This window comes from Myotis myotis, unplaced genomic scaffold, assembly GCF_014108235.1.
Source record: "Myotis myotis isolate mMyoMyo1 unplaced genomic scaffold, mMyoMyo1.p scaffold_m19_p_15, whole genome shotgun sequence".
NCBI classification, from domain to species: Eukaryota; Metazoa; Chordata; class Mammalia; order Chiroptera; family Vespertilionidae; genus Myotis; species Myotis myotis.
In genome coordinates, this window is record NW_023416319.1 from 50,583,004 (window position 1) to 50,655,092 (window position 72,089).

The following is a 72,089-nucleotide window of genomic DNA, read 5'->3' on the forward strand; positions in this document are numbered from 1 at the left end:
GTTTGCTTTGACTGTTATAGGTAATTCTGCATGAATCATACCTCCATCCTTATACTTCGTGCTTCTGTTGCATTATTTCCCTGGTATGAACCACATTGTCAAGATGTAGAAGGTATATCCTTCTCGTTGTGATCACCCTTATCTCCCTGAACATTTTGCAATCCCAGGCTGGTGTAGCCCTCAGATGTCAGTATCTGATCATTCCCTGGCCACACTCACATGGCCATGGTCATTTCCCTTGTTGTCACTTCTGCTCCGCATTAGCACTAGGCGGTCGCTGCTTCTCTACAAGACTTTCAGCTCCACTAGTACCTCCACTTGTGCGGATCAGAGCAGGTTGCCGCCCAGTGCCCCAGGCTGTAGCTGCCCTCTAAATGATGATGCTACCACTGCCTGCGATGCCACGGAAGTGTGAGTCTGGGTTAGACTTCAAGTTGCCTTGGACAACTGGTATCATCAGGAAATGATTGCTACAGGAACAAATGTGTAAATCAATTCATGATATGTGACTGTTAAGCATGGTCAAAACCAAAGGCCTACCTGTTACAAAGGGGACCTTTGTGGATGTACCTGAGTCTGAGCCTTGTTCCTTTGAATTGTCTCTTCCTACAATTAAGAGAACACTGCTTCTTCCAGAGAACAAACTGATGGTTGCCAGGTAGGTTGAGATTTGGGAGACTGGGTGAAAAAGGTGACGGGATTAAGAAGTACAAATTGATAGTTACAGGATAGTCATGGGGATGTAAAGTGCAGCACAGGGACTATAGTCAATATTGTAATAACTCTGTATGGTGCCAGGTGGATTAACTGCATTTATCAGGAGTATCCTTTCATAAACAATATACATGTCTAACCACTGTGCTGTGCACCTGGAACCAATATAAACATTCCAAGAAAAATTTCATTCCTTCTCCTTATTTCTGACTAGCTTCCCTACCTAATTCTAAACCAATCAATGTGGCCAGGGAAATATGATGTGGCCGGGGAAGTATGATGTACATTGTAGTACAATATAAAATTAGTACTCTGTCAGTTTTAGGTTTGTGATGTGCAACATCCAGGTGACAATTAGTACTTGTCAACTTTAATTTTAAAAAATTAAAAAATGTGTTTATAAAAATTGAGAGAATGCTGGTTCTTCAAAATTTCTTAGAGGAAATTTACAACTTCCTTTTGGAAATACATGTTGTACCAGGGTGCATCCTGCCCCCATATGAAGCCCATTGGAGGACAGCATAACACTCCAGTGTTGGAGGACGTCAGTCTATGAATCCCATGAGGAGGTTCAGCTGGCCCTATGGTGCAGGCAAAGGCACCGCAAGCTAGGTGCCATTCAAAGATGCACCCGAGATCAAAAAGGGTTGGTAGTTCAGCCGGCATGACTCAGGGGTTGAGTGTTGACCTATGAACTAGGAGGTCAGGGTTTAATTCCTGGTCAGGGCACATGCCCGGGTTGCAGGTTCAATCCCCAGTAGGGGGTGGTGCAGGAAGCAGCCTATCAATGATTCTCTACCATCATTGATGTTTCTATCTCTTTCTCTCTTCCTTCCTCTCTGAAATCAATAAAAATATTACTAGTATTAAAAAAAGGGTTGGGTAAATGACATAAAATCTCAAAACATAATCTAAGCCTGAAAGAATTTTAGAATAAGTTACTTGAAAAATGCCCTAGTAACAGAATTGGAGTCTAAGCAGATGGCTATTTAATATGAGTTCATCTGTGGGTACTTTAAGCTTTCATTTGGAACTATCTCTAATAGGCATTTAAAGGAAGATGTACATATTTTCCATAGAACCTCAAAGATTAGCTGAAAAGAAGAAATTTTCACATTTTAAATATGAGGTCTCACCTATTCACTGTTTGAAATGATGAAAGATTGCAATCCATTTTTTAAAAAGTCTACTCCTCTCCTCTGGCAAAGCCCATGCAAAGCCAGGAAAGCGAAACAGAAATTGATTTTTATTTTCTCTCTACTCTTTCAGTCCAACCTGGTTTTCAGTAGTGTTGAAGTCAGATGCACTTGATATTGATCTGGGTTTTGAACCAGTATAATCACTGATTAACACAATTGGAAAACCATCATCATGGTGATTCTAAAGACAGAGAGGAAACTGTGTGGGCTTAATCCATGTCTGTAGCTCGCTGTGGCTTCCTGGTTCTCTGAATTATGCATGGGGTCCTGGGCAGTGAGAAAATACAACTGTCTCCTGCCATCATCGAATGAATTGGGTGACTGTTTGGGAATGACTTACTCACCTTTGACCTGTCCGAGAGTCTGGTAAAGTCAGGTTGAAATGCCTGGTGTCACCATTGCTTTTCCATCCTCTTTCACGCACATGCTCAGTCAGTGTCTACAGGGGCCATGTGGAAGGTTGGAGAATCTGGAAAGATGTGTAAGGCAAAGCAGGGGTGAAAGGCAGGGCTATCTCTTTGGGTCTCCTGTCTGTAAGCAAGGATGAGCTTCATAAGATGGGTGTTCCTCAGCCTCACGTGGCACAGAGGCCATTGAAGCGAAAGGCGACTTAGGCAGCTTTAGGGATAAGGGCAGAAGGAACAGGTTTGTGGGTTTATGAGAAAATAATAAATCCATTTGACAATCTCATTAAGACATTATGGGTATAATACCTAAATAAGAATTTAAAAAGTAGGTCCTCCCCAATGGTCCTCCCCAGTCTTAGATCTAAGGGTCTACTTCCCTAATTCCCGGGTTACATGAGTTAACACACACTTCATTTCAACTTTTCTCCCTCCCTCCCTCTCTCCATCTCTTTCTTTGCCCAGAGTCTTTGTTTCAGCTTTATTTTTACACTTGTCCCTTTTTTTTTGGGGGGGGGGTGAGGTGGGGGTAGGGTAGCCAGATAGCCCTGCCTCTTGTGTGAAGCCTCCCAGACCACAGCGGCACCTGCTGATTTATGGTCCTCTCCAATCTCAGATCTAAGGGTGCACTTACTGCAGGGTCATGCACCTCCTCCTACATACATGCTCTGAAAATCCACCCTGTCTCCCACTTCCATGTTGTTCATAAATTCCCTTTCACACCATCACAGCCCCCCCTTAGAGTGCCATGTGAGCTTCTGCCCCCAGCGTGAGCACCGTACACTGTCAACTGTATCGTATTGATCATCCCACCATCCCACTGCCCTTGGCCCATAGCATTTACAGTGCACAGCTGGTGTTCAACACATCATTGCTGAATTTGAAAGAATAATTTAGCATTCACCAGGAAATCATGAAATGTGATATGAAATATGTAATGACTAAAATCAGGAAAGATTCTTTTTAAATCCTAAAATAACCTTTCAGAGATCATCTACAATCCTAGTCCTCAGGATTTCCCCCAAATTCATCCCGTAGTGCAAGCCTCAACCAATTAGTACATCATATTTCCCTGGCCGCATTGGTTGATTTAGAACTAGGTATGGAAGCTAGTCAGAAATAAGGAGAAGGAATGAAATTTTTTCTTGGAATGTTTGAGAAAAAGATTCTCAAATTTCCCAGCGGATCCCAAATCTCTGAGCCGGGCGGGTCTGGAGGGCCTGTCCCTGCCTTGCCCTTCCTTCCACATGGCCGTGATGACAACAGCGAGAGATGGAGAGAAACCAGCTCACATCAGTGCCTGGTACCTGCCTTCTTGACTTTAAAGCACTACTGCTCTCTACTTCCCTAATTCCCGAGTTACATGAGTTAACACACACTTCATTTCAACTTTTCTCCCTCCCTCCCTTCCTCTCTTCATCTCTTTCTTCCTCCTCCTCCCTCCTCCTCCTCCTCCTCCTCCTCCTCCTCCTCCTCCTCCTCCTCCTCCTCCTCCTTCTCCTTCTTCTCCTCTGCCTGAAGTGTGCTTGGACTGTGGTTTCTCTCGGTTGTCACTGAGAGTCCTAGTCAATAACCCTCTTGACATACCCCCTTCTCCCTGATTCAGTAACACAGTTGCACTTTATTCATGTGCTGGTATTTTGACAAATTATTCTGTCCGCAGCCCAACAGCAAACTACTGATATAAGTGCAGTATCTTCTGTTTTCTAAATGGTGTCCAGATTGGTAGAGATACATTTGCCTGTGTTGTGAGAATTGAAAATCCTTCATGCATAACTTGAGTGCTCTGTTTATGTACACAATTCGGCATTTCTTTCCAAGTGCAGAAGGGTTCCTGTTGATTTTGAATGTACAGGCCTTGCCGCTAAGCAGAGGGGATGGGAATCAGACAGGAAGAATAAGTTCCTTTGTGAGTGAGTGACTGAAGTTTAGAAACAGAGTCTCCCTCCGTTTGGGGTGCACTAGAGAGTGAGGAGTGAAGTGGGAAGCTGGGAGGGCTGAGCTCAGCGTTCCCCCAATATGCTTATTCATTTTCCGCCTATGCTGTCCTCACAGAGGTAATTGACTGATTATTTTAATTTTAGTCATAAACAGAATTAACTTTTTGGCTTGGAATGGGTCTAAATCACAGTGTCAGCATTTTGTTTAATATGCCCTGAAAATCATTATACCTTTGTCTAATCAGCCAGAATCAGAGTTAATTACCACCCTTTTCTAGTGGGTGTTGCATTTTCAAACTGAAGAGTCCGGCCGGTGTGGCTCAGATGGTTGAGCATCGACCTATGAACCAGCCGGTCACGGTTCAGTTCCCAGTCAGGGCACATGCCTGGTTGTGAGCTCGATCCCCAGTAGTACAGGAGGCAGCTGATTAATGATTCTCTCATCATTGATGTTTCTCTCTCTCTCTCTCTCCCTCCCTCTCCCTTCCTCTCTGAAGACAATAAAAAGTATTAAAATAGAAAAAAAATGGAAATAATATATATTTTTTTAAATATATTTTATTGAGTTTTTACAGAGAGGAAAGGAGAGAGATAGAGAGTTAGAAACATCGATGAGAGAGAAACATCGACCAGCTGCCTCCCGCATACTCCCCACTGGGGATGCGCCCGCAACCAAGGCACATGCCCTTGACCGGAATCGAACCCGGGACCCCTCAGTCCACAGGCCGACGCTCTACCCACTGAGCCAAACCGGTTTTGGCTGGAAATAATATTTTTAAAGAAATGATAACTTACAAAATTAAAATGTGAAAGGATGGGCCTCCCTGTTAAGGTTATGGGTATAACTTGCACTGAAAAGTGGCCCTCTTAGTTTTGTATTTGTGCTCCCTTTTCCCTGTTAAGCCCCTCAGTGCAATGGCAGCGTGTTTCACATGAGCCTTCCTGTTACTATAATTGCTAGTATAAGGTAACCTGCTCCCTACATTCTCCCTAGCAGAGGTTGCTCCTTTCCATGACACCAAGGTGGACCTGGAGGCAGCTGGACTGGGGGGAAGGAAAGTGAGAGCAGGGAGGAGAAGGCAGGCTGGAGGTGGGCTGGTGCCTGAGTCACTGTGCAGTGCGACAGCCAGGAGCAACCTTTTGTTCATTCTTGCTGCTAGTTGTCATAGCAACTCTCAATCTCTTGCCCTCTTTTAGTTCTTCTTGTTGGTTTGTTTTGTCTGTAGGATCTAATTCGCTTTGAGAGATCAAGCTGCAACTTGTTTGCATGCCTTATAGATCTGGCCTCTGGGAAGAGGTACAGGCAGAGCTGGAGATGTGTGGCCTGGACCAGCTCAGCCCTCCTTTTACAGGAATCCTCTCCACAGGAGAGAAGTGGGCAAGCACCTCTTCCCTTAGCAGAATAAGCACTGCACTTACGGTGAAATTGGTCAAGGCTTCTAGGTTCCTCCTCAACAAGTTCTTCCTCAGCTCTGTGACCACGGGCACCTCATTCCCTTCCATTGGCTGCAGTCCCTGACCCGCTGTAGAGTGGGCGTGAAATGGGCATGGTCATGCTCCCCTTTGACTTTAAAGATCTCTGACTAAATCAGGGGTGGGGAACCTTTTATCTGCCAAAGGCCATTTGGATATTTATAATCATTCACGGGCCAATCAAAATTACCAACTTAAATATCAGCCTGCTATATTTGGTCAAGCATTTAATTAACTCACCCCGAATGCCTTGGCAGGGCCAGACCAAATGATTCCATGGGCCTTATATGGCCCCAGGCCAGACATTGCCCACTCCTGCTTTACAGACATAAAACACAGGTGGGTTTCCTCTTTTTGGCATCCCATAGTACATTGCAGTACAGCCTGACCACAGGCATCTATAAAGTCATAGTAGTGCCTGGTGATTGAAATGTAGTCCTGTCCGTGTAATTTGTCATGGCTCCCACAGGTGTGGTATGTGTTCGTTGAGAACATCAATAGTCATACTGTGTCAGGTATAAAAAGAATACGCAGCTCCAATAGGAGTGGGTTGGTAACTGTCCTCACGTGCAAAAATAATAAACTGATGAACAGAAATAGACCCAGAGTCATAGAAACATCAAACAGACTGTCAGACCTCAGAGGGAAGGCAGGGGAGGGGGGCAGGGGAAGAGATCAACCAAGGAACTTATATGCCTATATGCATAACCTATAGACACAGACAGTCGGGTGGTGAAGGCCTGGGGGGTGAGGTGGGTGGAAGGGGGCAACGGGGTAGAAGGGGACGTATGTAATACTTTCAATAATAAAGAATTTAAAAATAACTAACTAAATAAATAAAATACAAACCTCTGTGGAACCTTTCCATTTGTTATATTTTATTTAATTCTGTGGGGTAGAATCATCTGTGGGTTAGGAATCAATTTTCAAATTTTACTAAATTTGAGAAAAGTAGAAAGAAATATGAAGAAAACATATTTAACTGAAAAGCAGGTAAACGCCATTGTTTTTCATGAAGCACCATTGTTTTGGCATTAGAATCCATTGCAGTAGCAAAATATTTCCCGCTTGAGTGGGTGATGTTTTGATGGGCAGTGGAGAGGCAGACTGCCGAAAGGCCTTTGAACCAGCTCAAGGGCACACACACAGGACTGAGTTGAATATGCAATAATGTTAAATCCGGGCCAAACAAGGCTTATTACCATTTGAACTCTCAGTGTCTAGTGACCTGGCAGAAATAACAGTTCGCTTGAGATTGAGAAGCATGCTACAGCGTTTCTAAGGATTGATGTCTGTGTATTTGTGAATATTGCTTCTTTAGTTATTTGCCTTGCGTGTTGTATTAGAAAAAACAAGAAATGCAATACTTCCTGTTTCGTTGAAGTTCCCTCCCTTTGCCACAGTGGTGCAGTACGAAGAGTTTTAGAGAATAAGAATTTAGAGTCAGACTCGGGTAAAATCTGAGGTTTGACATTTATCGCCATGAATCTAAGACTGGTTTCTCAATGATTTTTGCTGAACAATGGTTTTCAAGGATGAAAAATGGCAATAATTAGGATTGTCAGACAATTCGGTGAAGAAATGTGATGAAGACAGTGAGCATTTATTTGGCGCTCACTCTGCGCCTGGCGGACGAGTGCTGTGCATGCGGGGTCGCCTTTAACTCTCACACCGAGACTGCGGAGGCTTCATTACTGTCTCCACTGTTCACTAGAAACATGGGCTGTCAAGTATCTTGCCTGCTAATGAGTGGCAGAGGCTGATGCAAACCAAGTGTGTCTGATTTCAAAGCCTTTGGCTCTTAAGTGCTACCCCAAATTGCCTAATGCAGTGCCTGTTACCTAACAGGCTGTCAGTACATGTTAATAATCCATCCTCCCCATTTCCACCCAAACACACGCACACACATGCACACGCACACACACTCACACACTCGCACACACATGCACTTCGTCTCTCTCAGGCACCAGCTGAATCCTAGCATACAATGGCAGCGTTGACTGTGCACAGCCCTCCCCACTTTGGCCAGGATTCCAACCTCCCGTCACTCTTTATCCTGTTTCTTTCACAGTGTCCTCTGGATGGGATTCCCTACATTCATTTACACCAAAGAAATGTACCTTAATCAGGTATTTGGGAGCTCCCTCTACGTGGGTTCTTTCACCTTCGCATGTCTAGTGAGCAGAAGCACTGATGGCTCTTGTTCTGGACCATATTTTAAGCTTGTTGTAGAGCAAATAACCCTGGAAGGGAGGGACATTTCCCTTCAGCAGATTTGTTTACTGACCAATACATTAAAGGTAATGTCTCCCTCCAGGGCAAAGTTCAGGCAGTTGGCTTGCAGCCCAGTTTAAAGGATTGGGCCCCTCTGTATATGCTGCCCCTGGGGACTCAGAGAGGCAAGGGGAGCACTAGGAACTTGAGGCTCATGCTACTTGTTCGTTGTTTTTTTTTAGAGGAAGAGGTTTTTATTTTTGTTTTTCATTTTTTAATTGTTTAGATCCTAGGTTATTTTTTGATATAATTCTTTATTGTTGGAAGTATTACATATGTCTCCTTTTCTCCCCCATTCACCCCCTGCAGCCCACCCCTGTCCCCCACCCCAGGCCCTCACCTCCCCTTTGTCTGTGGCCATGGGCCATGCATATATGCATACAAGGTCCTTGGTTGATTACCTCCGCCCCTCCCCCCTCCTTCCTCCCCCCACCCTCCACCCCGCCACCTTCCACACTCTGTTCCATGTCTCTGGATCCAGTCTGTTCATCAGTTTGTTTTGTTACTTAGAGTCCACATGTGAGTGAGATCATGTGATACTTCTCTACTTGTTCTTTGAGTAACAAAGTCTCAGAAATCTTGTGTCTTCTGCCCATATCCAGGAAGCTATGGCAGGTAAGTTGTTAGCTTGCAAGTGAGAGAAAATGTCAGAGCCTTTACTGTTCACACTCAGGCCTAACATTTATTAAGTGCTTTTCATGCACACCAGATCCCGTGCTGTGCACGTATGATTTCATTGAGACACTCTGAGATACTTACTATTATTATCCTCGTTATTCAGGTGAAGCTTTTAGACAGGTAACTTGCTAGGCTGTCTGACACAGTGAGTCCAGTAGACCCCGCAGCACCGCAGTGTACTGCAGCTACTAACCTGAACAGGATGTATGTCCCTCAGCTAGTGCACAGGGAGCTATAGATTCATGTACTCAACGTTGTGTTCCATCCACCACTGTGCATCTTACACCTCAGGTGCCAGTCTCTCAAGTTTGGTAGAGAAATTGCAGTTAAAGTGGAAAGTAATTAACTTAATCATTTGGAGACTATTAAAAGTTAATTAACCTAAAATATGTATGTATAATTGGGATATAAAAAACTGCTGACAAGAAGGAAATAGAATGCAGGCAGCTTCCACTTGCACTGGTATCTCACCTGAATCCCACTCAGGAGTCAGACCAAGTCTGGTGTCTTGACCCACGGCTTTATCAGATAACACATGTATTAGACCCCATAAAGCATGACTTTCTCATGTAGATCTCCTCTCCCTAAGCTTTAGGCACCAACTTTCAATAGACATTTTAACACAGATCCATCTGGTGAAACAGGAGCCTTTGATGGCAGTGTCCAGGTGATAGAACCTAGCAGGGGAGGCACTGGGGGGAGGGGAGGGGAACCAACAGTTCTTGGCACCCACTACTGATGCCGCCTAACCTCTGTTAGACTGGCCTTGCCTTGAGACAGCCTCGTGTGAAATTACTTCAATGCCTTTGAAATTCCAGAAAAGCTACATTTTGCTTAGAATGTAGAGCCTTTTCTTGGTTAACGAAGAGACATTAACCTTCTACTTGGCAAACTCTATTCAGTTGCTACCCAGGTATACAATATAATTATCTGGATTTCTTGACAATGAAACATTATCTCCTGTTCATATTGAAATAAACTTGGAGAGCCATTAATGGATATTGTATAGACGTCCTTTGATTAAACATGTTTACAAAATAAAAGCATGAAATTCTAAGCAAGTTTCCTTTTTATGAGATTTGTATGATTGTGCTGTCCTTATGTTGAACTGCACTTTTTTCCCCAACTGATATTGAAATTTTTTAAGAGCGTGTTGTTTGTAAAGATGGTGTAGGAGAAGCCCGATGATAATATCCTCTTCACCTAATCCAGCCGTGGGCAAACTACGGCCCACGGGCCGGATTCGGCCCGTTTGAAATGAATAAAACTAAAAAAATAAAAGACCGTACCCTTTTATGTAATGATGTTTATTTTGAATTTATATTAGTTCACACCAACACTCCATCCATGCTTTTGTTCCGGCCCTCCGGTCCAGTTTAAGAACCCATTGTGGCCCTCGAGTCAAAAAGTTTGCCCACCCCTGATAATCACTAATAAAGTCACCATAAGAGATCTAAAAATCCATTTAGACATTACCAGCCTCAGATAAATTTTAAAAGTGTGTGTGGGGGGGTGTGGGGGGCATGAAACAATGTCATAAACTTTAAAAACTACTGATCAAGGGAACGGGCCAAAAGTTGTAACTGCGTGACCTCAGTCTTCTTGCTCTACTGCTTCTGGAGTTCACCAAAGCCTGAGAATCCGCATGGTTTTCCCAAATGTGAAGTAACGTGAACCAAATGCTATTCCAAGGTGACCTGAATAAGCTGCTGTGGAAACACGAATGAACTGGGGCACAAGGACCACAGGGGATTCCTGTGAATGAAGCCGTTGTTCCAGGGCTTCATTCACATACAAAAAGTGGGGGATGGCGCTAAACCTGAGCTCCCTCCTTTCGGCACTCCCTACGCTAAGCAGAACGAACACAGGACAGCATGTTAAGCAAATTCTCAAGAAGGGATCAGAGCCAAGGTATTCTCCCCAGGAATGAGTTAACCCTCCACTGAGCCCGCAACATGGGGAACCTTCAATAAATGTTTAGCTCTCAAAGGTAGAGCTGCCCTGGCTTGTTTGGCTCAGTGGATAGAGCATTGGCCCACAGGCTGAAGGGTCCCTGGTTCAGTTCCATTCAAGGGCATGGCATGTACCTTGATTGCAGACTGATCCCTGCCTCTGGTTCAGGCACATGCGGGAGGCAACCGATCCATGCGTCTCTCTCACATAGATGTTTCTCTCCCTGTGTCTCTCTCCCTCCTTTCCACTCTCTCTAAGAATCACTGGAAAAGTATCTTCAGGTAAGGATTAACCACAACAAAACTGCCTCATATTCAAATAAGTAGAAAGAGACATACAGAAACTCTCTGCATAATGTCATAAAATAGAAAGTCTGGACAGTGTTGGCAAGGTGAGGAGGAACAGAATGCAAACTGCAATCAGATGTCAGGCCAGCAGGTGGGTGGGCAGGAAAGCAATTGATGAAACAGCATGGACTCTGAGAGAAAAGGTAACCCATGGAAGAGAAGAAAATTCTTCCTGATGCTTTACACTAAAAAAAATAGATTAAATAAGAGCCCATACCTACCAAAAAGCTAACAAAACAAGAGAGAGAGGAAAAAAAAAGGGGGGGGATCTAGAAAATAAAATATTGTGGATCAAGACTATATCATTTTAAAACAAGCAAATTAAGTAAAAGTGACAAGCAAACAAAAGAAATATAACTGAAAATTGACTATTTACAGAAAAGATAGCAGATATAATCACAGTGCATAAAAAGACAAGAAGCACAGAGCAGAGAGAGAAGATGGCAGTTTTTAGACATAGAAAGATGATCCAATAGAAGGAATCTGTTGTCTGTGAAATAGAAAAACCTACACTTGAAATTTAAAAGTGGATTGAAATAGAACAAAACCTGATTTATACCAAGATTATGTTATTTCTTGGGCAGCTTTTTAAAATTTATTTTTAAGTGTACATACCATAAAATTCACTATATTTATGTGTGGATCTACGCGTTTTGACAAATGAATGAAGTCATGTAAGCATCACAATTAAAACACAGAACCATCCCCTCCATCCGGTTTCTTTCATGCTTCCCCTGGATAGTTCTCCCTCCTTCTCCACTTCTCACAGCCCTGCTGTGATCCCTGCTAAGCTTAGTTCTGACTTTCCCATAATATGTCATACACATAAAAACATATCCTATGTAATCTTTTGAATCCCAATTCATTATAATTTAATACATTTGAAAATTATCTATGCATTTATCAATATTCCTTTATTTTATTGCTAAGTAGTATTCAACTGTATCTTTGTACCATCATTTGTTTATTCATGTCCTACTTGAAGACATATATGTGTGTGTGTGTATGTGTGTGTGTGTGTGTATCATATTATAATACAGGATTTTGTGTGAACATACATTTTATTGGTTAAGTACTTAGGAGTGGGATTACTGGATCATATGTTACAAATATGTTTAACTTGCCCTAACCCGTTTTGCTCAGTGGATGGAGTGTCAGCCTGCGGACTGAAGGGTCCCGGGTTCAATTCCGGTCAAGGGCATGTACCTTGGTTGCGGGCATATCCCCAGTAGGGGGTGTGCAGGAGGCAGCTGATTGATGTTTCTCTCTCATCAATGTTTCTAACTCTCTATCCCTCTCCCTTCCTCTCTGTAAAAAATCAAATATATTTAAAAAAATGTTTAACTTTATAAGAAACTGTCACATTGTTTTCCAGAATGGTCATATTTTGCATTACTACCATCAGTGAGTGAGTTTCTATTACTTCACATTTTTAGAGCATTTGGTATTATCAGTTGTTTTAATTTGTTTAATGTCAGCCATTCTACTAGGTTTGTAGTTGTATCTTGCAGTGATTTTAAATTGCATTTCCCTAATGACTAATGATTTTGAACATCCTTGTTTTGTGTTCATTTGTCAGTAATATATCTTTTATTGAAATGTCCATATTTTGGACCATTTTTAAAAATTGAGTCATTTGTTTCCTTCTCATTTAGCTGCGTGCTTTATGGTTAAGTCTGAAGCTATGAGATCTTACCCTAGTATAAGCCCACAAGTTACACACATTCTGACAAGAGACAGGAGGCTTTCTGGATCAGAGAAGTAGACAGTTTATTACTCTCGGTAAAAAGGGCTTGAGCATCATTTTAGCCCAGTTTCCTTGAGCTCTCAGAGAGTGATGTGAGACAGCTGTGACCTCACAGGCAGTATGGGAAGCACATGCCGGCCCTAGCTCATCCTCTCCTCTGGAAAGAAAGAGAGATGGAGAGAACAGAGCAAGAACAGGAAGAGGGAGGGAGAAAGGGGAGAGAGAGAGAGAGAGAGAGAGAGAGAGAGAGAGAGAGAGAGAGAGAGAGAGAGAGAGAGAGAGATCTTTACTCTGCAATTTAAACAAATCAAATTCTCTCTGGAGAGGGAAGAAAAAATTCTCTAGCTTCTTTACTTCATTATCCTTTTACCCTGGAATGCCTGGGATGTCAGCAATGGTGGTGGCAAATGTGTCTAAATTGTCACAGAGCCACACACTATTTGTGGCTTCCAAGACCTTGGCTATTTAAACATGATCCTCGCTCAGGAAGCCTGAAATGGGTGGGAATGGGAAAATATTCAGGGAGCGAAAAGCCCAGCAATTATATATTTTAAGATACATCTTTTGTCAGATATGTGATTGGAAAATATTTCTCCTTGTTTGTGGCTTGTCTATTTGTTTATTTACTTACTGATAGTATCTTTGACAGAGCAAACATTTTTAATTTTGATGAAGTCTGCTTTGTTTTTCATGGGTCATGGTTTTGGTGTTATGTCTAACAACTATTTGTCTAATATGGGTTATAAAGATTTTCTCCTGTTTTCTTCTAAATTTTCCTAATTATACATTTTAAATTTAGATCTGTTATCAATTTTGAGTTAATTTTTGAGGAAGGCATGAGGTTTGGTCAAAATACACTTTTTTGGGCTTTCACTCAAGATGGCAATGTAGCTAAGTGCCATACTCAAGTCTGTCCACCAACACATCAAAATTACAACTAAACTACAGAACAGCCATCATTCAGAACAACCGTCATTGAGAACCACCTGGAAGCTAGCTCCACAGAAGTGCTATAACTAAAGACATAAAGACGGAGCCACAAGGAGACTGGTAGGAGGGGCAGAGACACAAATGAAAAGGCTGGACCTGCACACATGAGTAACCCCTGAGGAGCAAGGGGTCCCAACACCACACCAGGCCCCCCAGCTGAGGGTTCCAGTGACGGGAAGAGAAGTCCCTATACCTCTCTGACTGTGAAAACTAGCAGGAGTTTTGGCTGAATGAGTTGGAGGCTGCTGGAGTTCCAGCAGCTCCCCTTAAAAGGCCCACACATCAACTAACTCACTCCCTCTGAGCTCCAGTACCAGGGACAGCAAGCAGCTTGACAGCCAGGACACATAGGGAGGAACTGATTTTTCTGGCTTTAGGGTCAGAGCTGAAGCAAGAGAGGGACAACTTTCTCCTAGGCAGAGGCCATTGTTCCTTCGCTGAAACTTTCCCACAGAGCCAGCAGGTGGGCACCATATCTGAGACTCCATCAACCTGGCTATCACCCGAGGTGATTCCCTGAGACCCTCCCCCGCACCCAAGCCAACTTGGTGGCCAATCCAAACCATTTCTAGTGACTTTTCCATACAAACTACCTGTTTTGGCTCACTTTCCTAAAACCTCTCAAACAAGCAGCATCTGGCCTCTGAGTGCCCCATACCTCTTGTTAAGTGGCCCATGACCCAGCACTAGCTGGCTTGGATTTGTAGCTTGGCCTCTCCTGGGCACCTTCAAGGCCAGCACAAGTAACAGCCATCTGCATATCCCTTTGTAATTTATGTCAGGTGGCCTGGGGCAGGGCACAGGCCGTAGCTGACTTGGCCTGCACCTCCAAGGAGGCCAAAGAGGCAGCACACCCAGTGGACAGCTTCATACCATACTTTATTACAACCCAAACTCCTCCACAAGCAACATACTCAAGGGGCAGACTTAGTGGGCACCAGAGACTGCTGAAGTGATTCTTGCTTCTTGGGTTCAGCCCCTACACAGTAGATCCTCCGTGGTGGTTGCTGCCAATCCTCACAGCCTATTGGCAAGGAGTAAATCCATGCTACTGACAAGCCAACAGCAACCAAAACTCAACTACAATAGGAGGGTGCACACAGCACACATAGTGGGACACAACTGGAGTGTCCAGCTCAGGTGACCATGGAGGCTGCACAACTGGGCCCCAGAGGACACCTACTACATAGAGCCACTCTACCAAGACGGGGAGATGTAGCAGCTCTACCTTTTACATAGAAACAAACACAAGGAGGCTGCAAAAATGAGACAAGAAACATGTCCCTAATAAAAGAACACAACGAAACTCTAGAAAAGGAACTAAAGAAAATGGAGATAAACAATCTACCAGATGCAGAGGTTCAAACACTGGTTATAAGGATGCTCAATGATCTCAGCCAGAACTTCAACAAAGACAAAAACATAAAAGTAGAGATAGAAAATATAAAAAAGAACCAGTCAGAAATGAAGAAAACAATAACTGAAATGAAGACTATATTACAGGGAATCAACAGTAGAGTAGATAAAGCAGAGAATCAAATTAGTGATTTGGAAGATAAGGAAGCATAAAACCCTCCAGTGATACTCCCTTTGTATTATGGGTATTGGCATTTGTGACTTCTCTTTTATTTTCTTAGTCAGCCTACAAGACTTTCATTAGTTATCCTATTTTTCAGCTGAACTGCTTTTTATTTAGTTAATTTTCTCTTTTGTTTTTCAGTTTATTATTATTTAAATATCAGCATCTTTTTATTAATACCATTGATAGCTTTATTATTTTCTTTTATTTACTCTTTGGGTTTAATTTGCTCTTAATTTTCTGTTCTTTTATGGTGGTAACAAAGATGTTTGATTTGGGAACTTTCTTTTCTAGTATAAAACTCAGTGCTATAAATTTTCTCTAACCCCTAATTTAGCTGTATCTCACAAATTTTGACAAAATCTGTTTTCATTTTGATTTCAGGTCAAAATACTTTCTAATTTTTTTTTCATATTTATTACTTGACCCATGGGTTATTTAGATGTGTTTTGTTAGTTTCTATATATTTGTGGGTTTACCAAAGATCTTTGTGTAAGTGATTTCCAGGTTAATTCTGTTATGGTAAGAGAACATACTCTGTATGACTTTAATTCTTTTAAATTTGCTAAGGTTTGTTTTATGGCCCCAGAATGGCTTCTGTAAGTGGATATTCCATGGGTACATGAAAATTATGTGCAGAGTGATACTATTGGGTGTTTTATAAATGTCATTTAGATCACTTTGGTTGATATTGTTGTTCAAATCTGCTGAGTTTCCCCCTATTTATTCTACTGATTGCTGAGAGAAACGTTTTGTGGTCTATAAGAATAACTGGAAATTCATCTGTTTCTCCTTGTAGCGCTCTCAGATTTTGCTCTGTTTATTTTGAAGTTCTGTTCAAAAAGGTACAGATACATTTAGGTACATATATATTTAGGATTATAATATCTTTTTGGTTAATTGACCCTTTTACCATCAAGTGATAACACAGGATATACATGATAATTTTTCTGTTCTAAAATGAAATTTGTTTGATATTCATAAAGCAATTCCATTTTTCTCAGAATTTGTGTTTACATTTCATAATTTCCCCATCATTTTACTTTTACCCTATCTATGTTATATTTAAAGTATCTTGAAGGCATCATATATTTGGATCTTTTCCTTTTTTAAAAGAGACCTGAGAGTCCATTTCTTTTATTTGTTGTGTTTAGACCACTTACACGCTGTGATTATTTCTATGGTTGGACTTAAGTCTACCATTTTACTATTAGTTTGATTTCCCCCCTGCACTTTTGTCCCACTGTTCCATTGTTTTGCTATTTTTCACATTAGTTGAATATTTCACTGTGCTATTTTAATATAACTATTGGGGTATATATATATATATATATATATATATATATATATAATCTCATACAGGTATTCTGAGGACTACAATATGCATTCTCATCATTTCAGCCTTCTTAAGGGTTAATACTTTGTCACTGAAAATAAAGTCTAGAATCATTCCAAGCATATAGAGCTCTTAAGCCTCTACTTTGTCTTATAGTTTATTATGCATTATCAACCCACTATATGTTTTATTTTTTACTTTCAACACTAATACACATTGCAAAAACAGAGAAAACCAGTCTGGCATATTAATTCTGATATTTACCATTTCTGTTGCTCTCAGTAGTTCTACGCTTTCCTCTGATACCAGTTTCTTTTGTCTGAAGTATTTCTTTTAGCATTTCTTTCAGAACATATTTAGTCTTGTTTTAACTTTATTTTTATTGTTGACACTTATAGATGTCCCCTTTGGATAGGTTTAGTCTTGAAGACTTCTTTCAGATTCTTTTACCTGAGAATATCCTTTATTTTTTCCTCCTTCTTAAGGGATATCTTCATTGAATAATGAATTCTGGACTGATGTTTTCTTTCAGCACTTTAAAATCTCTTACCTGTTGTGGTAGCATGGAAGGACCTGGAGAGTATTATGCTAAGTGAAATAAGCCAGTGAGAGAAAGGTATCACATGATCTCACTCATACATGGAACCTGATGAATGATAGAAACTGATGAACAAAATAGTTCCAGAGACACAGAAACATGGAACAGACTGACCAATCTCAGAGGGAAGGTCGGGTGGGGGTGGGAAGAAATTAACTAAAGGACTTACATGCAAATATATATAACCCATGGACACAGACTGTAGTGCGGTGAAGGCCTGGTGAGGGGCAGGAGCTGGGTGGAAGGTGTCAATGGGAGGAAAAATGGGGACATCTGTAATACTTTCAACAATATATATATATATATATATATATATATATATATATATATATATATATATATATATATATATACTGCCTCCATGGTTTCTGATGACAAATCCCTATTATTTGTTCTCTGATGTGTGATGTCACTTTTCAGTGGTTGCCTTCAAGATTTTTCTTTATTTCTGGGTTTCAGCAGTCTGATTCTGATATTTGTATCTCAAGTAATTTTGGATTATGTCCTACAAGTTTTTTTTATTATTATAATGTGAGACTCTGGGTCCTGCTGAATACGTTTTTTTTTGTTTTGTTGTTGTTTTTAGCTGAGTTTTGTCTCATCGTTAGGCAATGGAGCCAATGTCAGTTCTGTTTCAATAGACTTTGTTATGCTATTTTTGTCTGCCCTGTAAATATACCACTCATGGGTTATTCTGGGACTTGGGTGGTATTTATTTATATCATACTTCTGTTTTTAAAGCCATAATGTAGTTGTTACAGGCATGTTCCACTTACCTGTCAGATGAGAGGTTTTGTCAGTTAAGCCTCAGAAATAGGGGCTCTCTAGCCCTAGCTCTCTCTGCTCCAGAATCCCCTGCACACTCCAGCTCTCAGGGCCCTTTCCAGTTCTTGAGCCCAGAGGGATGGTTTGTCTCTGGGGCTTTAGATGCCTGTGCTCTTACTACAATCCCTGTAGAAGGCATTTCTGCAGTGAGGTAGGACCAGGAGAGAAGAAAGATAAGTGAATAAACAAGCACTTAAACAAACAAATGAAGGAAGGAAGATAGAAAGAAAGGATTCCCTTAAGCAGTCTGGCTCATAAGGGCCTCCTACCCCTATGACATCACTGGAGTGGAGGTTTTCTTCTGGTTGGTAGGCTGTTTGCTTTTTGCTTTCTATACCTGCTGCATTTTGCAGCTAAGCCCATCCTGAGGGTCAAAGCAGAGGGATAGAGGAGGGGAAAGCTATAAATTCTCCACCCCCTACTGCTTGCTCTGTGGTGGTGTTGACTTGTCTCTAATCTACCTGCCCTTGTTTACATTTAAGAAGTAATTTTCTCTGTTTCTGCCCAGCAGTGTTAGCTATAATCAGGGAGAGAGATTGGAATGGTAGCTTAGAGAATATTGGCCAGCACCAGGAGTCCTGATAAGAATACTAAACATAAATTAAGGAAAGTTGTTATTATCCAGGCCTGAAATATTAGTCATTAAATAGGGTGAAAACTGGCTGTCACACGTCTCTATTTCAACATTTATTTCTAAAAAACAACATAGAAAATATCTACACAGAATCTGAGGAAAATGGAGTGGGATCCAAACTAGTATTGTGTAGCCACGCTCTCATTTAAGAAAGAGAGAGTTATTTGAATGTATTTTTAAATAATTCAAGAAAATATGTACCCATATTGTTTTTGAGTAAAAGTACTCTTAGACTAAATGAGATAATATTAAAAGTCTGAAATGCACTATGTAAAAAATGTAGTGAGCCCTGAGTACATAAATAAATAAATAAATACAGAATAAATAACTATGGTTATTATGGCTACAAAAGAGAATATAAATGGCAAGAATTTGACATTTCTTTTTAAATGTAGAGTGTGTTGTATGATTGCAATTTTTACAAATCTATCAGTTAATATAGCATCTGTATACAAAGGTACAGGTATTGTGTATACATATACACATTCACATATACATCACACACACACATAGAGATGTCAGGATGGATGCTTAGTGATGTTAATGATGAAAAGTAGAGGGCTAATAATTTCATACACCTGTTTTAAATTAATTTTAATTTATTGATCATGAAATTAAATAAACACTTAAATATCAATAATTGACTGTATTATTTTTGAATGGATGATATTAAATCTTATTTTCAAAGGCTCATTCATATTTAAATATTATGCTTTTTAGAGGGAAAAATATGTGACATGATTATAAGGTAATAGAGGAATACACAGGAATGTAAAATACATATTTGCCGTGATGGTATGGATAATTTTCACTAGAAAAATGGTGAATTTAATGGAAATATATTTTTATTATTAGAAAAAATATGGGAGATATTCTACATTTACACAATACAGGCTGCGATCAACTCATTGTGTCTCCCTGTAGAACTGGTAGGTTCAAGCACAACATAGTTTTGACATAGCCAAGGTTGCCCAGAGTTTCCTCAACTACTTCATTACCTGTTTTTATCTTGCACACCAATCAGAGTGCCTAGATATCGTAAGCTGCCAACTAACTACAATTTATTCGCTAACATCATATATTACCCATTTATCTCTAACTTGAGTTTGTATAGTGTCAGAGGACACATGAGTGAGCAAATGATGCTCTTTCTATATCTTCGCATTCTTGTAGTTGAGGGTCAGGCTGGCATTGCTGGACTAATAAATGTGCTGGAATAAGTCATTGAAACCACATAGATTCTTTGCTAATGTGTGGGTTAATTTGTACTGTATTTGACATTTGTTTGGTTTTTGTTTGTTTTGTTTGTGCCTATGTCATTTTATGAAGGATTTGAGGCAACTATAATGAATATGTACACGTATCTGTTTCCCATCTATTGATATCTATATATCATCTATCTGTCTATCATCAATAAGTTACATATCAACATGAAAGTAGACATATAATAACAACAATTAAGACCATTGAAATTAGGGAGCAGACATTAGCAACAGCATTGGCATTCAGGAAAGAATAGAGATGTCCAAAATTTCCATGAGTTCTACAGATAAGACACGGTAAAACCCAAGACACACTGCCTGGTATGCAAAGCTTTCTGCCATGTTTAATGGCTTTGCCATTGAATAATGGTGTCTAATTCCACGCAGCTATGACCTGAGGGCTATATACTACAAACAAAGGTTAGTTCTGTATATTTTTGTATATGATTTATTAAGCACAGTAATTCTATCACTTCCCACTGGCCTTTCACTGACAGTTTTAGACCTGATGAGTCTGATACATAGACTGATACCTCAGCATAATTATCAGTTTATTTAAGGCAACCACGTGTTAAACATTTTTATTTGGAAAGGTCACTCGAAAGCTGAGTACTCAGCATTCAGCCAATAGTTCAGCCATAGAAGCAGTCAGACTTGAACTCCTGGGCTGGGGATGGAAAACCAATTGTGAAACCAGGGGAATGTAAGCAGTGATGCCATGCCACAGGCATAGGTGCAAGAAGTAAGACCCAGGAGGGTTCACCTACCAGGCCCACAGCCCACCCTCAAATACAATTTAGATTTATAAGCCCAAGGCTCTTTTCAGAATCCTGATCACCTGCATATATAAATTGGGTTGTTTTTTAAGCTCTTTTACTCTGGAACTTTATCATGAAAACTCATACACAAGCATTTATACTAAGAGATATACAAAATATTTTTGAGAAGATGCACTCTGATATAAAATAAAATAATCTTTGTTTAAGATGTTATACATTTAGAATTTAATATAGTCTGATTGGGTGTGTCCATTCATTTCCTCATGTGTTCAAGGCATCCTGTGTGCTGAGGGGTGGACAGGTCACGGCCGGGGGTACTGAATAAAGTAGACATGGCATATCACTCAAAGCTATATGGAACAATAATGTCACATGAACAGAAAATGTGGCAGCATGTTAAAGAACTCAACGGAGAGATCATTAAAATCTAGTTGGGAAGACCATGAAATGAGATGTCGTTGATAATCACCATAAGACATTGAAAGAACAAAGTTTTCTATAATAACACATATCCTTTAGTAAGCATGTATATGCCAACTTCTAAGCCCTGTGCATAGATTATCTTATTTATTGTGTACATTTCTACAGGTGGAAAACCTGAGGAAAAAAATTAACGTTGTCAGTATGTGCTTTCGGAATGTATCAGAACTAAGATTGAGAAGCCCACCAGGAGCAGGTTCCACCCGTTACTTGTAGAAGACAAACTCTATGCTCTTTACACTGTCATTGCACAGAGATTCAATAAGTGCTTAATAAATCTCTCTCCATCTATACTTTTATCTTCTGTCCTTTGTTGGAATAAATTAGTGTGGGAATCATTGTGAGAAATGAGGGAGGGAGTCAAAATAGAAAAAATACAGCCCTAATTTGTTTGGCTCAGTGGATAGAGCATTGGCCCGTGAACTGAAGGGTCCCGGGTTTAGTAATTCTGATCAAGGGCACGCACCTCGGTTGTAGGCTCCATCCCCCAGCCTCGGTCCGGGTGTGTGCAGGAGGCAACTGATTGATGTGTTTTGCTCACATCAATGTTTCTCTCTGTGTGTCTTTCCCCTTCGGTACCACTCTGTCTGAAAGTCAATGGAAAAAAATATCCTTGGGTAAGGATTAATAACAACAGCGACGAAAATACATATAACCAAAAACACAAGGAATGAACAGTTGAAGTTGTATAGTTTGCTTCTCCCCTAAGTTATGAGCATTTCCAAATTGGGAGGTAAGGTAAGCTGAAAAATGCAAATATCATGGGTATTTAAGGATCAGGGGGCTGGTAGTTTATCTGTTGCCACGGTGGATCCCGCCATCTGCTAGCTCTACTTTGTCAGTAGCTCTACAGAGATCTTGTTTGTACATGTGCTTCTTCCTGTGGTTGGATCTTTCCTATAGGGCCTAGCCATTTCATCTGCCCAGCTAGCAACAGCTGAGTAATCAGATAGTTTACAACCTCAGTGCATAGCAAGGATGTATCTGGCTATTACAGATAATTTGTACCAATCCACAATGTTAATATCAGTCTGCTTCCACTGATATTTCAGGGATACAGATAGGGGTATTCAACAAGCTGTTACTGATACATTTGCTAAGATATCAACAATTTTCCTATCTCGGATCTTTTGGGTTGATAGTATGAAGAATTGATTAATAGCGTTGTTGCTCAGACCCTCTGTGCCCCAGATTGAATGAGCGAGTGCTGACTCTCATTGTCCTGAAAGTCTATGAGGAGCTGGAGGTAAATTGAAATGTCACCATGATGCATGGATGCCTGTCTATCTACTAGCTTTCATTCGCCTTTAGTAATATTCCTTTGCTAATAAATCGACAGTCCTTTATTTGGCAATTTGAGTATAAATATTGACAATGTGCTCAGTATTGTAAGGCCTAAAAAGAAGTTGGGGACACTTGCAGTAATATTATAAAGGAAAGGCTAGGTAACTGACAAAATAATGAAAATAATAGTTGCCGGGAGCCGGTCCATCCTTGCTGTTTCAAAGGACCTGGCATATATGGCATACTGTTCTTAATATGTTTGCTCACCTTCTTGGCACTATGTGTTTTAACCAAGGTCTCTGAGAAAGGTTGTTTCCCCAGGTAGGGATTTTCCCCTGAAGTTAGGGAGGGAATAAAACCTCTTAACTAGTGCCAGGTGGGTAATTAATCACTTTAACTACGAACAATCATGCTTAAGCTACATAATCTTTACTCCCTGGAATGGAGATAAGAAACGCCCTAACCTTTGTAATAGAGATTGATAGGATTGAATCAACTGGTATAAATACAGATGTAATAAGACAGCAAGACACAGAACTTAGAATACAGAACCAAAGGAGACAGAACCTACACACAGAACCTACACAGAACCTACAGACAGAAGAACTTCGCTGGAGAGAACATGGCAAAAGATCCTGGACTGAACCTGACTACAGAAACTGGCAAAAGAACCTGATTAGAACCTGGTGACTGAACCTGGCTGGAGAACCTGGACAGAACCTGGCTGGAGAACCTAGTGAGGGAACATGGCTACAGAACCTGGCTGGAGAACCTGGAGAACCTAGCAAGAGAACATGGACACAGAACCTGGCTGGAGATCTGAAGCAGAACTTCGCTGGAGATCCAGACCAGAACTTGGCTGGAGATCCTGGCTAGAGATCCTGGCTAGGCTGCTGATCAACTGAACACTGTCTCCGTGTCCTTCCTTCTTCACCGACTCCATCCACACCTTTGGGGACCCCTGGACCTGCTGGGGTTGGACCCCGGCAAATAGTATTTGTAGTAATATAAGTAATTATAGTATAGCCAGTTTAGTAATTATAACAGTAGCAGTAACAGTGGTAGTACTAGCTAGGCCTGACTAGGGAGGTGGAGATGAGTACTGTGGTGTTCATTATGGAAAAAATTGCCTCATGATTAATGGAAGCCACTGCCTGTATGTGATATAGATACAGCTACCCAGAGTGGCCTCGTCAATTCCTGTGCTGTTTGAAAGTGATTTCTGCCAAGGAAGGCCTAGAAAACGGTTCTGTGGTCACAGTGCTGCATAAAGAGCCAAAAAAAAAAAAGCTGGGGGAACAAAAATGAAAGTTGTAATTTGGTATCTGGTCCAGGAATGATCTCACTTTGCCAAGACTAGAGGTATGATTGAGTCAACCAAGCAAATCTCTGGGATAAGTACATATTGGGCCTAAGCAAAAGCAAATGAAGTCCTTGAGGTGGGATTGTGCCTGATGAAGAATATCAAGGAAATGGTTCTGTTGTGTGGAGGGAACATGGGGAGGTGCTGAGAGATGATGGCAGAGAGGTAATAGCAGACGAGTTGTACAAACTTTGCAAGTCACTCACGGCTTTGGCTTTTACATGGAGTGGATCAGAAGCCATTGGTGAGTTTGATTAGAAGAATTCGAATGTTTCATGATGGTAGTGGATGCAGTGTTAAAAATTGAGGTAAAAGAGGCAAGAATGGGAGCACAGAGACCAGAAAGGAAGTTATTCCATGGGATGATGTTTGGTAAATGTGTAAGTGTGTAAAGTGGTTAGAGCCTATATATGTTTTTAAGGGAAATAAACAAGATTTTCTTAGGAACTAAATATGGAATAAGAAAGAGGGAGAGTAGACAAAGAGCAAATAGAAAGATGAAGAGGAGTGTGGAGAGATGAGGAGTTTGGTTAGAGGTCTTCACTTTGAGATGTCTACTAGGCATCCCGGTTGAAATGTCAAAGGGGTAATTGTAGGAAGGTATTTACAATTCAGGGGAGAGGTTTGGGCTAGAGATATAAATATTGGAGTCATCAGAATATAGCTGATAGTGGCAACCATTAGACCAGGATCACCAAGAAAGGAAGTTTGGGTAAAGAAAAGAGGAAAAAATGCTTCTTTCAATTTTCCTTACTTACCTAGTCCCCAAATCCCTTGCCTCTTGATGGCCCTATTCTGAATGGGTTATACTTTGTTAGTATTGATCTTAATAGTTTGTTTTCCCCAAAGACATCAATGAAAACTAACGAAATCTTTAAAAAATACCACAGTCTTTAGTTACTAGAATTGTACCAATGTTAAATTTTTAATTTTTATAATTATTCTAGGTTGATGTAAGATATGAACTAAAGGGGAACTTGGGGAAGAGATTTATGGGAATTTTCCGTTCTGCTTTTTCAACTTTTCTGTAAGTCTAAAATTAACTGAAAATCAGACATTTAAAAAACATGTCCCAAATGTGGGTGCGCTCCTTTAAGTGAGCTCTCATCTTTCAGAAGGAAGTGAGAGTTTTACTTCTCTCTTACTGAACACCAGACTTCATTCAGAAAGCCTATACTTGAATTACCTTCTGTAGCATTTTCCCATCTAATTGTCTGAAACTAAGTAGATGGTCAATTAAACCCCAAGGCATAGTCTGATAATCTTGTCTTAAGCCAGGTCTCCCTCAGAGTGTCTTTGAAAACAATTGCTTTTTTTGTTGATAGTTCCAAGCTGGATTATACATCATCGTGAGGAAATAGTCTCCTTTAGATTGATACAGTCACTAACCAGAGCTCCGGTTCTTTGAGTGTCACATCATCCACCATTATATTAGCACTAGACGCCCGATGCACGAAATTCACGTGAGAGTAGGCCGTCCTTCCCCCAGCTGCCAGCACCAGCTTCCCTCTGGCTGCCCTGGCTTCTTCCAGGAAGGTCATCGGAAGGACGTCTAGAAGGACCTCCGATCTAATTAGCAAATTATGCTTATATTATTATAGATGCCTTTATGCCACTATCTGAGAACCCTCCCCCCCCCCAAATTCTCTAATCTTGTGGGTCACTCCACAAGCTTAGGTTTAGCACTGGGTCCTCCCTAGCCTGTCCTTCTGGTTTATAGAGTCATATGAACTCTCTTTGCTGTGAATTTACCAGAACTACTCACAGCCCACATTTATCATTTTTGTTAGCAAATATATAAATGGTGAAGTCAATACAATATCTGCCTACAACATTCCTTCATCTAACAGGACTTGTGAATTTGTAATGGATTTGTACTGGCTGCTAATGATCGATGTGCTTTGTTTTGATGCACTTACAAATCATCTTTTTACCAGTCCTCTTCTGTAGAAATAGTGTGAGGTCATTCATCAAAATTATGCAAATAGAATAACTCGTAGCCTACTCTTTCTATTTGTGTTTATTTGTTATTATTTTTATAAGAAGAGAGTTTGTAGACCAAATATAGGGACAAAACCTCTAGAAATGTGCAAACCGCGGGGCACTTTTTTTTTTTTTTTTCTGGTAAAATGAGGGAAGAGGCTGTATCAGAACCAAACAGAAAATGTTAATGTTTTGATTCAGATTTACAGTAGCTGGTTTTGATGCTGCAGTTAAACTCCACAGGAGGCAGTTAAAATGGCAAAATTAAACGTAATTTGATGAAGCTGTTCATCAAGTATTTTCTTTAACAGTCGACAATTTGCACATTTCTTTGTTAAACTGTTTCTTCATTAGTGAGGACCACAGCTTGCTACGAAGTGCTAATGAATTATTATTTATGGAGCTTATAAACTTAAATGGCATTCTAAAGGTCACCTATGGTTTAAGTTCTCCAGCGATCTTGTTGAAGTAGCTCTGCAGTGCCAGTGACTGTACGTATGGTAATCTGAAACTCGCCAGTGCTCAGCCAACGTTCTGTTTGCCATGGGTGTGTCTTCCCCGGATACCACAGCCTCATCAGACAAGGGACACCGCTCAGACAAGCCTGAATGATTGGCCGTATGCGCTAATGCCTCGTGCTGGGTGATGCAATGCTTTACTCAACTCATTTTCCTCCCCTCAGGCTGCTCCTGTTCTCCCTGCTTGTCACCCCTAATGTGTCCTTTCTGAAACACACATCACTACTTGATTTGCTGCTATTTACCAAGCTTTTCCTGGGCTGAGTGAGAACTGGAGGGACTTGAGGTATAGTAATATAGAGAATCTAAGATATTCAGGAAGAAAAGTAGCAACAGCAAATACTTTCACATGCCAGGCAATGTGCAAGTGTTTCCATAAATTATCCCATTTAATCCGCTCTACAGTCCAGTGGAGGTGAGGACTATGTTTCAGATACACTACAAAACAGAGAGGTGTTGGTGAAACTGCCCCACGCCACGGCGCTGGTCAATGATGGATCTGGCATGGGGAGCCTGTGCTCTTGACCACTGCCCGGTGCGCCCAGGCTACTGCATGTTGGTGCATGTCATGCTGAACACCAGCTGTCACTGCCCCTTCACAGAGATGGCACACAGACCATGTGACTTCCAGCAATTTTGATATCATCAGGTTGAGCCATATGGTATGCTGATAGTTGATTATCTTTTACTTTTAAAAAAGCAATAGTGATTTTGGTTAGAAAAGCAGAAAGACCAAGAAAATGCCACCGACTAAGGAGGGTGAGGAGACAGGCTGACTAAATGCAGCCTGGTAGCCTGTGCAGAATCCTGGGACACTGGCGGCATCTGAGAAAGGTCTATAGCTTGGTTACATTGCACCAATGTAAACTTCCTGGTTTTAATATTGTACTATATAGATGTTAAGTTTAGAGGAAGCAAGGTAAAGGGTATGTGAGAACTCCTTGTAGTATATTTGTAATTTTTTCTGTAAATCCAGAATTATTACAAAATAAAATTTTATTAAAACATTTTAATTAAAATGCTTATATATCTATCTATATCTACATACCTATATCTATATCCATATCCATATCTATATCTATATCTATATCTATATCTATATCTTTATCTATATCTGTATCTGTATCTGTATCTGTATCTGTATCTATACCTATACCTATACCTATATCTATCTATCTTCATTACAAAGCTAGTTCTTCAATAAACTTAGAAATATTAGTCTCTTTCCCGGCCTCTCCTCCAGAAAAACTTTGGCTTTATCTCTAATCTAGCACCTGTCATTCTCTTCATATTTATTTGTGTACAGTTTAGTTGCCCAACAATATTGTGATCTTTTCAAGGTAGGGACTGTGTCCAATTCTTCCTTGTACTTCAAGCAGTGTAAGACAACGAGGATATTGGTGATTTCTAAAAGACAGTTAAACATTTTTTAGTCCTTATGGCTGATCGTGATGAAGAGTGGTAATGATTTTGGATGCACTCCATGTAGTCCATTCAGGTCTCCACACAAAATCGCCTCCCCAAGTAGAAGAGAGAGTATAGGGTTCTTGTGGGCATTGTACTTGAAGCTCGGTAATATGGAAGAGGAGCCTGTCTTCCATAAATGGAGGCAGCAGCAGGGATGCGATGTCTTAGCCATGGTTAGGAAACAGAGAAGCTAAATGCCAAGTCCTTCATAGTGGATGTCCTAGTTCCCTTTGGGGTCAGCATGAGGACTCCATGGGAGAGTGGGTCCAGGTGTGTAATGGATCCCGGGGAGCTGGCTGAGACCGGGGCCCTAGAGTCCTGCAGGACCACTGTGCCATCAGAGAAAAAGAAGGCAGTCTACTCTTGAGGAAGGTGAGACCAGTGTGTCAGTAGAGCACCCTTTGCATACGAAAACTTTGAGGCTGGGTTAGGACAGTGCTGAGCTGGGATAGGACATTGACGCATCTTCAGAGTTAAAAGGAGGCCACTGCCATATGGGTTTTTTATGTGTGTGTGTTTTAATTTTAACAACTTTGTAGAAATATTGACTGTAACTTTATTTGCCCTGATTTGTATATTGAGATGTAGTTAACATACCATGCATTTTACCCATTTATAATGTACAATTCAGATGGCTCTTGTCCTATTTGCAGATAGGTACAACCATTGCCCCCATCAATTTTAGAACATTCATCACCCCTAAATGACACCCTAAATGCTTTAGTTGCCACCCTTCCCCCAGCCTTTTCCTCACTTCCACTCCCAGCTCTAGTCTTCTGTCTCTGTTGATGTCCCCGTTCTGGACATTTCCTATGGATGGAATTGTATAATATATAGTCTTTTGTGAATGGCTTTCACTTAGCATAATGTTTTCAAGATTCATCTACATTGTAGATATCACTACTTCATTCCTTTTTATAACCATATAGTATTCAATTGTACAGATATGCCCCTATGTTTATCCACTTCTCGGTTGATGTGTATATATTTGAGTTGTTTCCCAAATAATATGGATAATGGCCTCTATGAATAATAGAGCTGCTGTAACCATTGCTGTACAAGTTTCTGGGTGGACAAATGTTTTCATTTCGTTTAGATGAATACTTGATTTTAGCTCAGTTACTTCTCACTTAACCCATATGAAAGTCTTTTAGAGAGAAGTAATAAAAGAATCTCAACAGGCCAACCATTAAAAATAATATTCAGTGCCTCTGTGAGTCTCAGTTTATGAGTATCCTTTATAGATAAGCTGTGCCTACAGGAAGATTTTAGATATAGACACGTTTACATACATGTTTGCACAGCATGCACCCCAAAGCACCTGCTTCCAACAAGCCTTCTGGAGAAAGAAGTGCAAACCTTTCTCACAGTCCTGCATTTGCTCAGGAGATTGGACAGCTCCTCTTCAGAAATCTTTTCTGATTGAGGTTTATGAACCACACTAGAAATATTGACTGTAACTTTGTTTGCCCTGATTTGTGGCTGTGCTTAATCAAAATTACTTCTGGCTATTTCTACCAATCACATTTGTTCTGGAAACTTCTCTTTCATGATGAGGCATTAGAATATTGGCTTTAGCTGGGAGGATAAGGTCCTAAATAGCCAAGACTTGGTCCCCTCCTCTGACAGCGCCTTCACGTTGTGTTTGCTGGACTGACAGGAATTGAGATCCTTGAAAGGTAACATCTTTTTTGGAGGACTTGCTTATCTTCATGATGGCTCGGTTTTCTCTTGGAAAAAGGCAGACTCTAGTACAATCCATCAATCAGGTACCCTCCCCACATTCCTGCTTTTAACAGCAAGGATGGGTCAAGACCTAATCATTTAGTGCATCCCTTGCTGTATATGTGAGGGTGTGGAGGCCTGCAGCGGTCCCGTGGCTGCTCTTCCTACAGCTCCCCGCCCGTGTCCCCAGCCCTCGCTGACCCTCTGGGAGGCCGTGCACTCAGCTGGGAGCTTGAGCTGAGTCGGTCTGGAAGCAAGTCTTCTCTCCATTTCACCCAGAGCATCACCATCTCTTCACCGACACTGTGCAAACGCGGGGGCATCTTCAAGGGGCCCCTCCACCTGTAGCAGCAACTTCTCAATAGTGCGACATTTGATTATGGAGCAGAATCAAATTATGTAATCAAATAAGGACATCAAGCTTGATTGAGACTTGAATCAACGAACCCAAGAAGTCCAATCATTCTGAGTTGACCTTTGTGCTATTTTTAATGCAGCTGATTTGACAGGCAGTTTGAGAGACACCTGAGCCCTGTAGCAGCCTATTTTCTGGATCCTGTTTGAGGGAAAATATCCCCTCTCTCCAGGTTGACCCTGCATAGGTCATTCCCGCTCCCATAGGACTAAGGCCTTTGATCGCCTCCGGAGACTGGCTGTTCGTCTGGTGTAATGCCATAGGCTCCGAGAAGAACAGCTCCATAAGGCTCTCAACATTAAGGCCTGAAAGAGAATGAGAATGCTTATATCAGGTTTATACTGGCTTCAGGAGTGGTTACCGGGTATTTGGCTTTGTTACACAAAAATTCTTTTCTGACATTTCTTGGTTGCCTCTCTAGTCTAGTGGACACTAGATAAGGGACGCTGCTCAGTAACGCTTGTGACGGGCATATGCACCGAAGTGCTTGGGATGCTTTTGGGCAAACCAGCGCACGCTGACTCGAGAGGGCTTCTCATTACCTGCTGTCCTGCAGAGAACGCCTGTAGGTTCCCACAGCTCCAACTCCTGGGAGAGTCAGTTTTGACTGAAGTAAGTTGAATGTTTTTCCACAAGGCACCTCTGCCTGTCTGCAGCAATGAATTCTTGTAAATCAAATTTCATATGAGTAGGTATTTTTACACCTCATCACTGATTAGCCTCAACAAATTGGATTCTCTACATCCAGAAATGAAACAAAAGTGACTATGCCATCCTCAAACTGTGACTGGTTACGGCGGCCAGGCGATTTGTCCCTTATACTGTGACATGCGATATCCTTTTGTTCCCAGACCACAAGAAGAGACCCCCATGGAGCGAGAGAGTGCATCTTTAATAGTTAAGTTTAAAATTAAAGTCAACTTAAATATTAATTCTTAAATAGCCTTCTGGTTCCTGAGTAGCTAACAAAGCACTATTTAGCTCTTAAATAGCTTTTTATAGACTTTACAGGAATAGGAAATGCTATGGATCAACATTTAATTTAAAACGACTAATGCTTTCAGATATCCCATTTTAAATGTTAGTTCTGGGGGGGGAGGTTAAAAGTGACATTTACTTTTTTTGGGCATAAGTAGAGGATAAGGATCTCATAGAAGTACATTTTCAAATAACCAAAGCTTGGCCATTTAAGAGTGTATATTTCTATTTCAAATGTTTCTGAAGTAAATCTTTCTAAAATATAATTGTACAAGCATTTCCCTTTGTAAACAAAGTGTTTCATGTACATATAACTCTTCTTAATGCCTCATGGCGCGAAGCCCAAATGAGTCCTGGTATCTGGGAAAGGTAGACTTGGAGCTCTTCCAGAACTCACCTTTAAGAGTAATTTCCTATAGGAAATTGTTCAACTCCTCCAGAGAGAGATGACTGTGCCCTACATGGAACCCTCAGTGTTCTCCACGCAGTCTCCTTGCTTAGCGCCTGACCCTGTCTGTATTGTGGTTTCTGTGTACATCTGTCTACTCTTCCTCCTCCTGGCAGCTCAGTCCTTGTATCCCACTTATATTTCCCATCTCCAGGTCTGGGTCTGGTACCTGGCAGCTCTCTCCCGGGGGAAGTTAACTGATGGGCAGAGAGTGTACTCTGAACTCTATGAGCCTCCTTCACTTTTAAAACCCTCATATGGGGTTCTCTTGTGTTTTCATTCATTTCTTTTCAAATTTGTTTTATGTAACTTAGTTTTTGTCTGGAGTGATGATGTGAAGCTTGGGGAGTTAAGAAGTGTGTGTGTGTGTGTATGTGTGTGTGTGTGTGTGTGTGGTGGGGGAAGCCATGCCTTGTCCCCCTAGACATAATAGTCTGCCCTTTGAGGCGGTTCCCATGGGAGACTCCTCTTCTTTTACCCAGTGGGACCTGAAATCTGGCCTTACCCAGAGGGTCCTGTTCAGGAGCTCCAGGGACACCCCACAATCAGAAGGCAGATCTAGCAGGAACTCCTCGTGAACCTTGTGGAGTTTTGTAGCATCATATGCCCCTTCCTGGATGACCCTGAATTTTAGCTCTTGTCTGCATAGCTGCATTATGCCTGTGTGTTCCCTCTTCCCTTCCCTTCCCTTCCCTTCCCTTCCCTTCCCTTCCCTTCCCTTCCCTTCCCTTCCCTTCCCTTCCCTTCCCTTCCCTTCCCTTCCCTTCCCTCCTTCCCTCCTTTTCTTTCTCTTCTCTTCTCTTCTCTTCTCTTCTCTTCTCTTCTCTTCTCTTCTCTTCTCTTCTCTTCTCTTCTCTTCTCTTCTCTTCTCTTCTCTTCTCTTCTCTTCTCTTCTCTTTCTTTTCTTTCATTGTCACCCTGCATTCTGATTTCAGCTTCATTGCTTGACGATTCAGTTTTCAGTTCCTCTGTTTGCTCAAGTATGAACACGGCGTTGCAAAGATTAAATGAGTTAGTAGATACAAGGTGTTAAGAAGAGGGCCAGTCTCATCACTAGACAGGGATGTGAGCTCGTCTGCTGCTATTACCATGCAGTCAAGCTTCCAGTGCTCACTTTCTGACCTTCTGCCACTGTCCTTCGATTTGCTCTGTTGACCTTCCAGTAGCTGAAACCGGAGATCAGCCCATTGGTTTTAGTAAGTATCTGAGGCCAGAGTGACTAGGCTTTTCGTAAGGACATCTTTTTGGAAAAGCTAAGAGAAATCTATAGGAGCCTGGTGCACACATATTTTTAGCTTGGGTCTTAGCCATCCTGAGGCCTTCTTTTTTCTTTCTGATTCATGCCTGTTAAGCGTAGTTAAAGTTGCCAAAAAGTGATCTTTTTTTTGATAAGTAAGAGAGGTGAGATCATGTTAAATTAGGAATCAGAGTCAAGAAAAGATGAAACGCTTTATTTAGAATGGGGTTTGGACTGAAAACGACTGGGTCGCTTTCTTTTTTCATAGTGTGAGAAATGCAGGCACAAGTTTGAAATAGAACTAGTTAAACATTTATTTTAGCCCAAATGGAGAAGAGCAGAGAGCCACCCTCTTCCCAGACCCGGGCGTTTATCTTTAGGACGTAAAAAGAAAGTGGGAGACTGCATGACCTTGTTTTCGCTAAAAAAATTTCCTTGTGTTTTCTTCCTTTCTGGCCTTTTTGAGGGGGCATCATGTGCATTTTTAATGCTGAAAATAGAAAATATATTTTTTGCAGTATGCATGGAAAGTTTTAAAAAGAGCATCATGGCATATGCAAATATGTTAGAGAATATAAACAGATGAGTGTTAATGAACTTGTTCTCCATAGTTACAGAATCTCATAGGCTAATCATGTCCAGAATCAAGGTTACACTTTGACTGGTCCTTCAAATGGCTTCCCTCTCTGTGGGCCACAGTTGCAAACACACTTGGCTATCAGGCAAAGCTCTCAACTTAATCTCTTGCTCAAAGGCAAACTGATTTTGTGTTTTAAAATATTTATTTATCCATCTAATCTATCCACAACCTATCATCTATCCATTCTACTTGTCTACCTGATTTTTTTTTTTTTTTTTTTTTTTTTTTTTTTTTTACGGCACTTAGACAAAGTTTTACACAGGCCATAAAAATGATGGGAGGTTCTATCTACCTGGCTCTTTTAGTCTACACAGCAGTCACATTGGACAGGCATTATTACCCTCATGTTACAAATAAAGAAACTGAGGTGTAAAGAATATAAATAATTTACCCAATTTCTTAGCCAGAAAGGGGTGAAGTGAGAACTAGGAGCTAGACCTTGTGGGCCTAGAGAGTTTGTGTTCTGACTACTCACTACCTAAGGGCATTATATAAAGATTGTCCTAAATTAGTGAGTTTTTTCCAAAAATGACCACTTGAAGATTGACAAGTCCATTCATGCTTCTTTCCTTGTTTACTAATTTTACCAACTTTTTTATGTTGAGAAAGTAATGTCAGGCTGGGACAGGGTGAACAGTCTTGTGTTACTAGTATTTCCATAGTTTGGCGTGCCAGCGCTGTCCCTCCTTCCTGCAGTCCTTGAGCAGAAGTGATGTGGTTGCAGAGGGAGGGGCTGGAGAAAGAGTCCTGTGTTGTTTGTCAAGAATTCCACCTCTGTTGTAAAGAAAGATGACTTAATTACTTCCTAAATAAATGACTGATTTTAATGTAAATGAAAGTATTATTTTAAAGAAAGATGGATTATCATGTTCTATTGGAAAATAACTTCTTGCCTGAAATGAATCAGCCCGTTAAAGAAGCAATGATATATATATATATATATATATATAATCTTCTCCACAGAAAATTTGAGCCATTTCTTCTGTAGTAAGTGACCCAGTAAAAATGCTATATATACCCCAGGTTCTCTCCAACTCTATAGGTGATGAGGCAGTAGCATGACTCAGCCTCGTGAGGACAGGGGACCCGGGAAAATAGTTTCTTTTTCTGGATTTGGACTAAATTTCTGAATTTCTTTAAAAGATTTAGGCTATTTAAAATGGGTAGTAATATTTAATCTATGCCTCATATACAGGAAACAAATCTTTCTGTAAGTCAGGTTCCGGCTGTCACAGGGTTCACCAATGAGCTCATTAACTGAGAGATCTGAAACTGTATGGTGTATGATGCCCCCTTAGCCTCTGTTTTCCTCTTCCCTCAGAGGATTATGTAAGTTAGTTTTTAGATTTACCTTTGAACACTTATGTCTAAAGAAGGTGTTAAGCAATATTTAAATGTACTACCTGGAAATAACACCGTTATCAGTCAAAATTGAGTCGATTCTTTTTTCGGGACCGAACTGCGCAGAAACAACAACTTCAGCTATTCATATAAATGTGTAAAGGTTTGATTGACATTCCCGTGGACTGATATTGAGTGCCATGGAGTCAGTTGCCAAGAGACATGGGTTCAGGGCCGTCAGCGTGCTTCCTACCACCCCTCCTCTGCCTGTGGGGAGGCTCCTAACTACTGGCCTGGATTCTTGCGGCTACCTCCTAACTCATACGTGCATCTCTTTCTTCTTCCACTTCCACTTTCTTCTCTCACTGCAGTAGTGGGTGCAGCCAGCTTAATTTACCTGCTACGATGCAGCACAGATAAAATATGTGCAGGAGCACCCATTGCATCCTCACTGCTGTGTAGGCACATTTGTCTCCATCACTTCAATTGCTCTACAGATAGTCCAACCAATATTCTATAGCTGCCCTCTGCTTCAGTGACATGGAACCATCTGCTCTGTGTCCCTCCAGCAAAGCCTAAATCCCACCGCTCCCCCCTCACTGGCTCCCATGGCACCTTGTAGTTAACTTCTGGCGGCTGCGCCCAATTCCACCCAAATTTCCGAAGTGTTCTCAGGAGCTGTATGACAGAGGGGAAGGGACATAGACTCTGGAATTAGACAGAAAGGCACACACTGGTTCTTCCATTATATCTGTTAGTGATTGAACTGCGGTGTCTTGGTTTTTCAGTTCTAAACTTGGGGGAAAGAGTTCCCTCTTCCAGATAAGTCAGGGCATGTCCTTCATGGAGCGCTTGCCATGCAGTTGGAGTGATGAAGGGTCGAGTCCTGTTTCCTTCCGCACACACCCAAGCTTTCCTCACTGTGTTTATGTCTTTTGATGTAACCATAAAAATGCATCGTGTTATATGAACTTTGTATTACAGAGCATAGTACCTTGGGTCTCTGCTGATTTTACTTGATCATTACGTAAACTCCCCTTGCAGGGATATGACACATGTTTCACTTCTCTAGATGTTCTGCAAGCCCATAGCATGGCAGGCCCTTAATAAATGTTTATTGAATAGAACTACATTCTATTCATGGAGGGAGTGGACAAAAATCTTGGACTCTAGAAACAAGTTGCCTGGATTTTCATTCCTGAACTATCTCCAACTCGCAGTATGGCCTTGAGTAATTATTTAAACCTCTTTGTGCTTCAGTTTTCTCATCTGCAAAATGAAGCTAATGCCATTGCCTCTTGAGTTGTGTGGGAAGCAAATGAATTGCCTCATGTAAAATATTTAGAATAGTGCTTGACATGGAGTAAGTGCTGTAATATCAATATTGTGTTTAATGCTAACTGATTAAAAACCTTTGTCCTTAGCCCTGGCTGGTTTGGCTCAGTGGATAGAGCGTCAGCCTGAGGACTGAAGGGTCCCAGGTTTGATTCCAGTCAGGGGCATGTACCTTGGTTGCGGGCACATCCCCAGTGGGGGGGGGGGGTGCGGGAGGCAGCTGATCGATGTTTCTCTCTCATCTATGTTTCTGGCTCTCTATCCCTTTCCCTTCCTCTCTGTAAAAAATCAATAAAAATATAAACAACAACAAAAATAAACACCTTGGTCCTTAGTCCTTTCTTATACCGAACTTCTCCCACAGGTGAGGCACTGCCTTTCTTCATAGCACTCAGAAATAACCATCTCCTAGGCCACTCATGTCACGTTTTTCCCCTGGCATTTGGAGTTTGCTGCTGGCATGCTTTGCTTTGCTTTGCTTGCTTTTGCTTGTGCCACAGACACGTGAGTAGTAGGACTCAGGGGCTAATTTGTTAGAATGTTTTTGCTCATTAGTTTCCCTTCACAGAAATGTGGTCAAACTTGGCCTTTGTGCAGTCTGATGCTCATTCTGTTTCCCTTCCATTATCTTTCAGTAATGAGGGTTGAGTGTCTTGCCTTTCTCTCCTACCTCAGATTTTCAGGTGACATTGTACAAGGGCAACTCTAGCCAATGGCTTGCGTGTCTAGCCAATTATGTGATTGTTATTCCTGGCCACTGCTCTCTGCATACCTGTCACCCTCTGATCCTCGTATGCCGGCCTGGGTGAGATCAGAGGACACCTGGCAGTCTCCAGTACCAAGGGTTATTTTATTGAGAGGAAATTTGTCATCCAGAACATGTGTCCTATCACTTACTTCTTGTGAATTCTTATAACTCTCATGAAGTCCATGAGTTGCAAACTCATATTTCCACTTCCAAAACCCAACCTCTTTTCGCTACATGATATCTGCTGCCATCATGACTTCTCTTTCCTTCCCTCCCTCTCACCTTCTGCACCTCTGCTCTCCTCTCCAAATCCACTCAGCCCAGATTTCTCTAGACTAGATGAGGTCCTGGGCCAAAGATCACTTTGAGGGCTAAAGACAGCTAAAAATCAAAGTGAAAATCAAAGTTGAAAACTGGTAAAATGGAGATACATGGTATTATTGCAAACTTTGGCACCACGATTATTTTTGTGGTCATGTGCTTTAATGTACTCCTGTGTGGAATTATTTTATTATTATTTTTTAATCCTCACCCAGGGACATGTTTTTTTTTTTTAATTGATTCTAGAGAGAGAGGAAGGGAGAGAGAGAAACATCGACTGGTTGCCTCCCATAATCCACGCCAACTGGGGATTGAACCCACAACCTTTTGATGTACAGGACTGTGCTCCAACCAACTGAACCACCCAGATAGGGCTATGTGGAATTGTTTTTATGACTGAATGAGCAACATATGCAGAGCACTTAACATGGCATCTCACACATACAAACATGGTTCAGTCATTAAAATATTTATTATTAGAAGTATTTGGAGATAATTATAATATTTGGGATATCAATAGTATAAACATCACCATTTTCTTTCTCTCCCTTGAACTCCAAAGACACTCATTTCATCCCCAAAAGAACACACCTTGCCTCTGCTTATCATTTTTTTAATCCCTGCCCTACTCCTGCTCCAGGTACCAGGTGCCAGCCTTGTGTGTGTGTTTAGGTTGTTAAGTTGAAAGCACAGAGTATCATGGAGCCCACCTTTCCTTAGCTTCCCTGCTTTCACTGCGAGCACCTGGTTATTGTTCAGTGAACCAGACTTCACACTTTACAATCAGCATGATCACCCTGTGAATGACAGGTACCGGCATCTTCTTCCAATACCTCTTTCCTTGTTCCTGGGGATTGCCCTCAAACAACCTTCCTGGGGATGAAGGGGAACATAAAACTAGGACTTAAGAGTTCAGTTCTTCCAACACTCTGTTCTTCCATCTGCTGGTCCCATTAGTTTCTAAGGAAGTCTACATCTAACAAATGGAGGCCCTATCATTCCAAAATGATAGCTCTTAACCTTGGCTCTACAATGGAGTCCTCTGGAAGGTATGGAAAATCTGGATGCCTGGGTCCTACTTCCAGGGTTTCTGATTTAATTGGTCTGGAGTGTGGTCGGAACATCTGGTTTTTGTAAACTAGAAAGCAGCAATCCATATTAAATACTTTTTTGTTTTGATCTCTGGGGTTATCTACATTTGTAGAGGGAATTAATTTCAAAACCTATCTTAACACTTCAGTTGTGCATATTAGAGGGTTAGATGCTTTTCCCAGGCTCAGTAGTACTGTTCAGATGCTGTTTTCCGTATCCATCCATCCAGTCCTTCATTCATTTCAAGATCTAACTTAGATAACAGTCTGGGCAAAGCAGAGCTGCAGCGAGTTGGCTTTTGAATTGATGATCCTTGGTTTCGAATCTAGCTTCTTGGGCAAGAGATGTAAACTCCTTGTGCTTCTACAACACATTTTCAAAATAGCATTAATAGGGGTGAAGCAATGATTAAATTAAATTAGGTCTATTTTGTGAGAATCCACATGGTATCCTTATCTGGCCCACATGAAGGCCTTCAAGAATATATATTTCCAATCTTAAAATTAGTATCTACAGAAATGTGTAATAATTTTGGATGTCAATAAATGTTTTCTAAGGCAAAAAAAGGACCTGATGTAATCTGTTTTTTTCTGGTGGCCTTGCTATTCATCACAGACCATTTACCTGACACAGTGAAACATCATATCATCCAATAATGGCTCAATTCTCAGCCTCTCAATAGACCAATCATCATCCCCATTTGACAAACACATTTTACTCAGAAATGACATCAAAATGCAGTATTTTTCTTGTCATGCTGAACTATGCCGTGCTTATGGATGCCCTAATATGCTCAGTATTCATTGCCCTTTTACTTGTTCCCACCCTTTTGCTGTCAAATCATCATTATTTATTTAATAAACTGACAACGATGCCATGACTTTATGCAATGTTATGTTGTGCAAGTGGACAGGTGTGTGTATGTGTGTGTGTGTGTGTGTGTGTGTGTGTGTGTGTTTGTGTGTTCTATCTTATAAAATTAATTTCCAAATATAGACTTTTAAGTACTGTTCTGAGAGTAAACAGACTTTGCAAACTTTTGTTTATTATATTCTATGGGCATTATTTTAATTCCCTAATATACAAACCTGAAATCAAATCTGCTCTATTTTGACTAGATCTAGTTATCTAACAAATCATGGTTTTGCATTTAACATTTCTTTCAAAAATTGATAAGAATCATCATTCTTGTTTGTAAAGGTATTTTTTGAAGAAGCTCTCCAGTATGTGCTCCCTCAGCAACCTGAGATTTCTAGGCATTTAACCTATAAAAACACCTCGCATGTATCCATCCCTTCCCCTGCCTTTTCTCTTCAACCTTTTCTCATAAGGGGAATATGGTTTTATCATATATATTTTTCTTTTTCTTCTTCTCTGCATCCCATGTTCTAGAACAGTGGTTCTCAACCTTCCTAATGCCGCGGCCCTTTAATACAGTTCCTCATGTTGTGGTGACCCCCAACCATAAAATTATTTTCGTTGCTACTTCATAACTGTAATTTTGCTATTGTTATGAATTGTCATGTAAATACCTGATATGCAGGATGTATTTTCATTGTTACAAATTGAACACAATTAAAGCATAGTGATTAATCACAAAACAGTATGTAATTATATATGTGTTTTCCGATGGTCTTAGGCGACCCCTGTGAAAGGGTCGTACGACCCCCAAAGGGGTCGCGACCCACAGGTTGAGAACTGCTGTTCTAGAACCTTTTACTTCTTACCTTCCCAGAAATATCACTCTCTCCCTCACCTTGATCTTCGATCTTTCCCTCTCTTCTCTCTTCTAGATCAGTCTAACCCAGCCGTGGGCAAACTACGGCCCGCAGGCCGGATCCGGCCCGTTTGAAATGAATAAAACTATTGAAAAAAAAGACCGTACCCTTTTATGTAATGATGTTTACTTTGAATTTATATTAGTTCACACAAACACTCCATCCATGCTTTTGTTCCGGCCCTCTGGTCCAGTTTAAGAACCCATTGTGGCCCTCGAGTCAAAAAGTTTGCCCACCCCTGGACTCTAACCAGTTAAACCAAATGACTAAAATCCTACCTATACCCCACATTCTCCTCTAGCTGCCTGCCCTTTCTTCATAATGTGTAGATTTAAAAAAATTTCATACAATATTTGGAGTTCAGAAATTATTTGCATAAGTAATTATTAAAGTATGCTAATGCCATTCATTGCCTTTCCATCACTTAGTAGTTTAAATATTTTATTTTAAGTAATTTTAAATTTATAGATTTGCAAAGATAATACAAAGTTGTCTTTTATTCTGTTCACCCTGCACCCCTTAATGTGACCAACATAGGGAACCATGTTCCCCTGATCAGCTAAAACATGATATTGTTACAATAGGACTAACTAAACCACAGGCTTTGTTTGGGTTTCACCGATGCCCTTATTCTGTTTCAAGACCCCTACATTTAATGTTTTAATTAAATTTCCACATTGCATTTAGAATTTCCACATTGCATTTAGAATTCTAGACTTTTTCATCTTTATCTTCACTTCAGATTTCCACAAAGAGATCACTCATTCCTTCCCTGGTGGCACTTCCCTGCTCATCCTCCTGCTGCTGGCAGCCTCTCACTAACTTCTTGTGCTGGTTTCTCCTCCAGCACTGAAAGATTGAGATGATTTAGAGCCCGGTCCTTGTTCCCCCTCCTTCCATACTATTCACTCCTGTCAGCCAGTAGTCAGTCACATGGCTTCAAATGCCACTAGTATGCTGGTTCCTCCCAATTCATATTGTAGTCTAGACTTATTTTTACACAGTTTAGATCCATATATCTAATATAACATCTCCATTCCTCAGATTATTGGACTCAGCGTAGGTGTGTCTGGGATCAAACTCACTTCAGATCTTCTCTCCCCAAATTCCTCCTCTTCCAGTGTCCCCTGCTCACAAGCTCAGGCAAACATATGGTGCTCATTCTTCTCCCAGACAGCGCACGCCCAGGCCCGTACTCACCCCTACTGGACATTGTCCTGCAGAGCCCACCTTTCCTGATCTTCATTGCTCCGTACTTGGTGATGTCACTGGCAGGTCTCTCTGGGCTGGAGCAGGCTCTGTAACCTCTGTGGGAGAAACAAGTTTTTCTCTGTTTAGAAATGAATCTGTTGGTATCACAAGGTTATTTTTTTCAAAAGGACTATTCAAGGGAGAAAAATAAGATGAAGTATCTTAATTGTAGTGAACATAAAATTTATTGTCCAAACAAGGACACTTGAGTGGAACGGAGCTATTAGTAATTATTTGAAGTTAAAGCCATGAAGCAGTTTGGCCATAAGTAGCCTGGGGTGATTATCACCCAGATCTTCATATTTTTTTTCACTGAAAAGTAAATTTATGCCACAAATGAAAATGTAGACTTACTGAATTAAGGTAGTAACTTCTTAGGTAGTGAATTAAGTATCCACAATGCTGTCACATACATAACCATTCAGGAAAACAAGCTCAATTTTCCTTAACAAACAGGAACTAATCCCAATTGTACATATATAGTGAATACTAGAGGTCCGGTGTATGTATTCGTGCATTGGTGGGGTCCCTCGGCCTGGCCTGCATCCTCTTGCAATCTGGAACCCCTCTGGGGATGTCAGAGAGCCAGTTTCGGCCTGATCCCTGCAGGCCAGGCTGAGGGACCCCACCAGTGCATGAATCTGTGCACCGGACCTCTAGTATGCATATAAGATCTTTAGTTAATCTCTCCCCGTCCTCCTCCTTCCCTCTGAGATTCATCAGTCTGTTCCATGTTTCCATGCCTGTTTGTTGAGTGTCTTGCCCCCTGGTGGTCAGTGAGCATCATAGCTACTGGTCGAACAGTTGCTTAGCTTTTATATATATAGGTAGATTGAAGTGATTATAGCTTTGATGTCAAAGGTTACATTTCATATAAGATGCAAAACAAAGCACAGCAAACAAGAGCTGGGTGGACAGAACCAGACTTGCATAGCAGATCTGTGCAGTACACCCCCTAGCCAGAAAGCCTAGTGTATGGTCACAAGGCACACACAGTATCCGGGGATTCAATTTAAATTAGCACCGTATATACAGTGGGGCCTTGACTTACGAGTTTAATTCGTTCTGAGACCGAGCTCGTTAAGGAGCTCGTTAAGGAGCTCGTTAAGGAGCTTGTTAACTCAAATTACTCTGTCAACTCAATGCAAAAAATCGGCCCAGAGACAGCTGGTATCTCAAAAAACTCATTAGTCGGGACATTCGTAAGTCAAGGCCCCACTGTAGTCTGATTAAGGCTATTTGTTCTTTGCTCCCTTATGGAAATTGGCACATACATATTCTTTGAAGTTGAAATACTGAAGAATAAATCTCAGGCTGCCTCTCTGAAACAGGCGTTTAACCTCTCTGTGCTGCTCATTTCCTCTGTTTAAAGGAGGGGAGACATTTATCTGCTCGCTTCATAGGATGTCAGGGATATTTAACGGGATAATGTGTGTGAGTTCTTGCCAGTTGTAGGTTTTATGGAAAGTGTTATTATACCAGCGGCAAGCGCAGGCCTTACTTTACTTATTCATAAAAGCCTAGGCTGGGTCCGCAGTTGGTCGTGCAGGAGAGCATGCTCGCCCCGTGATGAAGTGGAGACAAGGCCTTGCTTCAGTCTTCTTCCTAGTAGTGCTCTCAAAGGCTTGACGGGAAATGGCAGACCCTGCGTGGCCACTACTGTAGTTGGAAAGTTGTTTGGAATTACTGTTCAATCCCTGAGCAAAAATGAGCTTTTCCGCCGAAACCGGTTTGGCTCAGTGGATAGAGCGTCGGCCTGTGGACTGAAGGGTCCCGGGTTCGATTCCGGTCAAGGGCATGTACCTGGGTTGCGGGCACATCCCCATTAGGAGATGTGCAGGAGGCGGCTGATCGATGTTTCTCTCTCATCGATGTTTCTAACTATTTCTCTTCCTTCCTCTCTGTAAAAACTCAATAAAATATATTAAAAAAAAAAAATGAGCTTTTCCTAAGTCTCCATGACCTGGCTCTGACACTCGGAGGAGGCGTGTGAACCAGGTAGCTTCAGTTCCTTGCAGAGAGGGTGCGCTAGGTACTGGTGGGCAGCTGTGCTGACCTCTCCTCCACTCAGTAGGATACTGAAGGTCAGAAAGCAAACTCGTCCTAGCTTCTTTGGCTCAATGGATAGAGCGTCGACCACAGACCGAAGGGTCTTGGGTTTGATTCTGGTCAAGGGCAAGTACCTCGGTTGAAGATTCAATCCCCGGCCCTGGTTGAGGCGCATGCAGGAAGCAATACAATCAATGTGTCTCTCTCACATCGATGTTTCTCTCTCTCTGCCTCTCCCCCTCTCTTTCATTCTCTCTAAAAATCAATGTGAAAAACATCCTCAGGTGAGGATTAACAAAAAAATTAAAAATAAAAAAGAGAAAATGAAAGAAAGAAAGAAGAAAGAAGAAAACAGCAAACGTAGTGCCAATGAACAGGCTTGCGGAGTGCAGTCGGACACCTGCACCCAGGGGTGGAATCCGTTCTCATCATAAGGCACACTTAATTTTCTTCTGGCTTCGTTTGTTGATTGACTTCTCTAACTTGATGAAAGTTAGTAATTTTTAGAGTGTGGTGAGAAAAGCAGAACTGTGACTTATGCTCTATAATGTACAGAGCCGCCTTCCTGTTCTCCAGTATAAGCCTCAACTTTTCATTCTCCTGAGAAGTTTGGAGCTGCCTTCTCTCCTAGCCATGCTCTCTCCAAATATACAATCTCTTCTGTGATACGCATGCCTAGGCCAGATGTGTGATATCAAATCTTCGATATCTCTTTGCACACAGGGATTTTGGGAACTTGCTTGCAAAAATGCACTGTAAACGGGGTAGAAGGGGTGAGTGGTGCCCTTTGCTCCTCTTTACTTGGTGCCAGGACATCTTGGTGCAGCTTGTCCCACCTGTCCCAGCCTGGCCAGAGCGGGCTGTTAGGCCTGCAGTGTCCGCCCAGGCTCTCATGACAACAGTTCAGAACACACCCTATCCGGAGGCACAGCCACGTGTCCCCACCCTCTGCACACCTCTCCCCTGCCTCCTTCAGTGCTTAGGGCTCCACTCAGAGGCTAGATAAAGGACAGACAGAGTATCTGTTCCCTTCATCATCAGCAATTTGAGGGTTTCATTCTCAACTCATAGACTGGTTTTGCTGGAAAAAGCCTCAAAAGAATCCATTTAAATACTGGGAATTCACGGATGGGGAAATTGAAGCTCATAGAAGGATAGTGCCCTGGCCAGGGTCATAGCGTTAATTAATGATGCAGCTGGACTCAGGTTCCAGTACTCAGTCGCCGGTGGCCTTCCTTCCACACAGCAGTGTAGTATCTGCTGGGCAGACCCAGCTCCAGACACTCCTTATGAATAATGCACCATCATTTAAGACTCAGTGCGTAATGGCTTTACATATATTTCCTTTATTGATCATTATTAATATTTTAGTGCTATTTCATTTTTACTAAGAGCTTTATCAGAAATGGCTCTGCATGTCTTAGAGATCTCATCTTAAAAATGTTTTGAAAATCTCAATTTGGGGTATGAATATGGAAGAGATGCTTTTCAGTCGTTGTTAGAAAATGACATATGAATTCCTTATATTAAAACTCTCACTTTCTGTGCTCCTTCCCTATCAGTGCCTCCATCCTACCCTCCTACTCCCCCCCGCCCCACACACACAGCATGATGGAGGTTAGATTATGATAAGGAAATGCCTTTTACATGTATTGTGGCGTGAATGGATTTACGGTAGTTCTTCAATTCTACGTTGAACAGATTTTCAGAGAACATTACGTATTCTTTATCTTGACATTTCTGATGCCCATCGTTTTGATAACCTTTGAGTCATAGATTGTTGATTAAAAATACCTTATATGTCTCTGACTCAAAACATACTCAGCAACATTTTTAAGAGCTTATTTACATTTTCAGTTTCTTCACTCCTTTCCTACAAGGAGTCTGAGCAAATAAATTAGCCTTTCCACCTTGACTTCACAATAGGGGCTGAGCCGTTCAGCCAGTAACAAGCATGCCCGTGATACAAGCACACCCGCATACGCTGTCATTTAATTTGCGTACAGTTGGGCTCTCCAAACATGCCGCACCGTGTTCTCTGTGCACCGTGTCCCTGCAGCACCCATGCTGCAGTGCAGGAAGCTCATCGCATCTCAGTCTCCAGAGTTTCTGACTCTGTGATATGCCTGGTCAGTTTAAAGCTGGCCTTAAACCTCCCTTTATCCTGTCCCTGATCTCCGTTATGGATTTTGAATTTCAAACCTGTGAGGTCATCGCATGCCTGTAAGTAAGATTTGTAGAAAAAAAAGGGGGTGGTAGATAAGCCCCCTTGAGATTCCAGTCAGGATTGGGCTATTAGAACCCACACCCTGATCAGGCCTTCATGTTGTGAGACGATAAAATGGGATATCTGAACCCAGATTAAGCTCCTAGTATTAACCAAAGGCATGAGATATTGCTACCCTTATGCTTTGGATGGTTTTCACTGTTTTTAAGGAAAAGTGCAAACACAGCTCCAGCTAGCACATTTCCTATATTTGAGCAAATCTCATGATAAACAAATAGGTCAGTGCAGGAATTGATGAAGCTCTGCAGCTGCTTTTGGGGCAGAAATAACTGTCTGGTGGCCCTCTGATGAATAATTTTGACACATTAATAAACAGTTCAGATTATGGCTCCTTAGAACTAACTGATCTGAGAAAATGGCCCTTAGTGAGATTGAAATAACAGAAGTCATGTCTATTCAGGGTCGTTTGTGCAAAAACAACTTAGGCCGCGGCATCCAAAAGATTGGAGCGAGCGGCAAGCACTCCATGCCGGGGGGTGCGAAGTCACAGATTGCAGACTGACTGTCAAGGGTTCGTATGTAATGGGCTGAAGTTAAAACATCAGAATCTACTTTATTCTGCAGCCAGTGGGCGCTTTCTTCATCTAACGCAATGAGTCCTATCCTTCACTGGGATAAGTAAAGCCAGTCAAAATTTCAATTTAAACTCTTGATATTTTCTCATCACTTACAAATGGATAAATCAGTAAAAGCAAAACAAAACAATAGTCAGCTTTCTGCCATTTGTCCCTTTGAATTTTGGTTCAATTTCCTACCGGCCTCAATAGTTGATCATATACAGTTTTCTAGATTATCTCATAAACAGAACTCAATTACCTAGATTTTGTTTATATATATTGATTTCAGAGAGGAAGGGAGAGGGAGAGAAAAACAGAAACATCATGGATGAGAGAATCCTTCATCAGCTGCCTCCTGCACACCCCCTACTGGGGATCAAGCCTGCAAGCCAGGCATGTGTCCTTGACCGGAATCAAACCCGGGACCCTTCAGTCCTCAGGCTGATGCTCTATCCACTGAGCAAACCAGCTAGGACTACCTAGATTTTTTTTTATCCAAATATTTTTTCAATTAAAAATGTGCATGTGAGTGTGTGTGCATGTGTTTTGTTTTGTTTTACAGACCCACCACCTCTACTTATTGGAAAACATTTTTTTTTCCAGGGGAAGAAAACTTAAAAAAATGCAAAATGTCCGAATGTAGGACACATTCAATATGAAAGAAATAAAGATTAATCACTTTAAACAGCCAAAGTCCAAGTTGCCTCATTGCCGTGGCCCACCAATAAAGAGATGCCCCTTCACAGGAAAGCAGACAAGACCATGTGCTGCCGTCCTTGGCCTTGGCCCACTCTGTTCCTGGAAAGATGTGACAGACAGTGCCTACTTTATTATGGATCTGAAACACAGTAATAAATAAAGCTGAAGTCCACGTAAGGAAAATCCAAGGTCGAAGTGGAGATTTATTTCTGAGTAACTGGGGGTGCTTTCTGGTTAGAAAGCAATGGCTCTGTGGGGCGGACACTGCTTCTAATTAGCAAGCTTCTGAAATATGGCTTCTCGCTGAGCAGAATGGCCATTCCAGGCAGAACTGCAGCTTAAGCAGTACATTCTTGTTTCTGGTTATTAATTTGCATTTAAGATGCATCAAAGTCATTAATTTCCTGAACCAACATGGCAAATGTAGAGCAGTTAAGTTTATAAATGACACTCTCATGCTTCCATATATTTGTCCTTAATGACATTATATCACATGAAAGATTCTAATTTCCTTGTAGTTGATGGAACTGGTGACATTAGGGTGTTGGGACTGTGGTAGCATTTGCTGCTTTAATTGTACTGAACTGACTAAGTGCAAGTAGCTTGTTAATAAAGCTTGCTGCTACCTCCTCATTGTCCTGGCTGTAAACTATGCAGCTATTTTTTTTAGAGGCTTCAGGCTTTCTTAATATTATGACAGTTACACTACTGTTGAAGTCTTTAAGAAAAAAATAAATATGCTAATAACATTCTGAAGTAACATTCTGGAAGGGACTAACTCTAGCCAAAGTGAGTAGCACAGCACACAAAAAATATGTATAATTTTCCCCCTGGGGTTTCCATTTATGAGAAGATAGGGAAAGCATTGCACCCACAAATATTCAAAAGAATTCACAACTTGCTGCATACTTAGTTTAAGAATGCCTCATGTTTCAAGGTTAAGCAAACATTAAGGCAGTGTGCAATGATCAGAACACTATTCTAAATATTTATGTTTAGCTAAATCACCAGATTTATTAGTTAATGTCTGAATATTTTTCATATTCACCAAGATTTTAACTGCAATTTTCTGTATTGATAAGATTTTTAATTCTTGTCCAAATATGACCTACCACCTTAATAAAAAATCGCTGCACTATTTTTCTGCTAAGTTTTGGGAAATAGTTCAATACTTTGGGATATGCTAATAAGATACATGTTCAGCAGGCTAACAGATCAACAGTGTTTGTGGTGGAATTAATAAAAGTATTTCTAGTGTATGTTTTAATTTTTTATAGTCAACACTGTTATTTCTGATAAGATTCAAATCCCCTGGTTTACTACCTTCAGTCCACCAATCACTCAGTATTTTATTGATAAGCCATTCATTTCAGATCTATAGTAATTCATACTCTCTATCTGTTTTCTAAACTCAGTATATATATTTTTTCCATGTTACCAGAGAACCCTCTAAGCATTTCCAGGGAGGAGGTCGCATTTGACAGTGGCTTCTCAATCAATAATTACATGCATGAAGCAAACACACTAAAGAGTTTACTCTTTAAACTGTCAATTTATTGGAACTTAAACAAATTACCTTTAAATTTACTTATGCAATTTTGTTTGACGGTGACATTTTATTTATTAATTCATTTTATTAAGTTACTTTCCAAAAATTAAGAAGCAAAAATAATTTATGACTTCTAATTTCTGAATAAATAAAAGAATGCCAGTCTGTCTCTTGGCACCAGACTTCACACTTTCATCAAGTGGGCATCATTTTATACTGATATTTCTATAAAATTATTTAAAAAAACTTAAAATATGGAACACTGGCTAGTATTAACCTTACCTAAGTTCATTTTTATTGTACACAAATGGAGGCAGGTCAGTTTTGATTATCCAGAAGTATCTGCACCCATGTGTATGTGTACATGTATATGGGTATATATATATATAGCAAGTTGGATGGGCATTTTTATATATTTTTATTGATTTCAGAGAGGAAGGGAGAGAGAAACATCAGTTATGATAAAGAATTATTGATTGGCTGCCTCCAGCATGCCCCCCACTATGGATGAGCCCATAACCTAGGCATGTGCCCCCACTGGGAATTGAACCATGACCTCCTGATTCGTAGGTCAACGCTTTATCACTGAACCATGCTGGCTGAGTGATAGACATTTTTGTCTTTCTAAGGACAGAGAGCAAACAATCTACGTGAAAATGTGTACTGAAGTGAAGCATGGACTAGCTTCTTCTCTATTACTATCATAGGGTTATGTGGGTGCATACTCTAGTTCGTTTATAATTTATGTACTTCCTCTCTGTTCTTTTAATGATTCAGGGGCTGAATTTCAACCATTTTCTCCCATTATAAACATGCTCCTTTATGACTCATTGGCACAAAGCACTTTCCAGGCATTTGGGCCATCATTTCACTCTAGGAGCTGTCTTACTCCTGTGATCTGGACACCAGGGTAGAGACGCTATCAGGGTCTCCGGTTACCTGGGGCCCATTTACCTTGCCCTTTGGTACCTGTGGACTTTGGTTTTACAGAAAGAAGGCTGAAGGAAATGCCAGTCTTTAAAACAAAAAGGTAAGCAGTTTAGCCAGCAAAACCCAGTTTATTCCAACTATAAGGGGAATTGCAATTTAGGGCATGCAAACTATGGCCCACCATAGGCAAGTCCCATGAGCAATGAAAGGAGCATTCTCTCAAAGAGGGGGAGTTCGGAGGGGCTGTTTCCAAGGACAGTTCATTGGAGGAGAGCAAGAGTGTGGAGTTGTGGTGGCTTCTCATTGGCTGGGTTGTTGCTGGGCCTGAGAAAAGTGTCCTTCTTCCTGCTGGGGTATATAGAGTAGGCATGTTCCTGCTGGATTATGCAAAGGAAACTGCAACGAGTGGTACATGCATGAGAACCTGTTCTTCAGTTTCCTTGATTCATTCTCACAGAGACGATCACTTTGCAAACACTCTGCTGATCATAGCTGTTCCCTTGAAACCCCACAGCACAGGCCTTATGTTTTGACCCAGTGATGGTGAATCAAAATGTCTCCACTGCAGAGCTGTTGTCTCCTGTGAGGTAGCTTTACATTATTGAAAGCATCCCCCTTCCCCTAGCATGACCTAACATTCAATCTCGTGCACGCGCACACGATCACACAGAATCACACAGAATGATTCTAGGCTTTTGTAAGTTGCATAATAATGCTTAATTGTAATGAATGCCAGAATTCCTTCTACTCACTTTTATTGTAACTCCTATTGAATTTTGTTTTTTTTAAAAGCAGAAATTGGTGAATAACATGTTTATTTCCAACAAATATTTACCCCCTTAAGATACGCCACTGGATGTGTGCCAGGTTGCATTATCCCTGTTCCTTTTTTTCCTTTGCAAAGACGCATGCCTTTCTGTGTGAGATTTCCCAATTGCTGCAACATTATTAGCATTTATTCACATAACCAGAGGTGTTAACACTTTATGCTGCTTAAAACAAAATATTTAAAACTAGAGGCCCGATGCACAAAATTTGTGCAAGAGTAGGCCTTCCTTTCCTTGGCTGCCAGCACCAGCTTCCCTAGGGAACCCAGGACCCGGGCTCCCCTCTGGCCGCCTGCAGGCACCGGGATCTGGGCTTCCCTTGCAGCCCTGGAAAGGACATCCCATCAAATTAGCATATTATGCTTTTATTATTATAGACGCATTCTGTCAGACCCTGCCAATATATATTCTGAATCAGTTGTTGTAGGGTGAGTTGTACTGGCATTTTTTTTTTTTTACCTAATTCATCCAGAAATATCCTATTGAGGAACACTACAAAATTCTGGCTGAGGATTAGCCTATTGCTCCAAAGCAGTGTGTTCCTGGAATAAAGCTGTTGTGAACGCTGACCATTATTGCATTCGTTGGTCTTTCAGATGTAGCTGTACTCGATCTGCTACCTAGCGTCTGACCCTCCAGGGGAAAAACAAACAAACAAACAAACACACAGGGAGGAGAAATGGTTAAAATAACAGGTAAATGGGAGGGTGCGCAACCTTACCCCAAAGAAGACAGAAGTGGTCCTGAGAATCCTGGGGTTCAGAATGTGGTTGTGGACCCAGAGAGAGTGGGTCCAGGGATACACGTGCTTCTGGTGGCTGCCCCCTTTTACATGTGACTATCTGTTCTACAGGCCTGCAGTGGGCTGTACAGGGCAGGGTCCCACGGGGCATCTGTTATTCTGTGTTCGCTGAGTTCATGGAAGGCCTGCTAGACTTGCTGAGGCATTGATAGACAGTAAGGGAGAAGGAGAAAATTTCAGTAGAATTTACATTAGAAAATTCTGTGCCAAAACTATTGTCTATCTCTTGGAGGAGCAGGAGGTGGCCTTAGTGCAAGTTGTGAGATTCCACTTTTGAGAACCAAGAAAACAAAACGGTTCCAAAGCAGAGGAGCGTCGAATGACACAAACTTAGACAAGGCATTAGGTCAGGAATACAGACGGATGCCCAAGTTGTTCCAAAGACCAAGAGGCCAAAGGCAGGTTCTGGGTCAGATGTAGAGTGGCAGTTTTCAACCTTTATATATTCTTTATATATTCTTTATATATTCACAGCACCATAAACTAATTACTAGTATTCTGTGGCACACCAAAAATATATTTTATTTTGCTGCTCTGACAAAAATAGGTATAATTTTGATTCATTTACACTGGAAGGCTATTGTTGTGTTGGCTGTTGTCATTTTTAAGGGAAAAAAGGTCAGTGCCCCTGACTAAATAGACAGGTTTGTCTTTAAAATATTTTATTTATTGATTTGGGAGAGGGAGGGAGGAGAGAGAGAGAGAGAGAGAGAGAGAGAGAGAGAGAGAGAGAGAGAGACTGACTTTGATTTGGTGTTCTACTCATTTATGCATTGATTGGTTGATTCTTATATGTGTCCTGACTGGGGATCTAACCCACTACTTTGGCCTATTGGGATGGCACTCTGACCAACTGAGCTACCCAGCCAGGGTCTGAAGAGTGAAAATTCTTGTGGCATAGTGTTTCAGAATGGCTGACATAGAGCCAAGAATCAAGGAAGGGGGAGGAGATTAAATACACTGGGGTTGAGGCTAATAAGGATGAGCCAGGCAATTACTGAGCATTCAGTATGTCACTTGGCGATTACTGCTGTGTTTGATTTGAAATAGATGGTATGGGTAGATTTAAATTCCTCAAGGTGGGCTAACACAATAGCTTTTTGGGGCTGATTAAGCGTGCTGCTTTTTATTGGGTTACTGTGATAATATGCAGTTAGGTACCATGCTTGCTATAGTAAGAAAGGGAGTGCCTATATTGAATGTTTTCTGGCCTAGGTTCTGCCCATATTTTTTTGTGTAAAGTTGCCTCTCTGTTGTGTTTGTCCTAGGCAGGTGGATCTGTTTGCATCAGCAGTTGGTCATCTGCTTGCTGTTGACGTTGATATGATTCAGAGGAAAGGCATGGAATGGGAGTCCAGTAGTCCTGGGCCTTGGTTTACCACCCCTTAGTCCATTGTCTATATTGATGGGATGCTGGTATGCACCTCATAAGGGTTAAGTGAAAGGATGTGCACCAGCATTAGAAATACTCTAGGTAATCAGCAAATATTAATTGCTTTCTTCTTTTATACTTTAATATTCTCTGCCCTGGCAAAATTCGAATCTTGATTTCTTCTGTGCTCTTATTCATGTGAGACTTTTATTTAATTACTAGAGGCCCGGTGCACAAAAATTTGTGCACTCGGGGGGGCGGGGGGTCTCTCAGCCTGGCCTGTGCCCTCTCGCAGTCTGGGACCCCTCGGGAGATAACGACCTGCTAGTTTAGGCCTGCTCCCGGGTGGCAGAGGGCAGGCCCAATCCCTAGGTGCAGCCCCTGGTCGGGCTCAGAGCAGGGCCAATTGGGGAGTTGGGGCGCCGCCCCGTCATGCATAGAGCAGGGCAGATTGGGAGGTTGTGATGCCACCCTCAGTCACGCTCAGGGTAGGGTCAATTGGGGGTTTGGGGCACCGCCCCCTGTCACACTCAAGGCAGGGTCGATGGGGAGGTTGTGGCGCCACCCCCTGTCACACACAGAGCAGGGCCAATCAGGGGGTTGGGGTGCTGCCCCCGTCACACACAGAGCAGGGCCCATCAGGGGGTTGGGACACCGCCCTCTATCACCCACAGAGCAGGGCCGATCAGAGGGTTGGGGCACCGCCACTCTCACACCCAGGGCAGGGCCGATGGGGAGGTTATGGCTCTACCCCATCACACACAGAGCAGGGCCCGTGGGGGGCAGTTGGGAAGCTCCCCCCTATCAGGCACAGCACAGGGCTGCTCAGGGGGTTGGGGCCCCGCCCCCTGTCACACACAGAGCCGCAGGGCGATCAGGGGGTTTGGGCGCTGCCCCCTGTCACGCTGATCCCGGTGCCGGGAGGCATATTACCCTTTTACTATAGGGTAGAGGCCTGGTGCATGGGTGGGGCCGGCTGGTTTACCCTGAAGGGTGTCCTGGATCAGGGTGGGGGTCCCCACTGGGGTGCCTGGCCAGTCTGGGTGAGGGACTGAGGGCTGTTTTCAGGCTGGGAGTGACTGAAGTTCCCAACCGCTCCTTTTTTTCTTTTTTCTTTTCTTTTTTATTCTGGGCCAGCTTTACCTTGAGGCTTGGCTCCAGCTCTTAGGCCTCCGTGACTGAAAGTAGGTTTCTGGCCTTTGCTTACAATGTTGCGAATCTGCTGGCTGAAGTCCGGCAGTATTTGTTACAATGTTTCTTAAACTGCCCACTCAGAGGCCTGCAGCTGCAGGCGGGGAACGTTGGTTTCCTCCAACGATCCTCCGTCACTGAGGCAAGCAAGCCTCATGTTAATTTCAAGCTGCCTGGCTGCCGGCCGCCATCTTGGCTGACAGTTAATTTGCATATCTCACTGATTAGCCAATCAAAAGGGTAGCGGTCGTACGCCGATTACCATGTTTCTCTTTTATTAGTGTAGATTTCTCCAGCCGCTGTGTGTTGACTTAAGGTATGTAAAACAAGCGATCATCTAGTCCCCTCAGTGTTCGTGCCCTGGGCCACATCCGTCTTCCATTAAGTGATCTTTGAAGCAGCTCTAATGGGAATCGGTCCCTTGGGACGGGAAAGCACGGGCCTCTGATGCCTCCTGTGCTAATGTGTCCCAGGACAGTGACCTGTGCATTGTAATAGGTGACACCACCCAGGACACCTGGCCACCTCCATCTCCAGCCTCCCCCTAGGGGAGCAATTGCCTTACTTATATTTGTGACAATTAACAGCTTCTGAGATCATCTTTAATTAAAGGAGAGCAGTCTCTCCGGTTAATTAGTAAAAAGAAGACATGAGAGAACATCCAGAGAAACAAGATAACTTGGTATGAGTCAGTTTGAGAAAAGTAAACCCTGTAGAGCAAGGCTCAGCCCTCCCTCACGGACACCCATTATTTTGTTGAAGGGAAGTTACGCAAGTGGAAAAAAACTTTGATTCTGGATTCAGATACTCCGTGTGATGCTGGTGTCCACCGCTGACGGTCTGTGTGACAGTTGGCAGAATCCTTACTTCTGCCTTCCTGTTTCCTCGCGGTGAAGAGGGTGGTTACTCTCCTAACTGGTTTCTTGGAAGGGCTGAATTGGACCGTGAGTGTAAGGCACCCAAGGCAGAGCTGCTGTACAGTCAATGCCAGTCTCCTTTTCTTTCCTGCTGCCTTCTGAGAATTCGGTTCGTTTCTTTTATGGAAATAATGCTTCTCATCCCACTTCCCCCTTTTTAAAAAATATATTTTACTGATTTTTTACAGAGAGGAAGGGAGAGGGATAGAGAGTTAGAAACATCGATGAGAGAGAAACATCCATCAGCTGCCTCCTGCGCACTCCCTACCGGGGATGTGCCCGCAACCAAGGTACATGCCCTTGACCGGAATCCAACCTGGGACCCTTCAGTCCACAGGCCGATGCTCTGTCCACGGAGCCAAACCGGTTAGGGCACCTCTTCCCCTTTTTTTACCATTGGGACAGCCACGCCGTGGCTTGTGGAGGGGCACTGCTTCCAGGGGCCTCGCTCTGTGTGGCTCTGTGCTGCCCCCACAGGCTGGGTGCTGGTGTGAGAATCAGAGGCTGGAGTGAAGCAGTCCGCCCCCGCTGCCCACCGGTCCCACCCCCGCCCCGGGGTGGCTGGCTCCATGCACATGCTGGGATGGGAGGTGGGGGTCTCCTCAGACCTCAGTTCACAGGAGTTTGTGAAATGTCATCTTTGCTAGCTCTGAATGGAAATCCTGCTTGCTTTCACAAGCAAGTGAAAATAACAAATATTTGCCTACCAATTGTTTGCCCCCAATGAAGGTCAACAAGAAATAAACAAATAAATGTCAGCATGCACTTTAGACCGTGTTTGACTTTTTCTTTAAGCTTGAGGATCCTCAGAGAACTCAGCTGTAAAATGGGAATATCAAAGTCCATGTGTTCTCACAAAGATTTCTGTACATTGTATTTTTGTGTGATTTTGGGGTAATTTACATGAGAATGAGTTGTAGGTGCTGGTATGAGGCTTCAGCACCAGGTTAAAACCACCAGTGGTTTTATTATTGATATTGTTAATATTTTATCACATGGGAATCTTTCCTTTGTCATCCACTTTACTTTCATCTTGAAAAGATCTGTTAGTAGTTTGATGTGTGCTATGTGCTAATCACTCCATTGATCGTGCCCTGTCACTGTAGCCAACTGGAGCTGAAATGATTTGGCCCATGCAGTCCTGCTTGGCTGCCGTGGCAAGTCGCTGACGGATATAATGGAAACATAGAGAGCAAACTTGAAAGAGTCTCAGAACATTGCTCCTCTGAGGACACATGCAGAGGCTCCTTTTCCGTATTCCTTAGTGGTCACCCCTCTGCAGAAGCCACGGAAACAGGTAAACAGGAGCAAGGTAAAGAGTTAGGTGACCTTGAAGGTCAATGAGCCACGCAGAACTTGCACTGGACCAGTTAGTGCCTCTACCTTGAGTTGGACAGAGTTAAGATAATATTTGGTTAGACTGGCTGAGAGGAAATATTTTTTTGACTCCTCAGTGAAAACTCCTCAAATCTGGACAGAAGGCATGTTTCCAACGATTTATGATAGCACCTGTTTTGGAAAGTACTTTTTTCAGTATTTACCATCAATTCATATTTATATCGTGGTTCTATTTCTACCAAAGAGAATGCAGAGACAGAGATTGTAAAGTAAGATTATGGAACCAGAGTATTTCCAGAGCCTACTGAAGCCCAACTAAGGGGCTGGGAAGTTGCCTATGTCATTATTTTAGTATTTGTCTTACTTCAGACATTTCTCAGTGTGTCCGGGATTTATCGGGGAAATACATTGTAAGAAGTGAGCTCTGTGTTTCATCTCATCTCTGAAATTCTGATTTATCACATCTAGTGAGTGAGCTGGTGGGCTTCACGCAGCAGATTCGCAGGCTCAGCTGTGCTAGAGTGTGGGCTGTTGAAATTCAGGCTTCTCTTACCATCTTGGTGACAAATTGCAAAGGCAGTCTCCTTCTCTAAAGCCCTGTGGAACAATCATTTGCCAAAAGACTTTCCTTGACAGTGTGTGCCCTTATGCTTTATGGGAGATGCAAGGTGTGTGTGCCATTTATCTCAGCTCTTAAAAGTCTCCAGTGGATAGCAGTGCAGTCCAATAATAATACTGACCATGTGTCTTGTTAGAGCATGGGAACACACATGCAGGAGTTACCTTAATGTTGGTACCTGGGATGTGAGAGAAGGTGGAACGTAGGGCAAGTGGATGGAGTAACCCATGACTGGCCTGGCCTGCGCTGGACATGACCTGACCCATGTGAACCTCAGGCTTCTTTCAAAGATGTTTGCCTCTACTCCCCATCACAGGGCCCTGGGATGTGGTAAAAAGACAGTTGACCAAATGAGTAGAGGCTTCCCTGAGAACAGTGAGGAAATAGTCGGTCTGTGCCCCAGTCAGCTATGGAAGGTAAGAACAGAAAACAGCTATGGCTCAGTGACAGTTCCAGTACCCGGACATTTACCTACACAGATTCCAGACCTCTTCCCTACACTCCTGATGCCTTTACACTTTCTCAGAAATCTTTAGGAACCGGGCAGGTCCAGCTTGCAGATTGATGATGATCATCAGGATTTGTATCAGGTCAACTTGGAGTCAGCAGACACCAAGAACCACTTGCAAATAACTAACATGGATTGAGTACTGATTGTTCTCTCACAGCCGACAGACAGGAGGGATGGATGCATCATTATCTCCTTTCACAGATGTGAAGGCTGTGATTTGTCTGAGCCCGGAGCTGTGAGTGTCAAGCTTGTACTTGATCTATCTGATTTCCCCTGGGATCCTTAACACCTGTGTGCAGGTTTGGCTATGCCTCTGTGACACTCTAAACCAGGGCACCTGCACCTCCATAAGGTGACTGCTTACCTGGTTGCTTTAGCTTGGGTTGCCCTCTGGACACGGAATCTAGACTGTACAAGGCAAATTATAACAACATGGTCCAGCCAGTTACCTATACAATTATCTGTGGACTTTTTCATTTCAGCCTATTTAAGAGACAAATACCAGTTGAGAATACTTAACTGCAGACCTTTTATTAAGAACAATAGCTTACTACCCAGCTAACTTTTACATGAATATACACTACAACCCAAAATATTATACTAATAGGAATCTCCAGGTCCTTCTTATTAAAATGAATGAACTGAGGAGCCCTGCCCAGCCTGGGGAGGTGGCGGTGCCTGTGCCAGCTCTCCCAGGTGAGTCCCCGCATAATGCGCCAGCTGTTCTATGCAGGGATGCCCACGTCTTCATTCCTGGAGTTCACAGGAATGAGCTGTGTGCAGAGTTCAGGCTCTGCTTAGATACTTCACTAATTCCTCTCTGGGGATGCTCCACTTCTCTTCTATTGGCTCTGTGAGGTGGTGGCTACAGCCTTCACTCCTTCATCCTTAAGAATCACTCCTTGCTGTTCCAACTCTCTCTCCCTGTTACCCAAACAGGTTTTGTGTTTTAAAATAGGCCTTTTGAGTAAGCCTGCAGACGGAAGGGTCCCTGGTTTGATTCTAGTCTAGGGCATATGCCCAGTTTGCAGCTTGATCCCCAGGAGGAGGTGTGCAGGTGGCAACCGATCAATGATTCTCTCTCATCATTGATGTTTCTATCTCTCTGCCTCTCCCTTCCTCTCTGAAATCAATAAAAATATATTTAAAAATAAAATAAAATAGGCCCTTTCACAATGTATTCCATGTGGCTTTGGAATTAACAAGTTATTGACATCACTGTGTTATATTCCTCCAGTTCCTGGCGCATTTATTTTGTTAGGTTTTTTGTCACCTTCAACGGTCAAAAGTTCATCCTTATTATACTCTGTGGTAATCAGATTTTCTCCTCTGCTAGGAGTCAGAGCTTTCAAAACTTAGAATCCTGGAATTGTTGACTGTTCTGATTAGAAAGTTCCTTTGAAGTCATCCAATTCTAAATATCACTGATATTGAATGCTTTCTGACCTCTGGTTGACACTTTCAGTGTCAGGGAATTCAATCCCAGCCTCTCCCCCCGCATCCCCCTTTCCCCATCTGAGTGAACCTGGGGTCTCTAAAGGCTTTGACGGGAAGCTCTTAAGCCATAAACTGAGATATATTTCCTTATATCTTCTACCTATTTTTCCTGGTTGTTCTCTTTGCATCTAGGAAAATGGTTCTCAAACTTTTGTGTGTATCAGAATAACCTGTTGTGTAAAACACAGATTATTGGGTCCTACCCTAGAATTTCCGAGTTTCCACAGCATTTCTAACATAGTCCTGGGTGATCTTGATGATTCTGATTCTCATTATGAGAATCGCTGGCCTAGAATACGTCTTTCCTTCATCACCCAAACTCTTAAAATCTCCCAAAGATGCCTATTTGTCTCCAGGCTGAATAACCCTAATTCCTCCTTTTTATTCTATGGCTTCACATCTGTGTCACCATCTATCTTCTTGTATCCGCCTGTTTACTTGTCGCTGGTTGGACTTCACAGGGCCAGACAGACAATATAAACGAGTGAAACCATCAAAAGTGGGTGTGGAATGGGTCATGCAAGACCTGAGGACCTCAGACACAGCTAAGAAATGCGGGTCCCAGGTAAAACATTCGCATTTTGTTTTTATAAAGCACCAATCCTGCCTAATAGAATGTGCTTCCCACCTGAATTTGACCCCTGGGGAGTAATGGTTGGAGGTCTCAGGGTACAGTCCTTAAAATGCAGCCGGACACCTGAAAGTGGTTGGAAGGCAGGGAATCAAGTTCCAATTGATCCACAGCTGTTTAGCTTCCCCTTACATGAAAAAAATTCTAAAATTAGATTTTAATACATTAGAAATATGTTTCTAATTAAGAAACCGGTTATATTGATATAGTCCTGAGATAAATAAGAGTTACAAAACAAATATAATTGATTAGCTGGGCCGCTCTAATTTTGTTTTTGTCATTATTTAAAATTTAATTGCTGTATTATGTTTCCAGATGTTGATTTTAGACATTTTATCACGAATTTTATTGCCCGTGAGCAATTTCTGTTTATTTATAATACAAGCTTTTGATGGTTCTTGGGCATAGAAAAATCAATGAAAATGAAGCAGATATTTTTGAAAACGAACCAGATTTTTGTGTTTTCCCAGAAAGTTCTCCCATAGAAATGAGTGGCATAGGAATCAAGCCTGTTGCTTTATGAATAAAATATTAACAGCCTTGTAGTATATATTGGAAATGTAGAAATCGCTTTTCCCCCTAAAGCTGTTCAGTGGAACTTCAGCTTCATAAGTGGACTACGTGTTTCCACGGGGTTTTATGACGTGCTTCAAGCACCATTGTGGTGCGGCTGTGGAAAACCCGTGTTCATAGAACAGTGTTGGCCTTTTTCTTCATTCTACCTTGTCACTTGCTTAATTTCCAGCTTGGGGTGGATGTGGAATGGACTACAATAAGCAGATCTTTAATTATAGCCCTTACATGAGGCAGTATCTACTTTCCACTGCCTATGCTAGGATCCCAGGTAGGATGCAGTTCAGCTGCACTATAGGCGAGGCTGACCTTCAGCCGGAGGGCGCCTGCCCTTCTGTGCACCCTTCAAACCCCTCCTTCCAGGACCCCTGGAGTGCCATAGCCAGCAAATAAAGGGTTAACATGGGCCACAGCCACAAGCTTCTAGGACCTTTTCCAGGTAGTTTCTGTTCTACCACTGCAGGTTGGTAAACATTTTATTTTATTTTATTTTTTAATATATTTTATTGATTTTGTACAGAGAGGAAGGGATAGGGATAGAGAGTTAGAAACATCGATGAGAGAGAAACATCAATCAGCTGCTTCCTGCACACTTCCCAGGACCTTTTATATGTCTTTTTAACATTATGTTTATCAAAATAATAAAACAGAAAGGAAAAGGATAACAAAATTACTTAGGTTTTGCTGCAATTCTATTTTTAAAAAGAGAATCTTGACAAAACCTGAGCCTTATTAGGTAAAGAAGAAAAATGACAAAGCAGTACTTTACAGAAAGCTTAGGTGGGATTTTCAGTCACCTTGTGCAAAGACAGCAAAAATGTATGCCAAGGATCAGAAGTGTGCAGTGCTCCAAAGAAATAAACAAACTGACCCACAAATGCAAACCTGGCTCAGCACGGGGCCAAGCCAGAGAGGGATGTAAAGGAAAGGTGAGTGGCTGGGGAAAGAGGGCCAGGAAGCTGGGTTTGGCTCAGGTGGGTCTTGCTCAGCTTTGTCAGAGATTCTGTAATACTGGTCACAGAGGCTGTGTGACTCGGGCACAGAGAAATCACTGCATCTGAGCTGAAACGGTGCATGCCCAAGAATCAGTTCTGTAGGTATGATGCTTAGAAATGTTGTTTTATTTTTATTTAACAATTGAAAGAAGGGGTGCTTGTTTTCTCATCATTGGAACCTTGTGCCAAGCAAGCTTAGCTGGGCTCACTGGATGAAAAGGTTACATGGGAGACCACGGGGCAGGGCTTCCCCTTTAAAGCAGAACGGCTCCCCGACTCCCCTTTACTGATTCCTCCCCCTCCTTGACCCCCTCTGGTCTCCATTTTTTAAATCTTGCTTTCCCTTGGATGCTATCTTTGTTGACTGTTCTGTCTCACTGAGTTGTCTGTGATTTGTAAGTGGCATTTAGATTATGTGTTGACTTTAATAAAATTGTATTCTCTCTGATCCTAATGGATGAAGTAGGTGAGCTGAATTTCACTCTCTCCCTTCTCCTCTTACTTCTCCTGAGTGATTCAATGAGTTCCACTTAGCTTTTATTGACCCGTGACGATGCTGTCCTGTGAAGAAAGCTGCCTATGCAGGCTCTGCTCAGAGGGCTTGGAGCCCGGTGCTGGCTTCCACCTGGGGGGTGTGGACAAATTAGGGAATGTCTACTGACCTCAATGTTTCTCATCTGGATGAGGGGAATTTTAATAGGTTATTACAGGGATTAATTAGATGGCGTACAAAACAGGCCTAAGTGCTTGGGACATGAAAAATATCCAGCTAACTTGTGGGTACAGGGGGAGCGCTGCTCAGCCAGGAGCCGGGCTCATGGCTGGCGAATGCAGTAGTGGTGTCAGGAGTCGCTCCCGCCTCCGCCTCCATGACAGCGCTAAGGAGCAGTGAGTGGAGTGGTAAGGAGCAGCGAGCAGGAGGGCAGTAAGGAGCGAGGGGTCCCAGACTGCGAGAGGGATGTCCCCCTGCCAGCTTAGGCCTGATCCCCCAGGGGTCCCGGACTGCGAGATGATGCAGGCTGGGCTGAGGGACCTCCCCGCCCCCTCGCCAGTGCACGGATTTCATGCACCAGGCCTCTAGCTGAGATATAATTGACATGTAACATTGTGTAAGTTTAAAGTGTAGAATGTCATGTTTTTAAAGTTTGTTTTTAATCCTCACTGGAGCATATTTTTTCCATTGACTTTTAGAGAGAGTGGATGGGAGAGAGGAAAGAGGAGAGAGGAAGAAAGGGTGCCGAGAGAGAGAGATTGGTTGTCTTCTGCAAGTGCCCTGACTGCAGCCAAGGGAGGTGCCCTTGGCCAGGAATTGAACCCACGACCCTTCAGTGCTTGGGCGGACACTCTAACTGCTGAACTACACTGGCCAGGGCCAATGTAATGATTTAATACACTTACCATATTGTCAGTGTAGGTTTAGTTAACACCTTAATCATATCACATAATTAATTTCTTTTTTGTGGCTAGAACATTTAAGGTTTACATAGCCACTTAGCAAATTTCAAGTATATAGCACAGTATTGTTAATTATAGTCACCATGTAGTACGTTGGATTTGTGGAATTTATTCATCTTATAATTAGAAGTTTATACCCTTTGACTGACATCTCCCCATCTGCCCTCCCCTATTCCCCGAGCCCTGGCAACCGCCTCTCTATTCTGTTTTTGTGAGTTTAGTTTTTTAGATTGCTTATATAGGTGAGACCATACAGTACTCCTCTTTCTCTGACCTATTTTACTTAGTATAATGCCCTCAAGATTCATCGATGTTGTCACAAATGGCTGGACTTCCTTCTTTCTCATGGTTGAATATTTCAGGGTGTGTGTGTTTGTGTGTCACGTCTTTTATTTTTAACATCTTTTTCTTCATTCCAGAGAGGAAGGGAGAGAGAGAGATAGAAACATTAACGATGAGAGAGAATCATTGATTGGCTGCCTCCTGCATGCCTCACACTGGGGTTCAAGCCCGCAACCTGGGCATGTGCCCTGACTGGGAATTGAACCGTGACCTCCTGAATCATAGGTCGACGCTCAACCACTGAGCCACTCCAGCCAGGCTATGTCACATCTTTCTTGTCCATTCATCTGTAGATGGACCTCAATTGAGTCCACATCTTGGATATTATGAATAATGCTGCAATGAACATGGAAGTGCAGATATCTCTTGAGACTTCATCTCCTTTGAATATATACCCAGACGTAGAATTTGTTGAGCATATGGTAGTTATAATTTTAATGTTTTGAGGGACCTCCATGCTGTTTTGCATAGTGGCTGCACCAATTTGCATCCCATCAACAGTGTGCAAGGGTCCCCCTTTCTCCACATCCACCCTACACTTACTATCTCTTGTCATCTTGGTGCTAGTTATCCTAACAGGTGTGAGGCGATATTTCATTGTGGTTTTAATTTGTATTTCCTTGATGATTAGTGATGTTGAGCACCTTTTCATGTACCTGATGGCCAAGTGTATATTTTCTTTGAAGAAATGTTTATTTGGGTCCTCTGTCCATTTTTTACTTGCATTGTTTATGTTTTTGCTATTGAGTTGTAGGAGTTCATTATATTTTTTGGATAGTAAACAATTATCAGATAGATGGTATGCACATATTCTCTTCATTTCCTTAGGTTGTCTTTGTATTATATCATATTTTTTAAATTTCAGTTTTACCGAGGTGTAATTGACAAAGTTGTAAGACGTTTAAAGTATACATGTGTTTATTTGATAGAGTGATATATTATGAAAGGACTTCCACCATTTAATCATTTAACACATTCATCACCTCACTTATTTATTTTTGTGAGAACATTTAGATTAATGCATCACTTATTTGTTGTTGCTTTTGTTGTTTTTGTTTTTGGTGTCAAATCCAAAATATCAGTGCCAAGGTTAATGTCAAGGAGATTTTTTCCCTCTATTTTTCTAGGAGTCTTGTGGTTTCAGATCTTCGGGTTATTATTTGTGAGAGGTATAATATAGGGGACTGATTTTATTTTTCCGTATGCGGTCACCCAGTTCTGCCACCACCACTTATTGAAGAGACCGTCCTCCCGCTGTTAAGTGTTCTTGGCTGCCTTGTCAACTATTAGTTGAGCCTATTTGTGAGGGTTTATTTCTGGGCTCTCTGTGTCTCTCACAGCTTCTCTTTGCCCCCTAGTCTTGCAGAGCCCGACTCAGTACTCTGGGGAATGGGCCTCTTTGGCCATGTGTCCCATAGCTGAGGGAGCCAGGTGCTCATTCTCGCTCAGCCATGGGAGAAACCAGGGGCCCAGGAAGAGCTCCCTGAGCTGTGCTGCCTTCAGGTAACATGGGTAAAGCTAAACTCTCTTCTTAGCCGCTCCAATACATCCAAAGGCGGTTTTTTGTTGCTTTTGCTTCGATGGTGTGCTGGAACGTCTCTGCTGGACTCCTGGACTTCCGCAGAGGCTCCAGCAGAGTGGGGCTTTTAGGGTTCCTGGACCCTGACTGGGAGGGGCTGCAGCTGCTCACAAGTCACTGCCGGGTCCACAGTTTGACTGAAGTCCCCAGGCCTTTTACCTGAGACCTGGGTATGTGATACTCTCCCAGTCTCTTGGCATATGGTGCTAGATCCCAGTCCCACAAAGGCACTTACGGATGGAGTTGTTGAGAGGAGGATGCAATGAGGGACGCCATATTGGGCCAGCTTGCCAGCATCACCAACCACTTGCCTTTGAAAAATAGGCATATTATATTGCAGAGAACTGAGACTGCTGTTTCAGAAGGTGGTTATTACATTGTGAAATGTCACTCATCTCCCTCTACGGTGTCATATATGACTGTAATCACGAAAGAGAGATAAGGAGCCACCATAAGCGCTCTCCGAGGGGCCCTAGGCGGCACCAGCCCTCCTTCGCTGTTGTATGTATAAAGGCTAACTCCGCACATATCATAATAAAGAGATGACGGCTTTGTGCTAACATGTACCTGCTAGGTTGATGTCTTAGTCAGAGTAGCAGACGGAGGCATGTAATCAAAAGTGGTGGAAGGCAAAGGCTGTTCAATAGAGCAACATTCTGTTCTTGGCTGGAAGAGGCAGGCTGTGATTTTATTTCAAGATTATGCAGCCATTTATTTAACTGGAATGATATTGACTGGTGACCTAGGACATGTAGACTTATTTAAAACGTGTGTGAGCATATGCACGTCACTGGCAATACTTCTGTGTCTTCTCATTATAAAAGTGAGGAGAGGTCCATGTAGAACAGGCATAGAGCGCAGAGATGGGCAGGACACAAGGCAACAGGACCTCTCCCCACCTCGGCTGCTGCTGTCTTTACGTTTGTGTGAATCTTATTTACTATAAAACCAAGTGGTTATGTTCTGAGTCACGTGGTGATAACTGTTCAGTAGAAAAAGCCCTTTAAATGTGTGAGTGTGGGTAAGCGTTGCCGCTCAGCGTGGAGGCAGAGGCTGTCCTTTGTTATAGGATTTGCCGTTTCCCTTTCTGTGATGCTGGCGAGCACGGTCGCTGTGGAGAGAGGCTTGGTCCTAGGTTGCCTTCTTTATTAATTTAAACACGAGACATTTTAAAACAAAATTTAGCGTTCTGAATTCCCACAAAAGAAGGACAATATGCATCCCTACACATAAACAGATGCTAAAGTTTTCATTTATTGTTCTCATGAATATTAATCCTGCCCTCCGTTTTTAAAATCAGATATACTTTGGTCCCAGAGTCAGCTCTGCTCCTTCCTGGTGTGGCAGGTCCAAGCAACCTAATTCCCCTCCGTCTCGTCCTCTCATCTGAGATGGTTAAACTAATCTCTGCTCAGATGATGCGAGCCTCATGCAAGATCACCTGCATGACCTGCCTGGAAATAGTAGATACTCAATAACTATTTACCAGTTTCCCTTATATCAATATTATCTCCTATTAATACTGCCATTGTGTTTTGTGAAGTGTTCTATTATTAATATATCCCCTACATACACCTGACCATAATGAGGTTTGTAGAGATGAAATGTCTAATACAATTCCAGAATTTGGGATTATTGGAATTTATTCCCTCACTCACACTTCAGCTCTCATAGTGTCTGCCCATCAGAGTGTTTTTGAAGAAGATCTGTAATGTTTAAAATCAGGTTGGTTTGTTTAAGATGCCTATTGCTTTTATAGTTTATTACATTTTATTGGCTGTTAATAGTATGGATGTGATCATCAGCATGAAGCTACTATACAAGTAAATTTAAGTTTGAAGCATCAATTGTTACTAATATCCTGTGAAAAGAAACCATTTAGAACTTGTAGGAAGTAGTTCATACATGGGGTTACCATGGCAACAATGTTGCTTATATAGTTTTAATTTATCCCTTAATTTTCTCCAGACTGCTTTGCTACTGTATTGGCAGGAAGCCCTGTCTGTAGTAATGACAGTGATTTAATGGTCATTATGAAGTTGTTCAACATTCTGGTGATTTGCTTTGGGGGACATTGACTCTGGGTATTTTTGGATGTACTATTAAGCACTGCTAAGGCCATTTAAAATAGAGTTTACAGGGATGAGAAGTATATTTTCTTACTGTAATTTATCACTCAGTAATAATGGTGAATATTGCAAGTCAAAATTTAAAGCCAAATGTAACTCAAGAGTGAGCTGACTAATGGTTGTCTGACTCTTGAAGAAAGTATATTGCTTTTGCATTTAATCACACAGTAATTTAAAAGTATAAAAAGCCATTTAATAGCTACAAATCATAGTCCAGAAAGACTATTCAATATGTAGTACAAAATGAGCCAAAGAAAGAGGTTGCTGACTTATTAAAGGAAATAACCATTATATCAGGGGTTTTTCTTATAAATCTCTTGCTTCGAGTCAAGGTCACACTGATGGCAGGTTGCAGGTTTGTATACAAGGAAATCTATTTTGCAAAATATGGCTATGCACAAATTCACCCTGAAGTCATTTAAAATACCGTGGCATCAATTCAACTCATCTATCGAACGCTAGTTCCAGGAGGTCAGAGAGGTCTGTTAGGGAGAGAGTGACTATTAACGGGAAGGAATGGAGGATCCAAACAGAAGAGAGGCGAGGAATACTAAGGAGATGAAATGACAGGAATGAAAGTCATTGGCAACATAGGTGTGGTGTGACTGGACAGTAAGGGTAAAGGTGGTAGAGAGACGTCCTTGCCAGGCATGCCATTTGAGACGAAGTCTGTTTTCTAGGGAATGGGAAAGATGGAATACATATCTTCCCGTTTTGTTGTTTTCAGTGCTTTAAGAATCTGACCCAAGCCCTGGTTGGTAGCTCTGTTGTTTAGAGCATCATCCTGATGCACCAAGGTTGCAGGTTAGATACCTAGTCAGAATGAACCAGTGAATGCATAGATAAATGGAACAACAAATCGACATGTCTCTCTCTCTTCCTCTTCCTCTCTCCTTTCCCCTCTCTCTCTAAAAATCAATAAATTAAAAAATAAAAATAATCTGACCCCAGTATTTTTAAGTGATGTTTAAGGCAAAGGAGAAAGTCATGCCCATAGTACTGTTGCTCATGGGAGGATAAAAGAACATGGTTGGGTCCAAGCGCTGTGGGGTGGCCAGGTCAGTCTCTAACCTTTGTGCCGACTGTGATTGTTGTCATAATCAACTATTTCTTAAATCTTCATCGGAGAGTATATTTCTCATTGATTTTAGAGAGAGAGAAAAACGCCGGGGTGGGGGTGGGTTGGGGCAGTGTTGGGAGAAATAGGAAGGGGAGAGAGAAACATCCTTGTGAGAGAAACATTGATCTGTTGCTTCCTGTAGGCACCACGACCAGGGATCAAACCCGCAACCCCAGGATGTACCCTGACCAGGAAGTGAACCTGCAACCTTTTGGTGTTTGGAGGATGCTCCAACCCACTGAGCCACCTGGCCAGGGCACAATCAACTACCTTTGCTTAGGTGGTTTAGAAAGCATAATCTCCATTTACTAGAATGGGAGTATATTGTCTTGATGCGATGGTAACTGAACCACGGTAAGGAAAATATGCCAAAATTAAGTAAAAATAGAACTCAGTTATGTTTAGAAACTATCGTTTTATTCCAAAGTCTTTTTATAAAGGGAAGTGGTTTAATATAATATTTGTCTATTGAGAAAATTATTTTTTTAAGGAAAGAGTTAAGTATATTTTCTCAAAAATAATTCTAAATGAAATGATCAGCTAAATGTTTGAATAACATATCTGGTCTTGGTTTCTAATTAGTCTCCTGTAAACATGTCCATGATATCAATTAGAGAGGACATGGCCTTGCTTTTCCAGGTGGTGTTCCATGGTGTGTATGTGAGAGCATGTTTGTGCATGCTTATTTGTGTGTTGCTGTGTTTGTGTGTGTGCCTGTGCATGTTGTACTTAAAACACTAAAAAGCCCTGGCCAGGTTGCTCAGTTGGTTGGAGTATCATCCCATATACCAAAAGGTTGTGGGTTCAACTCCAGGTCAAGGCACATACTTAGGTTACAGGATTGGTCCCTGGTAGGACACAAACTGGAGACAACTGATCAATGTTTCACTCTCACATGGATGTTTCTCTCTCTCTCTCTCTCTCTCTCTCTCTCTCTCTCTCTCTCTCTCTCTCTCTCTCCTCTCCTCTCCTCTCCTCTCCTCCCCTCTCCTCTCCTCACCAGTCCTCTCTGTCTAAAAAATCAATAAACATATTCTCCACTGAGGATTTTTAAAAAGTAAAAAAAAAAAAAAAGAGAGACCCTTTAAGAAGGGTGTGTAAGGGAATTAAAATGTCAGGCCTTTCCATAAAGTGCATCTGTTTGCATAAGCTGCAGCTATATTCTTTCCTAAAACAATTTAACTGTTGAGATTAATGAGACTACAGCTGATGCCAGTTGTGAATGGAGACTTTGGAAATTTATTGTCAAATCAGCTCTCTTCTTACATTGTTTTTTGAGATCATTCCTTTGGGCCTGTATGCTTTTTTCTCCACATGTAAATAAAATGCTGCAAATGCTTGGTTTTGAAATCTTGAGAGATGTAGCGTATTATTTTTATGGGCATGAATCACTTTTTCGCTTTTTTTTAAACCACTCTCACTTGGTTAAAGTAAGAGGTTGTTTCCAACCCAGTCATTTGCACACTGGAAAGGAAATCTCCTGTGGGGATTTGTTGGCTCCCAAGCTTTCTCTTCAGGTGGAGGTGTGCAAATGCATGGCAGGAATTTTACTTAATTGCTGCATGAGAGAGAAGTGAAGAACAAGAGGAAAATGAGAGTCTTTAACTGAAGATGTGTGTTTTTTCCCTATACTTCAAATTTTATTTTATTGTATTTCTTAAAATATATTTTTATTGATTTCAGAGAAGAAGGGAGAGGGAGAGAGATAGAAACATCAATGATGAGAGAATCATTGATCGGTTGCCTAGGCCCTGCACTCCCTCCCCTTCCCCGGAGTTCAGGCATGTGTCCTTGACCAGAATCAAACCTGGGACCTTTCAGTTCGAAGGCTGACGGTCTCTCCAGTGAGCCAAACCAGCCAGGGCCAAAATTTATTTTGTATTTTCTCTGAGAATTGGCAGGGAGGAAAACAAAACCAAAACCAAGGAAGGGAGACATTGAAGATCATGATGTGATTTAATCTGACAGAGCACAGACCTGTGTGAAGGCTGTGAGCTGCAGGACAAGTGCATCACTGGCTGCAGAGCTCTGGCCGCTGCTCAAGGACAGACATGTATGTGAAGGTTCCATAAGCAGTGGTCCTCCTTCACGCCCAGGACATCATCTGGCTTTTAAAGCATTCATGATTGCCACTCCAACCTCTTTTCCCTCACTTTCAGTCTCCCTAATACATCACAATTCCCTGGATATTTTACTGGTTCTCATATTTCTGTAAGTAATGCTCCCTTTGACATACCTCTTTTTCTGTTGCTCCATCTATTGGACTCATCCTTCAAGATTCAGTTCCAAGACCAAATTTACTCCTCCATAATCTTCCTCTGGGTTATCTTGATGACTGGACCCCTCTATTCTCTCATACTAACCTGGGTGCATTCCAGATATATATATCCATATATCCTATCTAATAATAGACAAACATGGTTATTAACTGTAACTTCGCTACTCTTCCCATTGGCTAATCAGGGCGATATGCAAATTAACTGCCAACCAAGATGGCGGCCGGCAGCCAGCCAGCTGAAGCGAACAGGAGGCTTGCTTGCTCCAGTGATGGAGGAAGCCAAGGTTCCCCGCCTGCCGCTGCTAGGCTCTCAGCTTGCACTCTAAGAAACAATGTTGCAAATATAGAAGCAAAACCATCCCCAGAAACCTGCTTTCAGCCAGCTGGGCTTCAGCCAGCAGGACCGCAACAGTGTTTCAATTATAGAACAAACCCAGATACCTGCTTTCAGCAGCCGAGGTCTCAGAGCTGCAGCCGGGCCTCAGAGCTAAAGCCGGCTCTCAGCTCCAGTGACAGCCATAGAAGGTAAATAAATCCCAGAATAAAAAGAAAAAAAAGAAAAAAAGGAGAGGTTGGGAGCTTCAGTCACCCGACAGCCTGAAAACAGCCCTCAGCCCCTCATCTAGACTGGCCAGGCACCCCAGTGGGGACCCCCACCCTGAAGCAATGAGATGGCGGCTAATTTGCATACTGAAGGCGGGCAGCAGCAGGCAAGGCTGTCCGCGGTCCAGGACCGGATCTGTAACCCTGCCAGGCAGGGGGCAGTGCGTGAGGCTGTCCGCGGTCTCAGACCTGGATCCATGACCTGGCGGGCAGGAGCACCGCGGGAGGCTGTCTGCTGTCCCGGGACCTGGATCTGTGACCCTTCCAGGTGGGGGGCACCGCGGGAGCCTGTCTGCTGTCCTGGGACCCGATCCGTGACTTGGTGGGCAGGGGGCAGTGCTTGAGGCTGTCCTTGGGACCAAGACACGGATCTGTGACCTTGCTGGACGGGGGGCAGTGCTTGAGGCTGTCCACGGTCCTGGGACCTGGATCCATGACCCTTCCTGGTGGGGCGGCAGCTCGCACAGGGGCGGATCGGCTGGGGTTGGGCAGGGCAGGACGCCTGGCTTTCACCCATCCCCAGTCACGCTGGGCAGGTGAGCAGCGCAGAGAGCCTCTGGACAGGGGAGGCAGGCCGGCGGAGGGCGGCCTGTACTCCCCACATGGCGGTGGTGACAGCTGTGAGCGCGTCAAGCAGAGCCTGCAGGCTGAGCTGAAGTAGTGCCTGCAGGCCATCAGCACCCAGGAGTGGCTGCACAAGATCCGCCTCCTGGCCCAGCAGGTGCAGGATCGCAGGGACAGCCACCATGGCAGGCCAGACTGACGTCCTCCTGGCCACGCCACGGGGGTTTGCGGATCTGCAAAGCCAGAGGCCTCCGGTGTGCGCACATCCCCACCTGGCGTGCGAACATCCCCCAGCACACTGTCACCCTCCCACGCCTGCAACAGTTGCAAACCATGGTGTGCACAAGTTCCCCCCCGCCTGTCCACCGCACTTCCATCAACCCGGCATGCCTAACACCCCCACAGGATGTGCACACATCCCCTCTGATGCGCTCACGTCCTTCAGAGAGTGTCTGGGTGTTCTGGGTGCTGAGGGTGGGCGCCTGTGAGATGACAGTGAGAGGGCGGAGTGGTGATGCCCTGTTCCCACGGAGGCCAGTGCAGCTACGAGATCACATCTAGGGGGTTAATGCAGGTGCTGAGGCGGGAGCAGATGCAGACAGACACACCTGGTGGGCGCGGGCGGCCCTCGCTGAGGTGCCTTCGGTAAGCGTTCATTATCAAGAACCCAGAGGTGGAGAGGAATTTCGTCTTCTCAGTGAAACAGTGGGATAGTTGGGGTGACTGTAGAGGAGGAATGTGCACTTTGGGTGCCAGCACCCATGACCGAAGGCTGCCCTGACTGAGCCTCGCTTGCTTGGGGCCTAGCGCACTCCTGCCGGGCAGCGGGTGACAGGACGTGCTTTTCCTAATTAATGAGAGAAAACGTTGATTCTCCTGCTGCCCACGAAGGTGGAAAGTGAAGTGGGGAGACATGAGGGGAGTGAGCGAGTTTCTCTGTCTGGGGGTCCCAAATCTGTTGTTGGTTTCTTTCACCGCTGACTAGAGATATACAGGGTGTCCCCCCAGAATGTATACACTCTTTGAATACCTACTAATTCCAATGGTTTTAAGCATAAGAAAGAAACAATAATGGAGCTGTTATCTGTTAAAAGTGTGGGCACAAACAGGCAGTTGGACATTCCCTGAGGGGTCTCAGATTGGAGAGGGTGAAGGCCAGACTGAGGGGCCCCTTTTCCCCCCTACCCCAGTGCATGAATTTCATGCACCGGGCTACGAGTATATATATATATATATATATATATATATATATATATATATATATATATATATTTGTACAGGGTATTTTAATCCTGTCTTACTTTTCTGCCTCTATGATTAAGCTGATAGAGCCTAAGAAATAGAGCCATGCCTTGTTAGGTTGTTAGCCCCGTAGTATCTGGCACCATCCCCAGCACATAGTAGATGCATAATAAAATATGATTAAATATAATTTGGAGGATAGGATGCAGAAAAGAAGGAGGTAAAAAAACAGACTTATTTGATTTCTAAAAGCTATTGTCCTAAGTTTCTGGGAAGACTATTAAAATTTGAAGTAAA